At 64.2% G+C, this 67,100-nt stretch overlaps 3 protein-coding genes across 5 annotated transcripts; 2 read left to right on the top strand and 1 right to left on the bottom strand.

Moving 5' to 3' along the window:
* Positions 1 to 1,111: 1,111 nt before the first annotated feature.
* On the top strand, positions 1,112 to 11,119 carry AIRE (autoimmune regulator). Its single transcript, XM_060009741.1, has 14 exons — positions 1,112 to 1,258; positions 1,769 to 1,943; positions 2,301 to 2,456; positions 2,824 to 2,898; positions 3,447 to 3,560; positions 4,363 to 4,508; positions 4,679 to 4,759; positions 5,680 to 5,795; positions 6,809 to 6,908; positions 7,485 to 7,667; positions 8,259 to 8,380; positions 8,518 to 8,614; positions 9,964 to 10,032; positions 11,039 to 11,119. The coding sequence occupies exons 1-14, from the start codon at positions 1,112 to 1,114 to the stop codon at positions 11,117 to 11,119; spliced, it is 1,662 nt and encodes a 553-aa protein (XP_059865724.1).
* Positions 11,120 to 20,422: 9,303 nt separating this feature from the next.
* Positions 20,423 to 46,699, top strand: PFKL (phosphofructokinase, liver type). The gene is made up of 22 exons (XM_060010235.1): positions 20,423 to 20,564; positions 26,282 to 26,355; positions 29,329 to 29,406; positions 31,097 to 31,286; positions 31,939 to 32,104; positions 32,700 to 32,744; positions 33,000 to 33,108; positions 35,058 to 35,153; positions 35,982 to 36,074; positions 37,530 to 37,655; positions 37,871 to 37,935; positions 38,546 to 38,609; positions 40,082 to 40,228; positions 40,600 to 40,670; positions 41,143 to 41,230; positions 41,958 to 42,110; positions 43,616 to 43,780; positions 44,242 to 44,303; positions 44,459 to 44,570; positions 45,200 to 45,299; positions 45,386 to 45,491; positions 46,070 to 46,699. The coding sequence occupies exons 1-22, from the start codon at positions 20,480 to 20,482 to the stop codon at positions 46,215 to 46,217; spliced, it is 2,343 nt and encodes a 780-aa protein (XP_059866218.1). The 5' UTR covers positions 20,423 to 20,479; the 3' UTR covers positions 46,218 to 46,699.
* Positions 46,700 to 52,507: 5,808 nt separating this feature from the next.
* On the bottom strand, positions 52,508 to 63,065 carry CFAP410 (cilia and flagella associated protein 410). 3 transcript variants are annotated; one of them, XM_060010232.1, is made up of 7 exons: positions 62,897 to 63,065; positions 61,432 to 61,450; positions 60,015 to 60,061; positions 57,210 to 57,439; positions 56,072 to 56,429; positions 55,156 to 55,249; positions 52,508 to 52,975 (listed from the first exon to the last, which is right to left on the bottom strand). In XM_060010232.1, the coding sequence occupies exons 1-7, from the start codon at positions 62,971 to 62,973 to the stop codon at positions 52,844 to 52,846; spliced, it is 957 nt and encodes a 318-aa protein (XP_059866215.1). In that variant the 5' UTR covers positions 62,974 to 63,065; the 3' UTR covers positions 52,508 to 52,843. The 3 variants fall into 3 exon arrangements, with proteins under 3 accessions (XP_059866215.1, XP_059866216.1, XP_059866217.1); XM_060010233.1 differs by having other exon boundaries at positions 55,156 to 55,246; XM_060010234.1 differs by having other exon boundaries at positions 56,072 to 56,240.
* Between the last annotated feature and the right edge of the window lie 4,035 nt (positions 63,066 to 67,100).

Genomic DNA, 67,100 nt, shown 5'->3' with positions numbered 1-67,100 from the left:
AAAGAGAAAAACAAATATCGTGTATTAACTCATATATGTGGAAGCTAGAAAAATGGTACAGATGAAACTGTGTTTGCAAAGTGGAAATAGAGACACAGACGTAGAGAATAAATGTATGGGCACCAAGGGGGGAAAGGGAGGGTGGGATGAATTGGGAGATTGGGACTGACATATATATACTACTGTGTATAAAATAGATAACTAATGAGAACCCACTGTATAGCACAGGGAACTCCACTTCGCTGTACAGTAGAAACTGACACGACACTGCAGAACAACTATAGCCCAATAATAACAAACAGACAAAAAAATGAGAGGACTGAAGGTCAAGGAAGGAAAGCAACTTGCCCAGCAACACCAGCCTCCAGGCAATGCCCAGCTCTGAACCCACTGACATGCACTCGTCATACCCCATCAGGTGGGTACCTCCTCCTACAGCCCCAGGCTTGAGACCCTGAGCAGCTGCTGCGACGGTGGCAGCGGTGCCCACTCCCCACCAGGGACTCTGCCCCCGCGCAGCCCCGTGGAGGCTTCCCGTGCTGCCTCTCCCAGCTGCTGGGGCACCTGGATAGCCCCTGCTCGTGTCTGACACTGCGCCCCAGGTGAGGGGAAGACATCTGTCCTGGCTTTTCCCCATTCGAACAGGGCCCTGTGGGATGCTGGCTGCAACCGCATTTTGGGAATTGAGTCCACAGGCTTCTTTAAAAAGGAAAGAAAAGCCAGCAGCCTGCTGGCGGGTGCACAAGGGGGCTGGCAGGTGTATGGGACCATCTAGCACTCGGGTTACAGGGAAGTTTCCGTTCCTGCCCCTGAGGAAGCTCCCTGGGCCCTGATTGGCTCGGGCTGAGCGGCTTCTGCTCTCTCCAAGGAGAGCCCGGTATAATAGAAACCCGGGCCGTGAGCTCAGACCCGCGGAGGCCGGAGGAAGCACCTGGGGCTCCCTCTTCCCGGGCCAGGCGTGCCCACCCAGGTGCCCGGCGGCGCAGGGGGTGCGCCAGGGCCAGGAGGCTGACACGGCCTAGACACCCCACAAGTCCAGCGGCACCCCGAGGCCGCGGGACCCCAGGCGGGGAGAGCGGGACCCCAGTCCCGTGTCCCCGACCCTGCAATGATGGGCGAGGCCCGGGCCGGTGGGGACCCGGCGCTGCGCCGCCTCCTGAGGCTGCACCGCACGGAGATAGCCGTGGCCGTGGACAGCGCCTTCCCGCTGCTGCACGCGCTGGTCGACCACGACGTGGTCCCCGAGGACAAATTCCAGGTGGGCCCCTATCCAGACCAGCGACCCAGCAACACGCCCCAGCCTTCCCCATGCCCGCGCCCAGGAGCGGGCAAGGTCGCGGAAGACCCGTTCCAGAGGGACCCTCCCCAGCCCCGCCCCTCCCCACTCTCCCGCCCCCAAGCCCCAGCGCCAGGGTAAGGTCCCTGCCGCTAACCCGCAGCCTGCCCCACACCCCACCCGCCAGCGGAGCGAACGGTCTCCAAGACAAGTTCCGGTGCCCCCCCAGATCCCCAAAGCCCCCTCCCAGCCCTCCCCAAGCCTCCCTCCAAGTTGAGCCCAGTCTCCTAAGATGAATTCCAGGTGGCCCCCCACCTCACCCCAGCACCCCCCTGCCATCCCCCACCTGCCCCAAGCCAAGGGGATGGACACAGGTGCCCAAGTCTCCAGCGGCCTCCTCGGGGTCAGCATCTGCCCTCTGGTCCCGCAGTGGAGCCGGCAGGAAGGGGGGTACCCGGGAAGGGCGGGGCCCCCATTCCCGCTCTGCTTCAGGAGACGCTGCGTCTGAAGGAGAAGGAGGGCTGCCCACAGGCCTTCCACGCGCTCCTCTCGTGGCTCCTCACCCAGGACGCGGCCGTCATCCTGGACTTCTGGAGGGTCCTCTTCAAGGACTACAACCTGGAGAGATACCCCCGGCTGCAGCCCATCCTAGACGGCTTCCCCAAAGGTGGGGGCCCTGGGGGCTGGGTCCCGGCCGCAGCCCATCCTAGACGGCTTCCCCAAAGGTGGGGGGCGCTGGGGGCTGGGTCCCGGCCGCAGCCCATCCTAGACGGCTTCCCCAAAGGTGGGGGCACTGGGGCTGGGTCCCGGCCGGCTCGGCCTCCCTCCCTGGGGCTGGCAGCAGGAGTCATCCTCTGAGCCCCAGCTGGACTGTGAGAGGGGAGGCGTGGGGCTGTTTAGGGAGCCCCGGACACCACCTAGACCATCTTGGCTTCTAAGAGCAAAGAGCTGAGGCCTCACCTGCCTGAACGGGGCGTCGGTTCTGGGCTTGAAGCTCAGCCTCCGGCCCTGCACACGCCCGCAGATGTGGACCTCAGCCAGCCCCGGAAGGGGAGGAGGCCCCCGGCTGGCCCCAAGGCCACCGTGCTGCTGCCCAGGCCTCCCACCAAGAGGAAGGCCCTGGAGGAACCGAGGGCCACCCCGCCGGCAGCTCTGTCCCCGAGGGGCACCTCCAGCCCAGGTACCCAGCTTGAGGAGCCGGTGGGCTCACAGATCCCCTCACGGAGCCCTACACCCCCTGACCACTCCCCCTCCCTGACCTGGTCCGGGAGCATCTGTCCCTCCTGCTTGGCCCAGAGTCAGCCTGGCAGAGGTCCCTCTGGGGACTTGGACGGACCCCCTGTATGAGCCCCGCAGCCCTTGTTGACCCCCGGGCCCTGTGAGTAGGCAGGTGGGTGTACTTCCTGTCTCCTGATGTGGACACCAGAGCCCGGTAAAGCAAGGGGACACACCAGAGTCCGGGAGACCCCACCTGGCACTCTCCCACCTGCGCCCTGGCGTTGGCCCAGCAGCGGGAGGAGGGCCAGGCTGTCCCTGCTCCCCGACAGGCTCCCACATCAAGGCCAAGCCCTCCAAGAAGTCAGAGAGCAACGCAGAGCCACAGCGCCTCCCGCTGGGCAACGGTGAGCCAGGCCCCAGGTCTGGGGGTCAGGGGTCCGTCTTGGGAGCTGGGACCATGCTGGCCTGGGGTCACCCCACCTATGCCCCTCTGAGTGCCCCATCCTTCAGGGCCAGCTCCGACCCTGCTTCCTCCAGAGAATACCCCCTGTCCCTTGGCCAGATGCAACCTGGGACCTGGAGACCTCCCATGGGCCCCTGGTGCTGGCCTGAGGGCAGGCTCTGGGGACCCTGCCTCCCTCCCAGCCCAGCCCAGGGCCACATCCCAGCGTCTCTGTTCATTCCCGCCAGCTGGGTTCGGACGGCTCGTACACCACACACCAGACCACACCACATACGTGTACACGCACACGCACACGCACTCCATGGCCCGTCTCTGCACTTACGTGTGGGCTGGCTGTCTGTCTGTGGAGGGGCTGGACCCCCTCCCCAGCCTGCCCTGTGTGGAAAGAAGGAAGGATTCTGCTGCCCAGACGCCCCGCACTCCCCACTGCCCGTGCTCAGGAGCCATCGTCCCAACAGGTGACCCCCCGTTTGGTGCTCCTTTCCCCAGGAATTCAGGCCATGTCCGCTTCAGTCCAGAGAGCCATGGCCGTGTCATCTGGGGACGTCCCAGGAGCCCGCGGGGCCGTGGAGGGGATCCTTATCCAGCAGGTGTTTGAGGCAGGTAGACGGCGCTTGGGGAGGGGCTGCCAGGGATCCACGTCCCGCTCAGCTCCCCGGTGGCTCCGGAGCATGGACAAGGCACCCCTACTCCCTGCAGTGGGTCTGCCGTCTCTGGAGCGGATGGTCTGGGCAGGGCTTGGGGAACTCCTGGACTCTAAGCTGGACAACCTGCGGCCCCAGCCCCGCCCGCCCCATCCTTGCAGCTCCTCCTTCCTCCACTCCCTGTGCCGCACACCCTCTGGGGACGCCGAGGACCCTGGGAGCTGGTGCGGGCTCCAGGCTCACCCACAAGGAACGGTCCCAAGTAGTTTCCTAGGGCTGTTATGACGAGTTGCCACAAACGGGGTGGCTTAAAGCAACAGAAACACCAAAATCAAGGTGTGGGCGGGGCCGGGCTTGCTCCCTCCGAGGCTCTAGGGCAGAGGCTTCTCTGCTTCCTCCAGCTCATGGCAACCCCCATGCCCCGGCTTGTGGTCACATCACTCCAGCTCCTCGCCACAGAGGCTCCTCCCTGTGTCTCTCTGCGTCCTCTCGTCTTCTCATAAGGATGCTGTCCTTGGACTTCGGTCCAGTGCAAGTCCATCTTAACATCTACAAAGACCCTACTTGCGAATAAGGCTGCATTCCGAGACTCCGAGTGGATGAGAATTTGGGAGACGTGCTTCCCCCCCAGCAGAGAATCCCTGCTGTGTTCAGGACCCGAGGCCCAGAGCTGACTGGGGTGGGGTTTGTGGGGGGAGGAACAGCCAGCTGTAGAGCCTCCCTGCCAGGCCCCCCCCCCCCCCCGACCCGTCTCCTCCCAGGTGGCTCCAAGAAGTGCATCCAGGTTGGGGGGGAGTTTTACACTCCCAGCAAGTTTGAAGACCCCAGCGGGGCAAAGAACAAGACCCGAAGCGGCAGCAGCCTGAAGACGTTGGTCCGAGCCAAGGGGACCCAGGCTCCTGCCCCTGTGAGCGCTGCTGGGACCGCCCCTGGGGAGGCCTGGCCCTCGGCCCCTCCCCCAGCACCCGGGGCAGCAGCGTCCTGTCACCTCTGGTGGGGAGCTCTGCTGGGGCTGGGGACTGCCCCTCCCGCCCGAATGCCTCCCCTGCTGGTGACCCTCTCTCTTCTCCCTGGCAGGGTGGAGGCGATTCGAGGGCAGGCCAGCGGGACAGGGCCCCGGGACCCCCTGCCCTTCCCAGTGAGCCCCAGCTGCACCAGGTAACGCTCAGAGCGCCCCCAGGATCCTGAGGGCGGGGCCTCCTGCCGATTTGCCGCTTGTCCAGGGCAGTCACTCCAGGGACCGGAGGACAGAGGTCTAAGCTTCTGTTCACAGGGTGGAACACTTTACTTTTAATAGCATTTTTTTCTGATAATACGCAATTGTAAAAATTCACATAAGTTAGAGCACGTGAGTCCTCCCAGGCTCTTAAAAGCACAGCGCTCGGTCCGGCTGCCAGCTGCCCACGCCTCACAGTTGGGCCCTTGGTATGGCTGCGTCCCCTGCTAGGAGCCAGGAACCCAAGCGTCACGTACGCCCTTGGGCTCCCAGCACCATTTCTGCCGGGGATCCCGACACCCCCGCCAGGCGCTGTGCTGGCCCCCGGGGAACGAGGAAATGAGAAGGACTCACGCCTGCCCCCAGGAGCTCCTGGGCTGCTGGGGCCTGGGGGGGGGGGGTTGCTACAATGAGTGCGCTCATCACTGTGAGGGGCTGCCCAGCCCTGTAGTCCCCGGGGGGCTTCTGAAGGAAGTGGCGTCCAGGGGGGCACGGTGGGTGCTATCCAGGCAAGGGCGCAAGCAGGCCTCAGGCGGAGGGGACAGCGGGTGACCAGGGCCAACGGGAACACCGCTGGGCCTGCCCCTCCGCTGCCCCGTGGGTGTGGCCATGTGGTCTTGGGGCCGCCTGGAGCACAGGCACCCGCGAGGAACCAGCCTTCCTTAAGGACCGTTCTTCCCAAGAGGGATGGGCCAGCAGGTGTTCGGGGCTAGAGTCTCAGAGGTGGGGGGGCCTTGGGGAGCCCTGGGGAGCAGGCAGTCAGGGCGGGATTTCAGCAGGGAGCCGGCGAGGGGCGTCTCTCGGGGAGGGCGCTGCCCCATCCCGGGTCTTCCAGACGCCGCGTGTCTCTCACCCGCGCCAGAAGAACGAGGATGAGTGTGCGGCGTGCAGGGACGGCGGGGAGCTCCTCTGCTGCGACGGCTGCCCCCGCGCCTTCCACCTGGCCTGCCTGACACCCCCGCTCCACCAGATCCCCAGGTGGGCCTGGCCCCGCCCAGCCTCCTCACTGGCCCGCCCTGAGTGGGAGGCCGCCAGCAGTGTCTCCACTCCAGGGATGGGCAGTGAGGCCAGCCTGGGAGGGGGCCTTGGCTCAGGTCGCCGGCCGGTGGGGCTGGGGCCCGGGATCCTCCCACCCATGTCCCCGCGTGGCCGCGCTGTCCCCCCCAGCCTGGCCAGCAGGCCGCTGAGGCCCAAGGCAAGGGACGGCCGTCCCGTCCCATCTCGCCCCATCTCCCCCAGCCCAGAGCGCCACAAGCAGCCGACCAGCGGCACTAAGCAGGGTCTGACTCCAAGTCGGGCTGGGGAGCACAGAGGCCGCAGAGCTGCCCCCCAAGGGCCGGTGGGCGCCCAGGCTAGGTCCAGCGCAAGGCCCCCTGCCCCGGCCCTCCGGGACAGCGCTGTCCGCTACCAGCAGCTTCCGCAGGTCAGGGCGGCCTGGGTGCAGGGCGGAGCGCTGGGTGGGCATTCTCGCCCCGACCCTGCCCCGCTCACCGCCCGACCTTGACCAGGTCACATCTCTGGCCGGGTCATCCCTCAGCTCTGCTCAATGCTGCCCGCCTTCCATTCTCTTCCTTCCTGCCCTTGACCGGCCCCTGTTGTACTGGGCACCGTCCCCCCGTGGAATCGAGGGAGGCCAGCCTCGGGAGGCCCGACCTGCAAGGCAGGGCCCGTGAGAGCCAGGCACAAGCCAGGCCGCGGCAGGTTCGCGGGTGTCGGGAATGCTTGGGGCTCATCCGAGAAGCACTCGGGGGACGTGCCAGGCTGGCGAGGGCCGCCCCAGCAGGCTTAGCTACCCCAGCATCCCGGGCTCTCCTGCTCACCGGCCGGGCAGGCCCTTCCCCCGTGGCTCTGCCCGTTCCCTAGTTTTCCCATCGGGGAACGGAAAGGGTGACCTGGAGAAGCCCTCAGGCCTCCCCTGTGTTGCGGGCTTGGGAGTCCACTGTCCCCTCTGCCTCGCCCTGCATGTCTCTGGCCGGTGACAACGCGACCAGTGGGACCTGGAGGTGCTCCAGCTGCCTCCAGGGAAGAGCCCAGCGGGACCTGCCCCGGACTGAGGAGCCCCGGCCCCAGGAGCCGCCTGCAGAGACCCCGGTACACACAGGCCCACTCCCAGGCCCTCTGTCTGCCGGCTGCCTGCCTCCTGGCCGCTCCTGTGGGTCGGGCCTGCCCCAGCCAGAGAGCCACGTGCCCCCCACCCTGGCCTGGCCCCGTCAATTCCGCTTTCTCCTGTGGGACCACGGGGGCGCAGGCCACCGGGAAGCGGCCCTTACAACGGCCCCGCTTCTCAGTCCTCTGCTTCGGGGGCCTTCAGCTCCATCAGCCCAACACAGGGGACGCACTTCGACCACCGATAACATTCTCCGAAAATGTTTTAAGTGTTCTGTTACCGCAAAGTCACAACGGATACGATGCGTGCCCCAGCATATGCCGAGTGTGTACTCCGACAGCCCGTGAGGGCCACGGGGCCCCGCCTTTAGATGGGGAAAGGGTCAGGGAACTTGCTGGGACCACAGAGCCGGGAACGGCACCCGGGCCTTTCCCACCCAATGTGGCGCTCTTCCCCACGACGCCAGCCCCCGGTTCCCAGGGCCCCAGCGGTCACTAACTCCTGGGTGGTGCTGGGCAAGTCCCCTGCAACACCTCTCAGAACCGACCCTCCGGTTCCAGGTCCTCCTGGCACTGAGGTCAGCGGGAGAGGAGGCCAGGGGACCGCCCAGCGAGCGCCCCGCTGGAATGGATGCTGCGGTCACCTACAAGCACCTGCTGGCCTCACCTCCTGCAGCCCCCCCGCTTGTGCTGGACCCCTCGGCCCTGCACCCCCTCTTGTGTGTGGGCCCTGAGGGGCAGCAGGTGAGCGGGGTGATGGGGTCAGGGTGGCTGTCTTCAGGGAGCTCAGGGTCTACAGGGGCAGCCCGGTGAGCCTGAAACAGGACAGTGACAGGCGGGGGTAAGGAGGTAGGATTCAGATGGAGGTTAGGGGTGGGGGCCGCGGGGAGGGCGGGTGGAGGAGGCTGGAGGGAGGCCCAGGGGCTCTTGGGGTTGCTAGATTACCCAGAACGAGGTGCGGGCTCTGCGGGGGAGGGTGAAGGGAAGGGGGCTGCTGGAGGGATTCCAGAGGACGCGACCGTTCTCTCATCACTCTCGAAAGCCCCCTCACAAGGGCAGGACGATAAAGTGGGTAGAGTTCGCAGCCCCAGGTCTCCCAGGCCCTCCTGCCTCCTCTGGAACGGACGCCCTTCTGGGTTCCCTTGACTAGCCCTGAAGGGGGTCCGGGCCCACCAAGGGGGACCAAGACGGGACACCTAGTTTCACCAAGCTGCAGCCCAAAGGTGCTGGGGCGCCCTTGACCTCTCTAGGCCTCGATCCCGAAACCTCGGACTCGCCCCCCACCCCGTGCGCCCCTCCCCGGCCCCCGGTCACCCCGCCGTGGTCCGTCTGCAGGGCCCGGCGCCCGGCGCGAGGTGCGGGGTGTGCGGGGACGGCACGGACGCGCTTCGGTGCTCGCACTGCGCCGCCGCCTTCCACTGGCGCTGCCACTTCCCCGCCGGCGCTGCCCGGCCCGGGTGAGTACGGGGCCGGGACCGGGAGGGGGAGGGGGCGGGCCGGCGACCCCCCAACGGCTTTAAGATTGCGGGGTGCAGAGGGCACTCCCAGCCCTGCCCCAGCCCCGGCAGCCTGCAGCCTCTCCTCCGCTCGCCAGGGCCGCCCCGCGCTGCAAATCCTGCTCCGGAGACCCCGCCCCGGCCCCCGGGGAGGGGCCGCCCGCCGCGACTCCCGCCCTGAGCCCCGCCCGCCCGGCTCCCGGGACCCCCAAGCTCATCGCCAAAGCCGCCGCCGCCGGCCCTGGGGCGCAGGTGAGGGAGGACCCCGCATCTCCAGGGGAGGCCCCGGCCCGGGCGCCAGCTTCGCGGGTGTGCACCAAACCTGACCATGTGTTTATTCTGTACATACGATATATTTGTTTAAATCGACTCCCGTCTGATACCTTAAATCTGCAGAGAAAGGCAACCCTCCCAAGCCACAGCAGCTATGCAGCCGCCGGTTGGGGTTGGTTGCAGGCCCAGAGCTCCGCTAACCCCCCAGCTGCCCTGACCCCTTCCGCACCCCCCGGAGTGCCCTGTGCAGGGAGCGCCATCCTCATCCTCGCGGTGGGGCGGGGCAGGGGAGAGCGGAAGGAGAGACGTGTGACTCCACCCGTGTCATCTCGCCTCCAATCCTCCAGCAGCCTTGGGCCCTGGGACCTTGGGGAGGAGGGACCAGCCTCACTGGACCTTCGCTTCCCAGGGCTCCCTCAGAGCCAGGGAGGCCCGTGTGTCTCCTCCTCAGAGGCCTGCGGAAGGTGGCGCATCTGCCCCGACTGCCCACAGCAGGGGCCTTCCTGACCACATCCCTGCCCCCGAAGAATCCTTGGGGGCCCAGGGTGGTGATGTCCTACCCCCGTCCATGGTCCGTCCTACCTCCCAGTCCCGCCTCGTAATCCCCTGCACGCATGGTGGGTGACAGGGCACCCCAGGCGCCGGGCACAAGAGGGCTCACACCTACTGGCGTTCCGCTCCTTCTGGAAGCCTCTCTCCGGATCCCCAGCCCTCTGCACTGTGTGTGCCAAGCCCTCACCCAGGGCTAGTGGCATCAAGGGCTGGAGAAGGTCCCGAGGTTTGGCTGATCTGAGCTACAGACTGGGCCATTGCATGTGGTTCCACTTAGCATGGCCTCGCTCCGCCTAGCCCGCGAGCCAGGGGGTGTGTGCCACGTCCCCAGCTCTGGCCCTCGCCCCTCAGGGGCACGGTTGGCCCCGCAGGCTTGTTGGGTGGCTGAAGGGTGGCTGTGGGACCAGGCTCTTTCCTGTCTGGGCCTCACGTTTCCCATCGGTGACAGGGTCCCTTCCAGCTGGTCCTTGCCCCAGAGGGGTGGCAGGGACCTGGCCAAGCAGCCTCGAGCTTACCCGCACCCACTCTGCCTCCAGAGCCGGATGTTAGAATTCAGTTCCCGGGGTCCCGCCTGGAGGAGCGCGCAGCACCCCACTGCCCTGGCGCGGACACCGCCTCTAACCGCTGCTGCTGCCTCTGTAGGGAGTCCTGCTGCTGTGGGGATGAGCCCGGCAGGGGTGCGGAAGGTGGCTTGACCTCCTCCCTTTTCTGGGTTCCAGGCGGGGGACGATTCTGCTGTTCACGAGCCAGTTCTGCACAGGGATGACCTGGAGTCCCTCCTGAGTGAGGTAACACGTCACCTGGCTGGGGCCACACCCGCCCCCCTCCGCCTCCGCCTCCGCGGCCCTCTGAAGCAGCCAGCTCTCAGGCCACGGGAGCAGCTGGACGCCACAGGCCCACGTCACCCCAGATGGCGCTGGCCCCTCCGCGCACAAACGAGCCAGAGCGGGCCCCAAGCTGCTCCCCTTTCTAGCTGCCCTGGAGGTCCCGGGGCCTGGACCCTGGAGAGCTGGCGGCTGCAGGAACCTGCGCCAGGGCCACTGAAGCCTGATGTGGAGGCCGTGACTTTCCCTGGGGCTAGGCACTCTGGGACCACGCCCCCTTGCACATCCCTCCCTCCCCCTCCTCAACCCAGGCCCCTCCACCTGACGATGAACAGCTAGAATCACTGGGAAGAAAAGGTGGCTTTTAGAAAAGGTTAAAGTCCTCCAGCCACCCCCAGACCCCAGGTGGCCAGTACGTGTCCTCAGGGGCCTGGCGTGGCACCTTGGGGATCCCAGCTGACCACGGGGGCCCTGCCTTGGGTGCTGGGCCAAGCACGGGCAGTCCCAGACACTGAAGCTGTCTCTAGAGGCCCCAAGAGGGCCAGGGGTGACCCGAGGTGCCAACATAGGTGGGCAGAGTGGGGCAGATTCACCAGCCCCTGTGGAGCAGGTCACCTCCGTTCTGCTGGAACATCAGGCATTCCCACGGCGCCTCCAGTCCCGCTGGAGCATCAGGCCCTGCGCAGAGCTGGGCAGAGTGAGGGAAGGAGCTGGTCCTGCCGAGACATCCGGGAAGAGGCCACCAGCTGACAGAACAGCCGTGGTGGCTGTGCCTGGGCTTACGGGAAGCTCGGAGGAGGCGTGTGGGATGAGGCGTGCCCCCCGTTTCCGCATCTCTGTATAGGAGGGCTGGGCTGGGTAGCACCTTCCCACCACGATGTTTATGACGCAGGTGGCCCTGGAGGCCAGGGCAGGCACGCCTGTGCCCCGAGGTTCTGGCCCAAGCCCCGCTCTCTGCTCTGTCGTGCAGCACTCCTTCGACGGCATCCTGCAGTGGGCCATCCAGAGCATGTCCCGCCCGGTGGCCGAGGCGCCCACCTTCCCCTGCTGATCCAGGACCCCCGCCTTCAGGCAGCGTGGGAGGAGGCGGGCAGCACCTGAGGACGCCGCCAGCGCCAGAGCAGACCTCACACGCACGGCCACCGGCTTGGAAAGGGACCGAGGGGGAGGTTAGGACCAGGCGCTGCGACGTTCCGAGTGCCGTCGACAGCCAGCCTGTCAGCAGCCGTGCCTGTGGCGGCACAAAGCCGTCGTGTGCGCTGAAATTAAAGTCACTTCTGTGGGTTCGACATGCTCTCCAGTGCAGTGTGCTTGTTTCGGGGCGGGGGGGGGGTCTGTTCCCCTGTGTTTCTGGTGCCCGTCGTGTAGGCTGAGCTGGCTGGAACAGGAAGAGAATGCCCGGAGCAGGAGTCCCTCTGCTCCACCCTCTGCTGGAGCCCCCAGGGGCTTGCCCTGCCCCCAGCACAGCCCCTGCCCCACGTGGCCTGGCCCCACCCCCCACACGCTCCTAGCTCCTGTGCTCCTCGAAGGGCCAAGCTCGTCCCCACCCCAGGGCCTTTGCACGGGCTTCTCCCTCTGCTCGGAGCTCCTCTGCCTTGGTGCTCCGCATGTCTGTTTTCTCACCTGTGAGATCTCAGCTCCTCGTTCATTCATTCAGAGTCATTTATTCGGGAAACCTTTGCTGTGGCTCTTCTATATGCTGAGCATTAGGGGTCCTAGAGGGACATGCCGGTGACAGGCTACTCACAAGAGGGGGCGACCTCACACAGAAGCAGGAAAGAGGACGGGGTCGGGGGCTGGAAGCTAGAGTGGTGTGTCCGGGGCAGCCATGAGGTCAGCTGATGGGAGCAGCGTGGCCGCCGTGGACAGCTCTGTGTTTATTTCGCTCGTGGCACCCACCGCTGGGAGACAGCCCGTCAGAATTGAGTCCTTTCCTAGTGGTGTCTGTCTGCCCTTAAAGAGGCCACTGTGGGACCTGGGACCCTGTCTGGCTCTCAGCCATGTCCCCAGGGCCTGGCACAGATGCTGGGGCGGTGTTGCCTGAAGGAGATGTCAGGGCTGTCGCAGCCCCACCTGCAGAGCCCCCCGTGATAGAAGCCCTGATGGGGGTCAGAGCCCTGCGGAGGGAGGGGTGGCTGCAGGCCTCATGGGCGCTGGGGGCAGAGGCGGGACGTGTGCTGATTTGGCACCTGTGGCTTTTGTCCCCACCCCAGGTGGGGGGCCGGCAGGCAGTAGCAGCAGGAATGGGGGTCCCAGCTCAGGACACACAGCCCTTGGACTTCTGGGGCCTCGTGGCTCACTGAGCCCCTCTGGAGCCCCTCTGTGCCGGGCACACATTAGGTGGCCTCTGCGGGGGCGGCACAGGGCGCGTCGGCCCACCCAGGACAGTACTGGGGAGGGGCTGGCCGATGCCCTCCAGCGGAGGGGGTAACTGCCCCAGGCCACAAGGTCGAGCTGTTTATTCAAACAGGGACGCACTGGTGAGGACACTAGCATCATATGAATGAGTAGACAGCTGTTCCAGGCCGGGCCGGGCTAGGTGGGCAGCAGTGGGGCGAGGGAAGTGGGCAGTGACGGCAGGAGGGACACAGCAGCCGTGGCCGCATGTGGAGCGTCCCAGCTTGGAGGCCAGATCACATCTGTGGACAAGGGAAGGGCCAGAGCGGGGAGGAAACCAGAGTTGAGGCTTGGTGGGGGTGGGGGGATGCCCTGGGCAGGGTCCTCCGGGGTTGGGGGGGGAATGCCCCAAGCAGGGTCCTCTGGGCTGGGGGGTGGGGAAATGGAGCGGAGGCCCTTCCCGACGCGGCGGGGGTGGGGGGGCCCTGCTTACCTGAGAGCTGCTCTTCCCCACGGAGCCCAGCTGCTGTCTCTGCCCCCGGCCGCCACCCACCCACAGGACGAAGCAGGGCTGGATGAAGTTTGCAGAGGCCGGTGGGGATGACGTGGTGTGGGTACCATGGCAGTGGTGGAGGAGTATATCGGGGAGCTGACCAGGGTGAACACAGGTGTCACAGACCCCCAGCCCATCGTTGTCACACCCTCCCAGGACCCCCACCGCTGCTGAGCACAGCCGCGGCCGGCCCTCCTCTGAGCCCACTGCAGCCCCGGCACCGCTGGGTCTCACGCCAGGCTCTGGATACCCGGCCTCGTCAGAATCCTTCTGTGGATGGGTCCATGGAGACCCTCCACCGGCGGCTCAGTGCTCCCTTTGGTGGCCTCCACTGCACCCGTGTCACTTTCCACAAGTTCAGGAAATGTCACTTTTGGGAGCTGAGCACGGGGGGCGGGGGGGGGGGGCTCGCGGCAGTCCCGAGTCCCATCTGTCTGTCCGTCTGTGGTGTGCATGGAAGGAAGTGTGGGAAGCAGGAAGCACGCAGGGGCCGTGAGCTGCATCCTTCCCTGCCGTCAGCAGCCTGAGTTTGCTGATGCTGTGTTCGTCCTGCATTTTAAGCAAAGTGGATACAAGGACGAGACAATGACTCCCTGCCCTTTTGCAGCCCCTGCGCTTTGCTTGCTCCTCAGGGGCCGACCGTCCATCCCCTGCTCCTGTCTGTCTGTCTGTCTGTGGGGCCGGAAGCTGGCTTGCACAGCCAGCACCGAACGACTGCCGGCCACGCGACACCCTGAAGCGTGTGTCTGCCCAGTGGGTGAGGGGGCAGCAGCCAGCGGTTTCACGTGTACAGCCCGTCCCCGGGCTCGTTTCTTGGGCTGCTGCGACAAAGTGCCACTGACCGGGGGGCTCAAATGACAGACGTTTATTCTCTCCCAGTCCTGGAGGCTGAATTCCCACATCCGGGTGCGGCAGGGCTGGTCCCTCGCAAAGCCCCCCTCCTGGGCGTGTGGACCACTGTCTCTTCCCTGGGTCCTCACATGGTTGTCCCTCTGTGCAGGTCAGTGTCCTGATCTCCCCTTCTCAGGGGGACACCGGGGCGCATCCTAACAACCCCGTTTACCTTGGCCACCTCCGTGAGATCCTGCTTCCAAGTACGGCCACGTTCTGAGGTGCTGCAGGCTGAGGCTTCAGCGTGTGAGCTGGGTGGGGGCACAGACGCTGCCCTTGACCAGACTCCACCCGGGCTCCTCTGAGCTGGCTCAGACTTGGCCTCTGTCCTTGGTCCTTAGTTTTGGCAAGAGTCTTGCCAAGTCAGTTTCGGGGAGATCCCCATCCTTGGACTCTGATGTCTCTCGATATCTGCTGCATTTCTCATCCCCACCCTCAACAGCTGGTCACCTGGCCCGCCCTCAGGAAGGGCCCCGTCGAGGGGCTTAGCCGTATCCCCTAACCTCAGTGTTTGCTCTTTGTAATTTCCATCCACTGGCCTCACCTTTGCTCCTTGGCCATAAATCCCCACTTTCCACGTTGTATTCAGAGTTGAGCCGGACCTCTCTCCCCTCCTGCAAACCCCAGTGCAGGGGTCCCCCTAGAACAAAGTTCCTTACCACCTTAGCAAGGGTCACGAGTACCTGTTTCTTTAACAGGGACAGGATTTGGCCATGACACCAACGTCGCTCTTTTCATCTGCACGGGGCTGGCAAAGGTCTTATTTTCCCGCACTTGGTTGGAGGCTTAGCTGTCAGTGTTCTGAAGTTGTTAACAATCTGTGAACAAGGGGTGTGAATTTCATACCCTATCGTGCTGGACCCCTGGACGGGGTCGGGGGTCATCACTAACAAGCGGTGAAGAGCCCGGTGCAGGCGGACGTGTCGGGGGCTGGGTGGGCTTGGGAGCAGACAGCGCTCTGGACACGGTCAGAGTCGAGATAACCGAGCGGGGCTGAGCCCTTGGCGGGTGGTCTGAACTGGACTCGCCCTGTCACCCGAGCTCGGGTCATCTGACTGTCAACCTGAAGCTTCCAGGAGGGTTGCCTCACCTCTGTTAATTCTCTCAGGACGTGCAGTCCCTCTGGGAGGTTGGTGGCAGCACCGCAGGCAGGGGTCTCACAGGGGTCCCGGGGACAGGCACTCAGGGGGGACCAGGCCCCCGGGGGGGCTCTGACAGCCGCTCTGCTCCACCTGCGGCTTTTCCTGCAGCCTGGCTCTAAGCTGCCGGGTAACTGATGACCGCAATGGTGAGCTCCATGCAGCCCCGCTGAAGCCCCCCAGCCCTCCGACAGACACCACCCACCAGAGGACGCCCATCCCAAACATAACACACCCCAGTCTCAGGGAAGCCCCTCGTTCTCGCCACGGCCTCCTCTCCATCCCTTCAGGACACAGTCCCCTTTGCCTGGCCACTTGCTCTCTGACCGTCCCCTCCAGACGGTGCGTGCCTGGGGCAGGTTTGCACAGAGCCCAGGCTGGCCAGCGCCGCACAATTAGTGAATCCGACTCTGAAAATGAACTAAACGTTCAGTATCCAAGGAGAAATAATCCCAGAGGTTGGGATGTTATCCAGACAGACAATAAGAATGATAACCAAAGCCCGGTGGGTGAACAAGATACTTATTAAATTATATTTATATGTATGTAAAATCCATGTATACACACAGAGTGCATACGTGTGTACATACACTCTGTCCGTCCATCCCCTTATCTCTTTATATATAGAGCGTGTACGTGTGCACTTAGAAAGTGTCTATCTCTCTTCCTATCTATCTACCTATCTATCTATGACAGAGTATGTACAGTTGACCCTTGAACAACTCAGGAGTGACCCCTGTACAGTTGAAAATCTGAGCATAACTTTTGACTCCCTTGAAACTTAATTACTAATAGTCTACTGTTGATCAGAAGTCTTACCGATAACATAAACAGTTGATTAACGTGTATTTTGTATGTTATATGTATATATATATGTATTTTATGCATTCATGACGTACTTAACTCTTTGGATAATTCTAGGTTATGTGGCTCGTCTGCAAGTTTTTTTTAAATGATCACAGATTTCCAGAAGTTTTTCCAATATATTTATTGAAAACAGTCTGCATATAAATGGACCCACAGTTCAGACCCATGTTTTCAAGGGTCCCCTGTATATTTATATAGAGACAGAATGTATATAAAAAGAGAGCATATGTCCATAGGCGTGTGTATGAATATATGTGTGTACACGCATGTAGACATGCATACGTACATGTGTGTGTATATGCGTGTGTGTGTGTGTATATAGAGGGGAATACTGGAAGAAAACACTGAAAAGATGAGGACAGTTGTGTTGAAACAAGGATGAGAGATGATGTTTCCTTTGTAAACTGTTCTGTCACTCTGGTTGATTTTTAAATAACTTAAAAAGTATGAATTCCAAAAGGCACAGCTGCTTGCCACCGTGTCCCTGCGTCCTGGCTGAGGCGGGCTGGTGCAGCAGGTGGCCAGGCTGTGCTCTCCGTGGCTGGGCAGTCGCCCCCCTTCTGCCCCGAGCCCCGGCTGCCTGGCTTCACGGATCCCTGCACGAGCGGATGTGGGAAAGCCAAGGGCGTCTTCCTCCCGTGTGTTGAAGGGCAGCGTTCCATCCCAAGGAGGCTGAACTCCCGGCACCCTGTTCTCTGTAAATGGCTCCCGTCATTCCAAGGGGGGGTGGACGTTACTTTACGGGGCGATCAGGGGCAGCCCTGGGGATGGGGGTGGGACAGGTGCAGCAGCAGTGCTTCCAGAGCTAAAGGGGCGCCCGGGAGGGCAGGGTGTCAGGGGGAAGAGGATCTCCAGCCCCGACTGCCCCCCCAATCTCCCACGGCATGCAGTAGCCCCCCTCCCTCGTTCCCCACCTGCACGCCCAGACCCTCCTGCTGGGCCTCTTAGACACCTCACAGATCCGTCCCCTCTCCACCATCACCGCCCCAGAACAGCCATCACTGCTCACGGCCCCCAGATGCGCCACCCCTCCCTCCATCCTCCACTCAGAGCCGTCTTCCTGAAATTCCTACCCTGTCCTGAACGGAACATTCGGGGGGCTGGAGAGGGGGGCACGGGGCCATCGTACTGCTCTCTCTGCCTACGTGCACGCTTGAATCCTCCACGGCAAAATGGAAAAGCAAGCCAACAAACCCCAGACCACAGGCCTTCAAGGCTCTCCCGAGTTGCAGGGGGATGATCAAAACCCCTCTTCTGCTTTCAGCCAGGTCTGCCCTGCCTCTCTCCCGGAGGGGCCATCCTGGGCACTCACGCTCCCCCCGTCCCCCACCTCCCTGGGCAGGGTCCCCTCCCCGCGTCTCTGTCCAACTTTGTACCCCATGTGCAGCACCTGTGTCTCCTGGGCTCACAGACTATGAGCCTGGAGCAGGCAGACAAGGCTTGTGGTTGGAGCCCAGGAAAGGGTCGTCCCTGTGGTTGACGGGCTGGGATCTGAAGTGCTTCTGCAGCCGGTGCGAACAACCAGGCTGGGCCAGTACAAGGTCGGGGTCCCCCAGTATGCAAGCCGATCTACCCCTCACAGTCTTCCAGAAGAACGGCGGGCTTAAACACGGCCCCCCCGGCCAAGCGTTGAGTGGTCCTAAGGCTTCTGCCGATGAGCCTGGTGGGAGAGGAGGGGTCAGGCTGGCTGATAAATGGAGCCCCCATCCGTCCCTCTCCCCAGCAGAGGTCAGGAGCTCTACTCTGGAGGTCGGGCAGAGTGTCTGGACCTGGGAATGCCATAAACAACTGAGGCAAGGGGTCCACATGGAAAGTGAGTGGCCAGATCACCAGGCAGAAGGCTGCATGAGGGGCTCCAGCCCCTCTTCCAGCTCCTGACGCGATCTTCCCTCCAGACAAGAGGCTGGAAGATTCTTTTCTTGAATCTGACCAACCTAAAGGGACAACAGTTCTGGGGGTTACCCAAAAAATGGCCCAGAAAGCTCACCCTACAGCAAGACTCAACAACCAAAAGTCACATTCAGAGGTTCTGCCTCTTAATCACAGATAGCCAAGGATTCCCAGACATTGGAGAAGCCCCTAGGATGGCAGAGACCAAGACAAAAGGAAAGAAAGAAAGCAGCACAGATGAAAAGAGAGACTCAGAAGGGAGGAATGAATGTTAAAAAAACCAAATAAAACTGTAAGATTCTTAGAGAGATAGGCCCTGTATTCATGAAACAAGAACAAGACTCTGTTAAAAGGAACAGCTCTTGGAAATCAAAACTGTGACGGCAGACACGGAGAACTTTACACCAGGTTGGCGTGGCAAGCTGAAGAAAGCTCTCTGAACATATAGCAGAATGAGTTATAAAATAGGAAAGTCAAGCTAAGACTTTCTAAAAATGGAAAGTAAAGGATAGGATATCAAAATGTAAATACCAGGAGTTCCAGAAAGAGTAAAGGGAAAACGCAGAGAGGAAAGAGTTGTCGGGGAAATGGTGCAGGAACTTGTCCTGGATAGAACACACGCGCTGCTGCCGTGGAAGGACCGAGAACGTGCCCGGCCCCGCACTGGGAAGCAGACCCACACAAGGCATTTCCTGTGGAATTTCACAGCCCCTGGGAAAGGAAGGTCCTGCACGCTTCTAGGGAGGAAATATTGGGTCCTGTGCACACACAGAGGAGTCAGGCGGCTTTGAGCTCCCAGTTGCAACACTGGAATCAAGGAATGATGGAAGCCACCTTCCAAGTTCTGTAGGACGATGATTTCTCATCCAAGATTCTACACACAGCCAAGTCTTCAATCAAGTAACAGGGTCGAGAAAGGCCAATTTCACACAGGCAGAATCTCAAAACGCCCTGAGCCCTTTCTCAGGAACCTCCTGGAAGATGTGTGCTCTGCCCAAACGAAGGAGGACGATTTGGGAGCTGGTGACCACGAAGTCCACAAGGGAAACTGATGGTGACAGAGACCCCAGGACGACAGCTGTGTGCCCAGTGGTGAGGCCACCATCCACACAAGGGCGGGGGGCCTCGGGGCACAGAGAGTTTGAGGGCTGCCTGTGAGACCCTGCCGTTCTTCCATCTTCTTAACCTGAGGCCAGGAGGTCAGTCAAGTGGCCCAGATTCTTATCCGTGCCTGACTTGGCACAGCTGTGACTAATGAGGTCCCTCTTTCCCCTCTGTGATAATTTAAGAAATATGTGCTGTTACTCGTGATAAGAACACTTAACATACGTGTACCCTCTGAGCCACGTTTTAAGTGTCCACTACAGAATGATTAACTTCCAGCACCAGGCTGGACAGTGAGCTCTGGGACACACTCATCTTGCAGAACTGAAACTCTCTCCCTTTGACTCATACCTCCCCCTGCCCCAACAATGGAATATTTTTACGTAAACTTTGTATTAGAACATAACATATATAAAGAAAAAGGGACAAATCATAGGTGATCAGCTTGTTGAATTTTCATAAAGCAAACACACCTGTGTCACCACTCAGCTCAAGAAACAGAATGCTACCGGGACTGCCCTGGCCGTCCGGCAGTGAGGCCTCCGCACTCCCAAGGCAGCGGGCCTGGGTTCAATCCCTGGTCAGAGAAATAGATCCCGCATGCCGCAACTAAGGGTCCGCATGCCGTTACTAAAAAAAAAAAAGACCCTGCACACCACAGTGAAGATCCCGTGTGCCGCAACTAAGACCCAGCACAGCCAGATAAAAAAATAAATTAATTAATTCAAAGAAAGAAACAGAATGTTACCCACCCCCACCCCCAGCCCCCCACCCCACTGGGTGTCTTGGGCCCTGTCACGATGGATGCCTTTCCTCAAAGCCCCCGATTTGGTTCACGGGGACTCTCCCACCAGCGACCAGTCTTCCTGAGGGCAAGGGTCCAGTCTGTTTGGTGACTGGGCTGGAGTCCCACCTTTCGGGGGACCTGGATCCGGGGAGGGGCTTCATGGCTCCGAGTGACTGACCCACTGACCACCCAAGGTAGAGCCCCCTGTCCTGACCCAGGTGCCCACCCCACACGATGCCTGGTGTGCAGGTTTCCAAGGGTCCAGCAAACATTTACTGAAGTAAGGGATGCATGAATGGATGGATGGATGCTGGCTGGTTTTCCTCTTAACTCTTTTCGCATCTTAATCATGCACCCCTCCGGGTGGGAGGGCCATCACCAGGGGTGCCCCGAGTCGGGGTGGAGCTTCTGTGGCTCCTGCAATGAACGAAGTTGAAACAGACCGGCGCCTGGAATAAGAAATTCCTGCGGGAAGCCGGGCAGGCAGCGATTGGCAATGGGACTCGTCTGGCCTCCCTTGGCTGGCCTTCCCTCAGGTCTGGTCACTGTGCTTGACCAACTTTGCCGCAGGGTGTGACTAACAGACCCAGACGGCGGCGATCCGCCCCCTCAATAAACGCGCCCCTTGTTAGACTGAACAGGTTTAGAAACTTGAACAAAAAGGCCGGCGCTGCCGGGTCGAGCCCCAGTTCCGCCGCCCAGGTGCCGGGTGCACGTCGGCCCCGCCCCGGCGTGGACAGCGGTGACATCACACAGCGCGGGGCGGAGCGCAGGGCGCGGGGCGGGGCCAGCGACAGCGGCGGCGCGCGGCGGGAGAGCGAGTGCGGCCGAGTCGGCGCCACCATGGCCACCGTGGATCTGGAGAAGCTACGGATGTCCGGGGCCGGCAAGGCCATCGGCGTGCTGACCAGCGGCGGCGATGCGCAAGGTGGGCGCGGGCACGCGGGGGCCGGTCGCCGGCGGGCGGGGGTGCTGCTGTCCCCGGGTCCCTGGGGCGCTCCCGCTCCCTCGGCGGCACCTGGGGCACGCGGTCAGCAGGTCCTCCTCCCGGCCTGCGCCTCCCGCCTCCTCCTCCCCCTCCCAGCCCCGGTCCCCTTCCCGGTCCGCGTCCTGGACCCGCCCCCGCGCGCCGGGGGCCCGCGTACGTGCCGCCCACCACGGCCTCTGCGTCCGGCCCGCCGGGGGTGTGTCCGCGCTGCCGGCCGTGGCCGGACAGGGTGCTCTCGCCGGCCGCCGCTCCTGCCGACCCCAGGCCCTCCCCGCACCCCTTCCCGGTGGCGCGTCTCAGAAGCACCATTTCCTGGAGGCCAAGCTGAGCGGAGGCCAGTGAAGGATGGGCAGGTCCCCGCAGGCCCACAGAGCCCCGGCTCTAACCAGGTCGTTATGAAACACGACTCGGGGGCACCGTGCTTCCCCCAAACCACTGCCTCCAGGGCCGCTCTGGGGCATTTTCTTTAGTGCAGAGCTGTTCCCACCCCCCTTGTACAGGGGAGGCCAAAGGTGGTGGCCTTCCTGCTGACCTGCCCAGGGTCCTGCAGCTGGGACCTGGCAGAGCTAGATGAGTGCCCCTCCTGGGGTCTGTCCTGGTGCCCTGGACTTGTCCTGACTGCTGCTCTCCTCAGCACCTCTGGCCTGGGATGGCCAGTGTCACACCTGTCGGGCTTGGCCGTATGGCCACACCACACACCTTGAACCTCAGGAGACACCTTAATTAGCCCAGGAAGCAGGCCTGGAAGGAGCCTAGCCGGCACTCTCAGGCTGCACAGGCGGGCCTGATCTGCCTCCTTCCAGATCAGAAAGTCCAGATGCAGAATTGCTCTCCCTGCCTCAGGCCCCCGACTCCCCGCTCCCCGCTCAGAAGCAGGGAAGAGCTAGAAGGAGCTTTCACAGGAGCAAGCCCAGGAAGGCAGAGACATCAGCCACTGTCTGCGTCCCGGCCTGTGTGGGTTTGGGCTGAGCCCTCCGGACCTGGTCTGGCGGGCGGACAGTGTGCTCCGCTGCACGTCCGCAGCCCCGCGTGGCCAGAGCGCTTGCCTGTTGCTGGGCAGCGGCGGCTCCCTCTTAGGGCACGGCCAGTGGGCCGGGGCCAGGTGGGAGGAGAGTGGTCTTGGGGAAGCATTGCCCTGTGAGATTGGACCACGGGAAGGGCCTGGTATGTGGGGGACAGACACTTCCTGAGAGGCTGGGCCCGCCTCTCCAGAGAGGCCCTTCCTCTGCGAGGCCCCAGCTCCCCGGCTCGAGCAGGCACAGGGGTCTCCACCCAGGCTCCTGTCTGCACCATGGAGACAACAGCACTGGAGGGAGGGCTGGGAAAGATAAATGCACGTTGAGGCAGGGGAGCCGAGCCGGTGGGTGGCACAGACTAAGCAGGACGAGGGATCAGTGGGGGCAGCTGAAGGGCCAGGGAGGAAGAGGCTGCCGGCCTGGGCCGGCGGGCCAGTGGAGGGCAAAGCCTGTATGACCTGTAGGTCTCCCCTTGGCCAGCCCGGCCCTGATGCCCCACATGGAACGAGCAGTGCTTCCTGGACACCCAGGAGTGTGGCCGTCAGCGCACTGCCAGCTGGGCCGGCCACCTCACCTCGCGCTGTGTCCTCGCTTCCCTAGACCCCTGGCTGTAACGTGGTTTTCTGATCGGGGCTGCGAGAGAGGAGGGCTCTGCAAGCTTCCCTAGTTTAGGGCTCGGGCTGATGCCTGGGGGAAGATGCCAGGGCCAGCTGGCTCTCTGGGGGGCAGGGAGCCTTTCTGTATTGTAAGTTCTGAAGGCCAGCCTGTGGGTGTCCGCGCCGGGCCTGCGCCCTCTCGCCGGCACTGCTCCGGGGAGCTGGCTCCAGGCGATGGGTTCTCGGTTTGCCCTCAGGGGCCCCCGGGGCCTTCCAAATAGAGGCCGACCTCTAGGGACCTGATGGTGCCGGGTGGCCCTCCCCGCGGGCCTCCCCGGGTGGGCACGGGGCTGACAGCTGCCGTGGAGAACGGGCACCCACCCCGACCTGCACTTGCCTCCCCGAGGCTCAGGTCTGCATTTGTTGGAGTGAGTGGAAACCAGCCAGCCTCGCGGCAGTGGGCGGCGGGGGAGCGGGCAGACCCTGTCCCAGGGGGGCCGGCCTCCACCAGCTCTCTGACTTGACCCGAGCACATCCCTCGGGCCTCAGTTTCCCCTTCTGTAAACAAGACAAGCCACCTGGCAGGTTCCTTCCAGCCAGCCTGAAAGTCACGTCCTCTGCCCTTCCCGTTGGCAGGGAGTAGGTGTCCGTGCGTTGAGGGAAGGTGGTCGTTACGGATGTTACTTTGTGCAAAAGTGACTAGAAGACTATAACACAGCCCCGCCGCCCACTGGTTCCACGCCTCGGTCTCGCCCCTGGGGCGGACCCCACCCTGTCCCTCAGTAACGCGCAGGACCTGCCTTTTCTGGGTGGATCCGTGTGGACGTGGATGTCCTGTATTTGCGGGTGAGGACCGCCCCCATCTCGTTATGTCCCAGCCTGGCTCCAAGTCTTCACATCGACTGATGCTAAGTGTGAATCTGCGGGGCCCCGTGTCCTGCCAGGATCACCTCTTTCTTGTCCATTTTGTTTTCCCGGAAGCTAACTGTGAAGAGAAGTCACCTTATGAACAAAGGCATCCGCCTTCGGACATCAGTTTGGCGGTGGTGTCGGTTTCCTCCAGCAGGAAGTCATCTGTTGCAGTGTCCCTGGCCCATCGGAGGCTGGAGGGTGGAGTGGAGGGTCCAGGGCTGCTCCTTCAGTGGGAGATGCAGCTGCTCTCCTCCCTGCTCCTCTGGCCCTGTGGGGCTTGTGGCTGCCACCCTGGGTTTATTTTGAGAAAGAAAAGCAGATTAAAGGGCAATAAAAAAGGCCCTTTCAGGAAGGCAGCTTACAGTGAGGTTTACAGGGAAACCCACGCCCTCAGGCCTCCATATCCATGGTAGCTGGCACAATTCCATTCTAAGATTGAAGAGTTTTCCTGTGATATGGTCATTTGTTCTTTTCTACAAGACTGAGCACACTACCCTAAGCCTGGGGCCCTTTGCAGTCCCTGGGTCTCCAGCCACTGCCCCCACCCCTCCCACCGCCCCATCCGGAACTGCTGGCCTCCCTCCAGTTGCCAGGGGGTGGGGCTTGGACTTGAGCCTGCAGTGAGCCCACAGTGGCCTCACCCCGGCGAGGGCAGCCGGGGAGGCAGATACCTGAGGGTGGAAAGCCTGGGCTGCCCAAGGCCCCAGAGGCGGCCGAATGCTTCTGCAGGACCAGGGCCTGCTGGGGGCCGGGGGGGCAGCTTTGCAGCTGTCTCATGTCCCTCCGTGCCCCTGCCCTGCCCCCCGCCAGCGAGGGCAGGCAGGGCAGGGAGCTTGCAGCTCGAGGCCCCTGACCTCAGGCAGCAGGACTGTCAGCCCTTCGGATCCGGTTCCTGGGGCAGCCGGGCTGTCTGGGGGTGGGGGTGGGGTACACTCTCTGGGCTCCTACCCCTAACTGCAGTCACTGAAACCCCACTTCCATTCGTTTGGGGGCCGTGAGACTTTTATGATTTCTTTAGAAATGGGGTTCTTTCGCTAAAGGCAGGTGTGTCAGCTGTGAGTGTGGCCAGCTCAGGGCCCTTCTGGCCTCTGCTCTGCCAGCCGTGACATCTGGGCACCTCGGCCCCGGGAGTCCCTGGCTCTGGACGTCAGAGAGCAGGAGCCTCGGCTGCTGGCTGGGGACAGGGCAGCTTGCCGAGCCCAAGGAGGGTCCAGGGTACATCCTGGCACTGCCCTCACCTGCCGGGGTTCCAGCGGCTCCCCTGCCTTCCCTCTGGGACCTCGGTTTCTCATCTGGAAAATGGGGGCAGTGGCAGTGGGCTGATTTCCTGGGAGCCCGGTGCCGTGAGCCTGCACTGGGGTAGGCTCTGCCCGCTGGGCTCTTCCTGAGGTGCCCATATGCTATATAGCCCTCCACGGTCCTCTGGGAGCTACGGGCTCCCCCTGGGCCCGCCTTCCAGGCTGGAGACGGGGTGAGACTAGTGTAAGTACGGTAAAGGTCGAGAGTCTTTACGTCAGGGTCACCCTGTGGACCACACAAGCTACGAGGGACCCTGGGGGTGACGGCACTCCCGCAGGACACCCAAGCTGATGGGCACTGCCCGTCCACCAGCTCAGAGCGCCCGGGGGTGGGGCAGGGCTCCTGGGGCCTCGGCCACCCTTGGCTGGGGCCCCGCCGCCTCCAGGGAAAGGCTTTCACAGCTTAGGGACAGGACCACCAGGAGGAAGCCGGGGGAGCAGGGGCGGTCCTGGGCCAGACCACGTGCAGGTCATGTCCGCGATCCAGCCTCCAGACCCAGGGTCAGAGGCTGGAGCCCAGGGCAGGTGACTGGCCAACTGTCTTCCTCTCTGAGTACGTGGGGGCCGCCCTGCCTGCCCCTTTGTATCGAACCACTGACATCTTTTGTGACGGGCAAGAAGGTTTGAGGCAAAGTGCCTGCAGCCACTGATTCCAGGCTCCTGCCCCCGCAACCCTTTGCCCCTCGCCCGTCCCTGGGCCCCAGCCAGGTGGCAGTCAGTGTGGAGGCTGGGCCCGCCCCAGGTGCCCGCACAGGGCCCCTGACCTGGCACTGTCCAGGCCTGCAGCAGCTGCAGCCCCGGGTGGGGCCGCGTCCCACCCACAGGCAGGGCCGGGCCACGGCGTGGGCCACTGCTGGTGCTCGAGTCTCTCGTGGAGCTGCCCACGTTGTGCCTTGTGAGCCTGACTGTGTGCGAGACCCCGGGGACGCAGCGGGACGGCCCCCCCGTGGAGGGACACTTTTCCCTTCTCTGGGTCTCAGTCTCAGAACTGACCACGAGGGAAGGGGACTGAGGTTCCTCTGGGCTCTTCTGAGCATTTCCTGCCCCCTCGTCCTGCCCCACGAGTGTCCGTCTTTCCAGGAAGCCTATACTGCACGGTGGCTGCTGTAGACGGGGGCTGGGGGCTGGGGGTCCCAGGGCTGGGGGACAGGGAGGAGAGGTGACCCGCTGAGCCTGGTGGCCCCGGCGTATGTTTGCAGGCTAGGGAGCAGGGGCGCCGGCCCACTCAGCTGCACTGGGGCCGTGCGACCCCCAGGAGCCTGAACTTGGCCCTAGGGGGTGCTGTCCTCCTCTCCTGTCTCGCGGAGCCCACCCTGCAGGCCAAGGGGCAGGGGGCTCACGGCCCCAGGGCCACAGGCACCGACCTCAGGGTGCTCCCCAAGCTGCCCCCCGGGGTGGTGGCCCAAGAGTAGCAGCGGCTGCGGGCGCATTTGGGAGGCGGCTGCCCCCGCGTCCCACCTGCCCCGTTTTGCATCTTGGGGCCATGTGCCCGACCTGCTGCGATTCCCCCAGGGCCCTGGGGGCCGGGGCCGGGGGCTGTGCTGGGCAGCAGAGGCCGCAGGTGAGCGTGGTGGCGGGGATGCGGCCGGAAGCGATGTCGCACGTCTGCAGGTGCCTGTGCTCCGGGCTCAGGAGGAGTCGGGCCCTGGCGGGGACCTTCCCGGTTTAGCTCTGGGGCGGCTTATTTCTGAGTGCGAAGCCGATACAATGTTGGGGGGCTCACCCCGTGCTGGACTCGGAGTCCTGGCTCGGCGCCCCCCGAGATGTGGGAGGGACGGTCCAAGGCGCCCACGCTCCGCGTCTCCACTGACGGCGTCTCCCGGCCCCCTTCGCAGGCATGAATGCTGCCGTCCGAGCCGTGACGCGCATGGGCATTTACGTGGGAGCCAAAGTCTTCCTCATCTACGAGGTAAGGTGCGGGCAGGGCGGTCGTCGCCCCACGCTCTGGCAGGGAGCAGTGCGGGGAGAGGGGTGAGGAAGGCGGATGGGGCAGGGCTGCCAGGCTCTGGGGTGTGGATGGGGAGTCCGCCCTCAGCCTGGGCGCTCACGGGTGGGCGCGTCCCCTGAGAGAGAGGAGGGTGTGAAGCTGCTGTTCTCCTCAGAGGCCGGGACCTCAGCCCCACCCGTCCTCCGACGCCCAGCCCTCCTGTACCCTCATCACCTAACCCGAGCTCGAGCTACCCTCGTGACAGCAGAAAACGGGCTCCTTACGCAAAGCAGCAGAGAATCATGGTGCCACTTCGCTCCGGCTAAAGCTGGTGCACCCTTCGCCTTAGCCCCCGTTCCTGTCCCCCCAGGTCACACGCGCACACACACACACACACACACGCGCACACGCACACACACTCTCTCTCTCACACACACACACACACTCTCTCTCTCTCACACACACGCACACACACTCTCTCTCTCTCTCACACACACACACACACACACACACACACACACACACACGTCCTGGAGTTCTCTCCCACTGCGTTACTTTGTTTTCACTCTTTGCTAAAGTGTAGCGAATCCCAACCTGCTCTGCTCTCCCCAGAGCTTCCCTCCTCCCACCTTGGGTGTGTCCATGTCCCGTCCCTTCACTCTGGTCCAGGTCCGGCCCTTCCTCCCCAGCCTTGTCTGTATGGGGCTGTTGAGTGAACAGATGGGCGGGCAGTTCTGCAGACCCCTCCCTCCTGCAGAGTCCAGACCCTCAGGCCAGGCTGGGACGACCAGGACCCTGCAGAGCCTTAGGTCATGTTTCAGGAGCACATCTCAGAGTCTCAGGACCTGTGGCCTCAGGAGTTGGGGAGGTGGAACCCATGCCCTGATAATGGTCTAGAACCTTCTGAAGGACAGGGTGAGATTCTTCAGGGAGTCGCCTAGTTTTGTGAACAAGTGGTCTCCAATCAGGGCGGGGTGGGTCCAGGGCGCGGCTCCTGGAGGTTGTACACATGTGACAGGGGAATCCCTTCACCTCCCTGACCCTTGGTTTCTTCTATGAAGTGGGGATGTTAGGGCAAAAAGCTAATGCAACACTGAGAGTTAAGGCACTTTTCACGGCCCCTGGCGCCGAGAAGGGGTCAGTGAACGGGGCTACCTTATTCACGTGACAGCCCAAACTGCACCTGCGGGCTCAGAGCTGCCACAAGGATGGCTGCTGGAAGTGCCCTGGGCCTGCGGCCAGTTCTGAGGCTGCCTGGGTGCCCAGCCAGGTGGGAGTGGAGAAGGCAGAGGAGTGGGGAGGGGAGAGGGGAGAGGTGACACAAAGTGGCTGGAGGTGTGCAAAGACATTCCAGAAGGTTCCCAGGCCAGGAAAGGAGGACTGTGTCTGTGAGACTTTGACTCCAGCCGGGAGCACCGTGGGGCTGGGGTCTTGCGGACTCAGGGTGGCCTCTTTTGTCACTTGCTCTGGACAGCGGCTGTGGGTTTTCAGGTTACTTTCCTGCTTCTCTGTGGGGAGGGGGTGGGCGCGGCGGGGGGGAGGGGTGTCCTAGTGGCCAAATTCCTGACCGGACAGAGAGGGGGCGGGGGGGGCCAGGCCTGGCCTGAGCTGGGGAGGGTAGCTTGGCGATCCCTTAGACGGGGGTCTCGTCCTGAGGCCCTTCTCCCAGCTGCTTCCCCCTCTATTCCCAGGGGTGGGAGCATTTGCCCCGCCCGCCCCCAGGCCCCGCTGCCCAGGACCCTGCAGGCCCCGGCTGATCTAATGCCAAGTGTGGGAACGGAGGAGGCGGGTCGCAGAGCCGAACCCAGGCAGGGGCGGTGGCTCGTGCTGCTTCGTTGGAGGTGCTGGGAGGGCTGCACGGAGGAGGTGGCCCCGCTCACTGCAGCTCGGCGGCGCCTCGTCTTCTCACCATTTGTGAAAGCACGTGTCCTCTCTGCAGACTCTATAAAGAGCTCCTGCTAATAAGAAGGGGTTGGCCACACGAGAACAGAAACAGGCAAGACGCTGGAATGGTCGCCCTCGCAGAGGCTGTCCAGGTGGCCTGTGGCTACGTCATACCCGAAACAGCATGTGTCGCCAGGGAAACGCAGGGGAGAAGCCCTGCGGGGACCACATCCAGCCTCCGGGATGGGAGACGCCCTGCAGGGACCACATCCAGCCTCCGGGATGGAGACCAGCAAGGGCCGGCGCGGGGGTGGGGCGCTCTGAGGCCCTGGCCGCGTTGCTGACGGACGGGGTGGCCACAGGCGCCTCTGGGCACTGTGGCAGCGCTGTCGGTGGCCGCTTGCACACCCGGTGACCCAGGAGTCCTTTCCCGGGAGATACGGAGCGTTATTTCCAATAGCCCCAAACCGGATCCCTCCAGAGTCCATCAGCGGTGGACAGGTCACAGACTGTGGGAGTGCGCAGGGGACTGCCGCACGGCAGCGAGCGCAGACACAGTCGCACGTGACCTCGTGGGGCCTCGCAGATGCCCGGCCGCGCGAAGGGGGGACGCAGAGGGGACGCTGTGCTGTCATTTCCGCATCTAATCGGCACCCTTGGGAGGCAGGGCAGCGGGTGTCTCTGGCAGGGAGGGTCCTGGAAGGCAGAGGGGCTGCCGGGCGCTGGGCTGGATCTGGTTCTGACCCGGGCGCGGTGACCCAGCTGCGGCTCGTGGGCATACGTCCAGGGCTGCCTGCGACAGGAGCGCTGCCGGGCAAGTCGTGCTCTGTCTGTAACGCGCCCCCTGCAGGCCCCACAGATCGTGCCTGGGAGGCGTCTGGGCACCCCGGCCTCTCCCCTGACACCCCTGACCCCAGCAGACCCTGGCTTCGTCCCCCAAGGCCCCGGGGGTGGAGGGGCCTCTGTGCTCAGGACCCCTGGGCCCACTTCCTGCCAGATGGGCTTTTGGCCGAGGTTCTACGTGTCCTGCTGCTGTGGGCGCCCGTCTCACGCCTGTCCCCTCACTTTCAGGGCTACGAGGGCCTCGTGGAAGGGGGCGAGAACATCAGGCCAGCCAGCTGGCTCAGCGTCTCCAACGTCATCCAGCTGGTGAGGCCCGCGGCCCTTCCCGCCACGAGCACGCGTGTGCACCGGGGACACGCACACGGGCACACGGAGGGACGCACGGAGGGACGTGCAGGTGCACACACACGCACAGACACACAGGGACACACAGAGACACACACATAGAGACACACAGGCACACAGAGGGACACAGAGGGACACACAGGTGCACACAGAGACGCACACACAGGCACGCAGGCGTGCCCGCCATCCCGCAGGGGCTTGGCTCCCGGCTGACTGTCGTCCGACCGCCTTGGGGACGCAGGAGTGGGAGGTCGTGGGGGTGCGATGGCCCCGGAATGTCTCAGCTTCCAGCTGCGGGCTCTGGGAGGGGAGGACACCCTGGAAGAGGCATGCTTGGCCTCAGCGGCCTCTCTGCGCCTCCCCCGCCTTCCCCTTCGTCATCCTACTTACTGAGGGCGGGGCGCTGAGCGCCTCGCTGGGGCCAGGGGTTCCTGGGAGCGGGGATCTTTGAACCAGGTCTCTGTAGGGAGACCCGAGTCCTCCCACAGAGCAGGGCCCGCTGTGGGGCACCTGTCACCTGTGTATCCTAGACCCCCAGCTGATACCTGCTTATTTAAGAGGCCTGTCGTCGTCACACGCTATGTATGGGTCAGCGGAGCAGTGGGCGGCGGGCCTGGACCCTGGGTCATCCAGGCACAGCCAACCCTGCCATGCCACCCAACCCTCCTGCCTGGGGTGGACGTCCCCAAGGGACTGCGCGCTCCAGGCGCTCGTGGGAGCGGCCCGTTTGCTGAGCCCTCAACGGTCCAGTGGGGCACAGACAACCCTGTTCTTCATCAGAGCCCCCCACCCCGTGTCCTTCTGCTCTGGTGCGGTGCTCCCTGACCCCGTCACGGGTGGGGCTGCAGCCTGGGTGCCTCGTCCTCCACCCCAGGGGTCCAGGGAGGGCGGCCATCACGCCTCAGGCCTGGATCCGGCCGTTGCTCTGCTCTGAGCCTGTGTCTGAGGACGGCTGTGGCCTCTGTCCTGAGAGACCGCCCGGGGAAGGAGCCTTGGGCCAAGTGTTAGCTGGGGTGTGAAGCTGCATGAAAGGTGGGCAGGTGAGGATGCGGGCTGGTGTTGAGACGGGTGGGGAGCGTAGAGCATGGGGGCAGCGGGGAGGGGCGCAGGGGAGGCTGGGCTGGGCCAGGGCCAGCTCTGATGTGCGTTTTCCGTGAAGCCCGGGGCCCAGCCCGGTGCTCTCGGTGGTCTGGGGAGCAGCACATTGTCCCCACCAGCTGGCCGAGTGCAGGGGCCGGCAGTGCTGCCTGTGGGCAGGGCCTGGGGAGCCTGGGCTGAGGCTGAGCTGGTGGCAGGGGAGGGGGGCACGCGGACGACGGCATGAGCTGCCCAGGCACGTCCCTGCGTTGGTGCCCGGCCGTGTGGGCCAGAGTGCGTGCATGCGAGCGTGTGTGCACGCCTTACAGACCTCAGAGCCTGCTCACCCCTTACCTGTCGAGCTCCCCGAGCCCGACGGCGGACAGTCTCCTCCTTGCACACGTGAGGAGAAAGTCCAGGGGGTTGGGGCAGGGGGAGGCGGGCACCTGCCCAGGCTTCCGAGGAGCCCCTGGACTTGGCCCTCCGTTCCTTGGGGTCTCCCAGGCCGCCCCTGCCCAGTACCTGGGTCCCCCTGGCGCGCCCCGTTGGCCCAGGCTGCCCCTCCTCCGTGCAGGGCGGCACCGTCATCGGCAGCGCCCGCTGCAAGGCCTTCACCACGCGGGAGGGGCGCCGGGCGGCCGCCTACAACCTGGTCCAGCGTGGCATCACCAACCTGTGCGTCATCGGTGGGGACGGCAGCCTCACGGGTGCCAACATCTTCCGCAGCGAGTGGGGCAGCCTGCTGGAGGAGCTGGTGAGCGAAGGTGGGTCGGCGGCGGAGCAGCTGGGACCGGGAACAGGCAGGACCAGAGGAAGCGAGCTGCTGCTTGGCTGCTGGCCGGGGTTGGGGGCCTGGCCTGAGACCAGGCGGACCCTCGGTGGCTCCAGGAGCCACGGGCCCGGGTTTGGCCGGTAGTGAGGCCTGTGGGGACCCAACGTCAGGGACCCCCAGGCAGTGCTGTCCTCCTGGTGCTGGATGGCAGTTCCCAGGCTGACTCACCTGCGCTGTGAGTGATTCATTCCCCAACGTGGCTTACGGCCTTGTCACAGGTTGCAGAAGTGTGATAGTTAAAATTTGGTAACGTAAGACACAGAGTCCTGGGGGGTCACCAGTCGGAAAGTGACCTGCTGGAGCTTCGTTGGTTCTGTGCTGCTCGTGGGGGACCTGGAAGTGAGGGGTGCACTCACCAGGGCTCCCCTGGACGTCTCCCAGAGGGTGACAAGTCCGTAATCAGCGGTTCGGCCACGGCCGCCCGGCCCCAGGACCCCTGCTGCGGGCCCTGGGGACCTGACCAGGCCGCACTGCCGGGTGGGCTGGGGGAGGGGGTGGGGATCGGGGTCCGGGCCCCGTGTTGTGGCCAAGGGGGCCGGGTGGGGCTGCTGCGGCTGCAGCTGGGCTGGCCTCCTCCTTCTCAGGCAAGATCTCACAGAGCACGGCTCAGACCTACTCGCACCTGAGCATCGCCGGGCTGGTGGGTTCCATTGACAACGACTTCTGCGGCACCGACATGACCATCGGCACAGACTCGGCCCTGCACCGCATCATGGAGGTCATCGACGCCATCACCACCACCGCCCAGAGGTGAGTGAGGCCTGCGGCCCCCCGCCCAGCCAGGCCACCAGGCAAGAAAGCTTGGGATCCCGTCTCCCGACGAGGGCTGAGGCTGCCCTTCTGCAGGGTCAATGGCTTGTCGGCGTAATTCCACCCCTAGGAGCCTGTACTGGCTGCCCCCAGCCCCCGTGTCGGGGGAGACTTACAGCGGGGTGAGCAGAGGGGCTTGGGGGTCTGGTCCCCACCCTGCCCTAGGTGGGCAGGGGCTCTGACAGGTCTCCGGCCCTGGGGCAATGGTGCACCCCACAGGGGGTCCTCAGGCTGCTGGCTGGTGACGGCCAGGCCCCAGCAGGGTGAATGGCCTTCAGCCTCAGGAGCAAAGATCGGTGAAAACCAGCGTGAAGCTGGCCGTGAGCCCAAGACAGAGGTGGCCCTTTGCCCAGGGCCTTGGCCGCCCTGGGAATGACAAGGGCTGTCTGTTGCTCCCACATCCTCTGTCTCTCCTGGGCACGCCCTTGGCGGAGCTGGGGCCATGGGTGGTGTGGTACGAAAGGCCAGGCTTCGTGGCTCAGCTCCGCTCAGGGGGACTTTGCACTGATGCCATCTGCCCTTTCCACGTCCACAGCCACCAGAGGACCTTCGTGCTGGAGGTGATGGGGCGGCACTGTGGGTAAGAGGGCTGCCCGGGTCAGCCAGGGGGCCCGGGGCTTCGGGGCAGTGGGAGCAGGGTGCAGCGCCTCCAGGGCTCCTGGCACGTGGCAGGTGCTCACTTGACACTGTGGGTGTGAGAGCCGGGGTGTGGGGAGTCCTGACTGTGGGGCTGGGTGCCGCTCAGAGCTGTACCTCCCCTGTGACCCAGGGACCGGGGCCGTGGTGTCGGGTCGGGGCCCACCTACTGCAGCCCCTCCCCCTCCTGCCCCTCCAGATACCTGGCCCTGGTGTCCGCCCTGGCCTCCGGGGCCGACTGGCTGTTCATCCCTGAGGCGCCACCCGAGGACGGCTGGGAGAACTTCATGTGTGAGCGGCTGGGTGAGGTGAGGGCCAGGGGGTCTTCTCCCAGGGTCCCTGCCGTGAGCTGCGTGGCCTGTGTCCCCCACGAGAGTGTCCCTGGGGTCACGTGGCCAGCTTTGGCCGATTCACTTCTCTCTGGTTCAGCAAGCATCTGCACGTATCCCCCCCGGGGGCGCCAACGCCCATGGACACACCCGGGGGCTGCCCCGGAGCGCAGAGGGGCCTGAGGGGCACACTCACCACTGCCCCAGGCTGGGCTCTGCGTGGTCAGTGCTGACATGGGCGAGGGGTGGGAGCAGGGACATGGTCAAGCTGGCTCCCTCGGGCCCCGACCACTGAGCCTGGGCAAGGGGAGGTGGCTTTGTGAAGATGGGTGGACGGGAACCTGGGGCAGTGGCTGCAGCAGAAGAGGCTGTGGAGGCAGGAGCAGATGGGGGTCTGAGGCCTCATCCAGGAGAGATGAGCAGGGGTGCCTGAGACGGGGGGCCTGGAACGCGGCTGTCCAGGCCCTTCAAGGTGGAGCTGGGGGCTCTGGCACAGAACAGGCAGATACTCTGCCCCGGGCATCCCCGAGGCCCCCCAGCTAGGATAGGCTGGCCCCTCGGCTAGGCCAGTGGTGGACTGGAGGGCTGTGACAGGGGGGAGGCGCCTTCAGATCAGGGGTCGGGGGGCACTCGAGGGCTGCAGTCTGGATTCAAGGCAGGGGAGCCCCTGAGACTGTGCACCCCAGTTCGCACTCGGGCCCAGCCTGGGGCCCTAACGGGCGGTGTCTACCCCCCAAAGTCCTCTGCAACCTGGCCCAAGGGCAGGGCGAGTGTGGAGGCTGCCCGGGGCCGGGCCTTTTGTTTGCTCTGTTGTCCTGGGAGGTCAGTGCCAGGCCGTTTCCTGAGGGAGAGGCGGGCGGCTCGGGGCTGGCTCTGGAGCGTCCGTGTCCCCATGTGACCGAGGTGGTGGCATCACTCCCGTCCGCTGCCGGAGGCTGCTCTCCCCACCTCCCACTCACACCCCAGGGTTTTGTACCCCTGCCCAGGGCCGTGGGAGGGGCCGAGGGCCATGACTGGCCTCTGGAACCTTCCCCAGTGAAGACAAGGGTAAGGCCGAGCTGAGCCTGGCAGCGAAGCTGGCCAGAGGTCTCTGTCCTCTCCTTGGGGGAAGTCCTTGCACCCCAGGGTGGCCTTGTGGCCTCGCCTGGGTAGAGGGGGCCTCTGGTGGTGACGGTCTCTGGCTGACCTCGGCCTTGGCCTACTCGCTGAGAACTTGGGGCTGGGTCTTCCTGGAAGTGGCCTGGACTCAGGCCTGGCCTCACATTCTGGTTCTTTGCTGCTGTGTGTAAGGCCCTCGCCCCACCCCGCCCCGGGGTTCCCTGAGCTTCAGTTTCCCCACCTGTTACGTGCAGGTGTCACCCTCTGCCCTGCCCACCTCCTGGGCTGCAGCGAGTGAGGCTGAGGGAGGTGTGGGCTCTTCTGGCTGTCTCCCTTCACTGCACCGGCCCGCCTGCTCCAGGCAGCCCTCTGCTCCTGGCTCCCCCGCCCCTCTGTACCCGGGTTTGCAGGAGCTGCTCTGACCCTATCTTTCTCTCTAAGTCTCTCCGGGTGCTGTGGGGCAAACTTCTGAGGTTGGTGGATCAGAGTGAATCCCACAAACATTTGCTGAGGAAATACATAAACAAAAAGTACTTTCAAATCCCCAAAGAGCTTTGCCTTTGCGACAGTTAAGTGACGCTCATTCGTCCATCACCAGCTGATGGAGGGAATCTTCCCGCAGTCCGGGGAGGGGGAGGGGGAGGAGGAGTCCTCCAGTCGCCCAGTCTCTACCCCCAGGAGGGGCAGCGGGGTCCTGGTTCACCCGCCTCAGCCCACCCATCGCCCACGTGAGCCCCGCGGCGTGGACCCGGGGAGGGCTTGCAGTCGCGACCGTGTCTGGGGCGGGGTCTGCGGGCTGGCGGCTGAGCGCTGCCGCGTCTCTGACCCAGACTCGGAGCCGAGGGTCCCGATTGAACATCATCATCATCGCCGAGGGCGCCATCGACCGCAACGGGAAGCCCATCTCGTCCCGCTACGTGAAGGACGTGAGTGTGGGGGCCCTGGGGAGGGGGCTCCCCTTTATCTCCAGTCCCCGAGTGCTCTTGCTGGGGCCCCACCCCCAGCTCCTGGAGGGAGCTTTCTTGTCCCTAACGATTGCCAGATGTGGGGTGGGTGCAGCCGGGACCCCTGAGAAGCCCCGGCCCCTCTGAAGCTGAGGTGTGGCTCCCGCCTGCTGGGAACCCCCAGCCCTCTGGTTTCCAGTCTTCATTCAGACCATCCCCCATCCTAGGGGCCCTGTCCAGCCCCCCACTGACAGGGGAGCCCACTGCCTATCCAGTGCCAGATTCATAACAGAACAACTTTGGGGGGAATCCTTCGTCCCTGTGAGCGGCACCCACCTGCTGGGTTCTGCCCAGGGCCCTGGGCCCCTGTCCCCCAGTGGGCCACAGCCCCTGGGAGCCTCCACGCTCCTCACTTTGGCCGCCCACCCTGTCCTTGAGTCCCAGCCAGGTGCTGCCAGGAGCTGGCCTCTCCGCCGACCCTGTGCGCTCTGCTTCCTGCCACAGTTCCTGGCAAGGCCTGACCCACAGGGGCTGGAGACCATGATGAGCTCCTGCAGCCGGCACGTGTGGGAGCACATGCCCACACACTCACATGGAAACACACACCCACACACACAGGAGCACACGTGCACACGCTCAGGCTGTAGGCGTGAACCCTGGGCTGGCTCTGTGGGGCCCCTGGGGAGCTGACACCCTGAAATCCCTGAGGCAGGGTTGGAGGGGGAGGGGAGAGGGCTGGGGGCCACAGGGTGGTGGGACAGGGGGGTAGAGTGGCAAACTCAGGAACCCCCTCTCTGTCCCCACGAGCAGCTAGTAGTCCAGAGGCTGGGCTTTGACACACGTGTGACCGTGCTGGGCCACGTGCAAAGGGGAGGGACCCCCTCGGCGTTCGACCGCATCCTGGTAGGTGGGGCGTCCCCCTGGTGCACGGGTGGTGTGGTGGGTGTGCATGCGTGGGTGTGCGTGAGCATTTCTTCACTGCTGCTGGTGCTTGTGGGTGAGACCACGGCCTGGCAGCCTAGGCCACACCCTCCTGGCGACGGCTTTGGCAGGACCTTGGGAAAGGAGGGCCGGGTGAGCGGCAGGTCGACGTCTGGTTGTTCTGAGTCTGGCCCAGGGCCTGGGTGCCCAGCTCCGGGGCCTGGGTGCCGAATCCTGATTACCGCTGGTCCCACCCCATCCTCTGCAGGGTGGGAGTCATGCTGCAGCCCCACAGGGCCAGGGCCCAGGGCCAGGGAGGCCCCGAGGTGGTGAAGCGCCCGCCTGTGAGGCGCTGGTCGCCGGGACTGGGGGCTGGAGACTGCAGGGCTGGCCGGAGCTGTGCCTGGGCCACCGTGCTGGGTGAGGCCGGGTGGCCAGCGTGGGCCTGGGGGAGCTGCTGGACCGAACCTCTCCCAGGAGGCCTCAGTGCGTCCCCATCCCACACAGAGCAGTGGGGACACTGGCCTCAGAGGGGTCTGGCCCCAGGGGTGCACTCGGGACGGAGGGTCAAGCACTGGCCCTCCACCAGGCCTGGCGCACAGAAGGGGCTGTCGAGTGCCAGCATGGGCCCGGGTCTCACCTGGTGGCAGGAGAATGGGCTCACCTGCTGCTTTTGCAGATGGTGGAGACACCGGAGGCCTGGGTCGGCGGCAAAGGGGCTCCAGAGGCACAGCTTACCGCTGGTCCCCGAGCCCAGGCCCTGCAGGGCGACACCTGCCCACAGTGGGTTACAGGAGAGCGGCCGTCACACGGTTCCCGAGGGACACAGGAGCATTCTCCAGGGCTGCTCCCGACACCCACCTGACCAGTGTGGGAGGCCAGGGGCGCGGTCTGGGGGCGCCAGTGTCTCGCCGAGCTGAGCCGCGGGTCTTGGTCTCTGGCGCGCCTGTCTGTTCCCGTTGGCCGTGGCAGGACCCCTGTTTGTGATTTGTCTCCATGGAGGGCGGTCCTTACCTGACCAGTTTTAGCTGGTCCGGCCCGCCAGCCCATGCCCAAGTTTGCACACACACCGGGACAGCTGTGACAAAGGAGCCCCAAGCGAGAAACCTCGTCATAGTGGAGAGAACTCCAGAAACCCCAGTCCAGCCCTGGCCCTGCCACTGCAACCCCGGGGTGCAGGGGCCACGCCCTCCTAGCAGGGCCGGCTGAGACCCGGTGAGATGGTGCCGGGGGGCTGCTGTGAAACGTGGTCATGCTAAGTCACCATTTCTAGAATAAACGGCGTCGCTGACTCCAGAAGCTTCTAGTGTGTGCGTGTGCGTGCGCGTGCGTGTCCGTGTGCGTGTGGCTCTGAGAGCCAAGGGCGTGTGCGTGGCGTGGGGCCGGCTCCGTGCGGCTGCGCCCGCCTGAGCCCCGCCTGCCCTTCTTTCTGCTCAGAGCAGCAAGATGGGCATGGAGGCGGTGATGGCCCTGCTGGAGGCCACGCCCCACACGCCGGCCTGCGTGGTCAGCCTCTCCGGGAACCAGTCCGTGCGGCTGCCCCTCATGGAGTGCGTGCAGATGGTGAGTACCCGCCACCCGGGCGCTGGCGTGGGGGCTTCCCGGGAGGTGCCCCTTCCAGGGAGGGGAGGACCTGGCAGGCCAGGTGGGGTCCCCTTGCCCCTCAGCCCTCTCGATTCCGACAGCTGCCCGGCGGGTCTGGGTCAGGCCCCCCGCGTTGGGCTCAGACGCATGTGCCAGGCCTCCGCCTCCAGCCTGTGCGTCTTGTTTTCTTTAAGACCAAGGAGGTGCAGAAGGCCATGGATGAGAAGAGGTTTGAAGAGGCCATCCAGCTCCGAGGCAGGTGAGGGCCTGGAGGGCCTGGTGTTGGGCAGCTGTCTGCTCAGTGGGGCCACAGCAGACTCCGAGTGGCTCGCACACGGCCACCCCCCGACACGGGGACGTGCCCACTTGCAGAGGTGGCGCTCTGAGACCTTCCTCCTGGGGCGTGCATCGTGTAGGAGGGACAGGGCCCGACAGTGTCGGAGAAGTAGGCAGGCTGTGTGCATGCGCCCCGCGGGGCTGGTGGGGCCTGCAGGGCGCTGGGGGGATGGGGGGGCACAGCACAGGGAGGGTGCCTGGGAAGGGGGAGGGGGAACTACAGAAGACAGCAGCGAGGCAGGCCAGGGGGGGCCAGGTCAACTGGCCCTGCAGGTCTGCTTCCTGTGGTTCCCGTGGCCACGCTTCCTGCCCCACTGCGGAGCCGCCGAGACCACGCAGGCTGAAAGCGGGCGCTCGCTTTGCGGAGGGGGGCGTTGGGATCGCGTGTCCATGGGAGCCTCTGCCGCCCGGCGACGGCGCCCAGCCAGGGTCCGTGGCGACCAGAGTGGGGAGGGGGGCCGCACCCGTGTCCAGTCCTCTGAGGCTGTGCTGCCGGCGCCGTGCTGTGCTGAGCTGTCCCGCTTTCTTTCCAGGAGCTTTGAGAACAACTGGAACATTTACAAGCTGCTTGCGCACCAGAAGATCTCCAAGGAGAAGGTGAGGGGCGAGCCGCAGAGCCCACACCTGGCTGCGCCCTCGGCCTCCTCCCGCCTGCCCTGCCACCCCGCCAGGGAGCGGGGAGCTGGCGCCTCTGAGCCAGGACCCGCCCTCCCGTCTGGGGTCTGAGCTGTGAGCTGAGAGGACCACACCTGGCCTCTGCTTGACCAGCAGGTCCCAGACAGGCCTGGGGATTACGCTGGCCTGTTGCTTATCAAACAGCAGGAGGAATTTAAGTCAGGAGAGGAGGTTTAACTCAGGAGACGCGGGATACAGTGTTATGACACATTCCAAAATAGGTAAAACCCTCAGGAAATGGACTCTCTTCACAATAAAGATGACAGCAGGCTTCGTTTCTGAAACCACAAGGGCAAGGAAAGGGTCCCACCAAGACAGTCTTGGACGGTGGGGTCCTGGCCCCCCATTCATCCCGGGAGCTGGTCAGGGCTGGGCATCGGCTTCTGGCAAGGCAGGGTGGTCCCCATATCCCCTTCCAGAACCGCCTGGGGCATGACCACCTCGGGCACGTCAGGCTGGTATTACCAGGACCCACTAAAGCCAGGCTGCCCAGCAGAGCCGGTGGCCACACATGGCTGCGGAGTGCTGGCAACATGGCTGTCCTAGTGAGGTGTCCCTGCATGCCACGCGGGCGCAGGTTCTGGGCAGCAGCGAGGGAAACGGATGTGGAAGCGCCCGATAGCAAAATGTCTTACACTGATTCCGGGTTGAGGTGATGACGTGTTGGTTCTGTCAGGTTCCAGTAACCCTAGGATTGAAAGAGCATCGCCTGCTTCTTTGCACTTTCTTACCGTGGCTGCGGTGGCCCCCTTCCCTCCACGCACCCGTGTTGCTCGCCAGGGACTTTCTGGGGTGCTGCTGCCCTGAGCCCTGAGCGTGGGGTGGTTGCCCAGGGCCTCCAGGCAGGCGCTGACTCTGGCCTGAGCCACTGCTGCCCCGTGAGCCGCGCTTGGCCGACAGCGGCCCGAGTCCCGCTCCTACCTTTGGCCGAGGACTTTGCGGTAGCGAGCGGGGCCCGCACCGCAGCTCATGTGGTCTCGGGCACAGCCTTGCGGTGTCAGGAGGACAGGCCTTTGTCGTGCCCAGGGGGGAGTCCCATCTCTGGGCTGTGTCCAGGCTGCCACGGGGACTGGGGGGAGGACAGGCCTTTGTTGTGCCCGGGGGAGTCCCATCTCTGGGCCGTGTGCAGGCTGCCACGGGGACTGGGGGGAGGACAGGCCTTTGTCGTGCCCAGGGGGGGTCCCATCTCTGGGCCGTGTCCAGGCTGCCACGGGGACTGGGGGAGGACAGGCCTTTGTCGTGCCCGGGGGAGTCCCATCTCTGGGCCGTGTCCAGGCTGCCACGGGGACTGGGGCCTCTTCTCCGGAAGCGGCTCTCTGCTGACTTCTGTCTGGGTCGGCGGTCCCCCGCCCCGCGCTGGGGCTCATGCTCTTGTCTCCCCACCTTCTCTGAAGACCAGCTTCTCCCTGGCCGTCCTGAACGTGGGGGCCCCAGCAGCTGGCATGAACGCGGCCGTGCGCTCGGCGGTGCGTACCGGCATCTCCCAGGGCCACACGGTGTACGTCGTGCACGACGGCTTTGAAGGCCTGGCCAAGGGGCAGGTAGGTGAGACCGTGCCTGAGGCCGGGCGGGGGGCGGGGCCTGCGGGGGTGGGCCCGTGTGTCTTTGGTCAGTTTAGGACGTGTCCCCGGCTTGCTTACGAGCAAACAAGGACCAAGGGGCTCGCCATGTGGGTATAAGGGCCAGGCCAGGTCCTCTCCTTGGGGTGGAGGGGGAGCACCTGGGTCCACTTTAGCCCGGCCCAGGCCCCGAGACCCCGCTCTGACCTGTGGTAGGACGGTCAGTGCCAGGCACGGCCTCTGTCCCCCCCTCCCCCGAGGACGTGTGCTCCCCGAGGACAGGTCCATCACCTGAGGAGGGGTGGGCCAGCACCCCTGGTCTGCCCCCCCTGAAGCCGCGCCTCGCCCTGCAGGTGCAAGAAGTGGGCTGGCATGACGTGGCTGGCTGGCTGGGGCGCGGTGGCTCCATGCTGGGGACCAAGAGGTGAGCACCTGGCTGCCGAGGGCAGCAGGGGGGTGGGATGCAGGCGAAACCAGCCCCGTGGCCCCGGGCTAGGTCTCCTCTGGCTGGTGGCCTGTCCAGAGCGGAACACAGACCCTCCTGCCTGGGGCTTCCTGGCCAAGAGCTCCCTTGAAGTCACCTGTGTAGAGGAAGGCTGCTCGGGCGGCTCCGCACCTACAGAAGGGACCTCCTCGGGCAGGAAGTGAGGCTCACAGCCAGGCTGTCGGGAGGGCAGTGGCCAGTGCCCAGCAAGGGCGTTGAATAGGCGCCAGGCCGCTGGTGGGCCCTGCCGCCCCCGGGTGCCTCACCTTTGCGTCCACCTCTAATTGGGAATCCCACCGCCACGCCCCAGGCCTGCCTTCTCCCAAGGTCAGGCAAGGTGCAGACGTGGGTCCTTCCAGCCTGGCGTTCTGTACAGATGCAGCACGTCCATCTCATTTATCTCCCACTGCAGGACACTGCCCAAGGGCTACATGGAGAAAATTGTGGAAAACGTCCGCATTCACAACATCCACGCCCTGCTGGTCATCGGGGGCTTCGAGGTGAGGGGGCAGCTGCCGGGGAGCAAGCAGGGGTGGAGGAGGCCCCAGGGTGTGGGCCGCCGAGGTGGCCCTTCCGGAAGCCCCATGTGCAGGAGGTTACCTTGAGCCAGCTGGACTGATGGGGCCACCAGGGTGAGTGTGGCAGGGCTGGTGAGGAGGGGGAGGGGGGCGGGAGGGGGAGGGGGGAGGGGCGGGAGGGGAGGGGGAGGAGAGGGAGGGGGAGGAGAAGGAGGGGGAGGGGGGAGGAGAAGGAAGGGGAGAGGCAGGGGCAGCTCTGACCGCAGGGGAGGGACAGTGGGGGTGAGACGGCCCAGGCAGGAGGGTCGCGTGGCCTCAGCCTCCCGCTGCTGAGGCGGTGGTCCAGAGTGTCTCTCGGCGGAGTTCTGGGTGGTGGGGGGCACGTCGGTGTGATGCTGGGGCTTGGTCAGCCCCCGTAAATGACAGATACCCACTCTTGCCCTTTCCTGAAGGAGCCCAAGCCCCCGCAGACTGCATGGAGTGGGCTGGGGTCAAGGCAGGGTGGGCGGGCCTCCTTCCTGTCCTCCTTGGAGTCCAGTTTCCCCAGTGAAGGCGGCTGCAGAGCTCCAGGATGGGGCCCGCCTGGTCTCGGTCCTGGGTTGTGGCAGGTGGGCCCAGACGCCCATCGCCAGGCACACAGCCGGGAGCAGGACCCAGGGGCCCCTCCTCGTGCCTCGTCCGGCAGCCCGGCCCCCCCCGATTCCTGCAGGCCTACGAGGGGGTGCTGCAGCTGGTGGAGGCCCGCGAGCGCTACGAGGAGCTGTGCATCGTCATGTGTGTCATCCCCGCCACCATCAGCAACAACGTGCCGGGCACCGACTTCAGCCTGGGCTCGGACACCGCCGTCAACGCCGCCATGGAGGTGGGGCGTGGGGCCGCTGCCCCCACTTAGGCCGGCAGTGGGCGGACGGGGCGCCTGGGGGGGAGAGCGCCCAGAGGGTCTGCCGAGGGGTGGGATGGGGTGCGGGGCCCCCACCGAGGCTGGCGGCCTGCATGGGGAGTGGGCAGGACATGGCTGCCCCCGAGGTCTCAAGGATGGCAGAGAGGTTGTGACTCTGGGGTCACCAGGGTGTGATGATGACGGTGGTCAAGGCTGCCACTGACCTAACTGAGCTACTGTACTGGTGTGGACGCCGGGCCACGGTTCTGTCCGGTGAAGCAGCCACACGTGGCTCTAGGGGAAACCCAGGGCTCCGGCTGGGACATGGGAGGGTGGGAGCTGGGAGCCCGGTTCCTGGAGGGGTCCCAGCAGGCTGGCGCCACCAGGGGCTCTCTGGGGGCATCCCCACCGCTGTCCCCACTCTCTAGACCTTTCCCACCTTCGACTCTAACCCCACATGAGCCTAGCTTCCCCAGGGGTTCATTATCTCCGTTTTGGGGGGATCTGAAGCTGGAAGGGGGCGTGTTGCTCAATCAAGTGCTGCGTGTTTTTAGATGGAGGAGAAAATACAAGTGAAACAAGAGGCTAAAGGAGATCCCACCCCACCCCCATCTCCTGACCCAGAGTCCCATGATCCTCAGGGGTTTTCTTTGAATTTACCTCCCATCTGAACTGGCTGTGGGTCGCCCACGGCCCCTCTGAACCTTCTGGTGCCCCTGCCCCTCACCAGATGAGGGAGGACAGGGTTCGGTTTTCATTTGCAGCTCTGATTTCTGGTTGAATATTTTTCTATGTGTTTATTGCCCAATTGTCAGGGGGTTTTTTTGAAATTATCTTTTTCCACCATTTGCCTATTTTTCTCTGGGCACGTTTTCTTTTTTATTTGTAAACGTTGTTTACATATGTAGGCTATAGACCCTTTGCCAAACATTGCAGCCGTTTCCTCCACTTTGCTCTTCATCTGTTATCTGGGGTCTATCCTCATAGTTCAGACACCAGTAACCTACATATCTGTTTTATTTCTTTCCTCAGTTCTTTATTTAATGCTTGAACTTCGTTGAACTGTTCAGTTAGGATTGTCATCACTTGTCGTGTTATCATTAGCGTCTGCAGAGCACTCACTTCACGTCGTCAGGGCCCCTATTTACGAAGACCCTGCCGTGGCAGACTGTCTTCCCCCATTGGCACATGAGCCGATTAAGGCCAGTGTGTCCCTGGTCCAAGGTCAGGGAGAGCCTCCTAGAGTGTCCCTGGCCCCTACCCACTAGATGCTGGTGACGCCCACCTTGTCCTGGGGGCACCAACGCCTGGGCTGAGGACCCAGTTCCATGTGGCCGCGTGGAGGGCGTGTGCTGAGGGCTGCCAGTGCCCTGGGCACATGGGGCAAGGGCTGTCCCAGCCGCATTGGGAGAGAGACCCGGGTCCCCGCAGCGTCGTGGGTCCCCGCGGTCCGAGGGGAGGGCTCTGATCCGCACCCTGGCCCTCAGAGCTGCGACCGCATCAAGCAGTCGGCCTCGGGGACCAAGCGCCGTGTGTTCATCGTGGAGACCATGGGGGGCTACTGTGGCTACCTGGCCACCGTGACCGGCATCGCTGTGGGGGCCGACGCCGCCTACGTCTTCGAGGACCCCTTCAACATCCAGGACTTAAAGGTGAGCCGAGCCCGTACCCTTCTCCCGGCCAGGCTGAAGGGGCCCCTCCCGAGACGCAGTGGGGCAGGCCTGCAGGGGAGACGGGGCCCTGCCAAGCAGCCGCGGCCCGGCAGGCTGGGGCCTCGCTGCCTTCGAGGGGACACAGCCCAGCCCGTGACCCTCTGCACCCCTTCCCCGACCGGGCAGTGCTCCTGCCTCCCTGTGGCCTCCGTGGCTGGCCCCGGCCCTCCCCCCGGGGCTTCACGGTCCAGCCACAGGCCCACACCTGCACCACCCACACAGCCCTCCAGCAACCGCAGCCTGGTCCCCGCCCCCCGCCCCCAGGCTGATCTGGGTCTTCTCAGCCCCACCTGTTGGCTAGTCCGGAATAGGCCCTCCCAGAGAGCCTCAGGCTGCGGGAAGGGGTGTGCAGTGCAGGCTGCTGCCCCCAACTCCGCTCAACCCAGGTCTTCACCCCACAGGCCAACGTGGAGCACATGACCGAGAAGATGAAGACGGACATCCAGAGGGGCCTGGTGCTCCGGTGAGGCTGCCAGCGAGCCTGCAGGGTCCAGCAGGGCGGCAGCTGGGTGGGGCAAGGCTGGGGGGCTTAGGAAGGAGTGGGTGGGGTCGGGCTTTCCTGAGAGCCTGTGGCCGAGCCGGAGGCCTCCCCGGCCGCCCCCACCCCCTTCTTCCCAGAAACGAGAAGTGCCACGAACACTACACCACGGAGTTTCTGTACAACCTGTACTCCTCCGAGGGGAAGGGCATTTTCGACTGCAGGACGAACGTCCTGGGCCACCTGCAGCAGGTACGGGTTCCGTGGAGGGCTGCTCCCTGGCCCCCGGCCCCCAGCTGTGCCCGGGCCGACGGGTCCCAGGAGGCCGTGGCAGGATGAGGACCCCTCTCTGTGCCCCTCCTCATGGGGCACCTGGCTGTAGGTGCCCCTTCGTCCTCACACCCCTGAGCAAGGCTCGCGTCCTGCCCACGCCGCAGCCTGAGGAAGGGGCGGGGCCGGGAGCCACTTCCACCCTGACAAGCTCCTCCCCTTCTGGCCCGCTGGAGGCCCTGCAGGAAGCCCGCGCTGTGGGTTCCAAGCAGACTGAGGGCCGTGTGCACCCCTAGGGCTCCCCTCTCCCGGGGGCCTTTGCTCACTGGTGGTGGGACCTGCCTGCCGGATGCAGGGGCCCACGGAGGCCCCCCAGTCAATGAGTAGGCAGCCCACTGCCCGGCCTCTGGAGGTGGCTTTTAGGGGCTTTTAGAGGTGGGACGGAGAAAGGGGCCGGAGTGCTGCAGGTCGAGGGGACGAGGTGTCAGCCCGGCAGGGCTCACCTGAGGTCACGGCAGGGCCTGGTTGCTGGGCTCGGGCCAGGGCTCGGCTGCCTGAGGCCCAGCTCCTCCCTGAGGGCCAACACCGGGCCTCACCCACTGTGTTTCCAGGGCGGGGCTCCCACCCCCTTCGACCGGAACTACGGCACCAAGCTGGGGGTGAAGGCTATACTCTGGATGTCGGAGAAGCTGCGGGCAGTCTACCGCAAGGGTGCGTGAGGGAGGTGGTGGCTAGCGCGACCTGTCCCCGCCGAGGGCCCTGGGTGTGGGGCTGCCGGCACGTGCCTGTGTCCACAGGGCGGGTCTTCGCCAACGCCCCCGACTCAGCTTGCGTGATCGGCCTGCAGAAGAAGGCGGTGGCCTTCAGCCCCGTCACCGAGCTCAAGAAGGACACCGACTTTGAGTGAGTCCCTCCGAAGAGAGCGGTGGACCGCCGGGCCCAGACCTGCCTGGACCCCTGATACCACAGGGCCGCCCGGTCCCCACGCCCAGGGCTGACCCCGGGTCCCTGTTCCTCCCGACGGGGCAGAGAGTTGAGGGTGGGGTCAGCCACGGTCGGGTCTGCGGGCGCTCGCGGTCTGCCGACCCCTCCTGGGGGCGGGCCCCGGCACCTCTGAAGCGCAGGGGCCGGAGCTAGCCTCCACATGTCCCGGGTTCCGAGGTCCAGGTGTCCCGAGGGGGCGTGCGGGGCCCAGGTTGGGGCGGTGGCCCGGGAGCTGCCCCGCCCCGCCGCAGGCGCCGCAGGCCCCGCCCCCGCCCCTGACCGTGTCCCGGCCCCGCCGCTGGCACCGCCTGCCCCGCCCCCTGGCCCTGACCCCGCCCCGCCGCAGGCGCCGGCACCGCCCCCTGGCCCTGACCCCGCCCCGCCGCAGGCGCCGCCCCCGCCCCTGACCGTGTCCCGGCCCCGCCGCAGGCCCCGCCTGCCCCGCCCCCTGGCCCTGGCCCCGCCCCCGCCCCTGAGCGTGTCCGGCCCCGCCGCAGGCACCGCATGCCCCTGGAGCAGTGGTGGCTGAACCTGCGACTCATGCTGAAGATGCTGGCGCACTACCGCATCAGCATGGCCGACTACGTGTCCGGGGAGCTGGAGCACGTCACCCGCCGCACCCTCAGCATCGAAACAGGCTTCTGAAGCCGCGTCCCTGCCCCGCCCCCGCCTGCGCCCGCCTCCCGCCGCCCCCCCCCCCCCGCCCCCACTTTGGAGCCTGGGCTGCTGCCGCCTGGAGCCTGCGGGCAGGCGGGCGGGGGGTGCACCCTGGCTCCGGGACTCTCACGGCCCCAGTTCCAGCCTGCTGTCCGCTCGGCTCTTCCCCAGGACACAGCACCCTGGGCACCCACTTTCCATCCTAGGGGTATGTGGGGGCGTCCGCGCTTGGACACCGCCGCCCCTCTGCCTCGGTACCCATGTGGCCCGGAGCCTCTGCCCGAGCCGGCCCTGCACCCTCACCAGCTCTGGGGGCGCAGCAGCCTGGGTCTCCGTGCCGGAGGGTGGGGAAGTGCCCCGGCGCGCCTCACTGTGCCCCTCTCCCTGTGTGCACTGGCCGCCGGGGCTGAGTAGCGCTTGTCACCTTTTTTAGAAATAAAATCACCCCGACTGTGGGGTGCTGTCAGTCTCTGGAAAGCAGGGCCTCTGGAACCTTCTAAGGAGGGTGGGCGGGCTGGTGGTTGGTAGCCCCCCACCTGCACACATGGGTCTGGGGGCCTCCTCTGGGCTCTGGGCTGAGCCCGGTCTCAGGGACACGGGCTCTCTGGGGCCGCACCCTCATCCCAGGACCAGCAGCCCCTGTCCATGTGATGAGCTGAGCCCCTCCATCCTGCGGGGTGACCTGGGCCCCCCAACCGTGTCCTGAGGGGTGACAGGCCTGGCTTCCCCCCCCTTCTTGGGAGGACTTCTGAGCCTGGTTCTTGGGCCCCAAGTCTGACCCGGAACGTTCCCCCCGACTCAGCCTCGGGTCTCAGCAGCACAGCCGAGGATCCTGGGGCAGGTGGCTGAGGGCAGGCGGCCCTCGCTCCGCAGTGGCGCCGGCGCCAGGGTCCTCGGGAGCACGAACTGGATGTTGACCTCGTGGTCTGTGCTTTGCAGGTCCCCGTCACCCCTGCACAGGTTGCCCATCCACGTGTGTTCCCACTGCAGTCACCTGGGCCCTTCATCCAGGGCTGCTCTGCCTGCACTCCTGCCCTTGGCACCCTTAGAGGTCAGGACGAGGTTCTGGGACCCAGGAGGTTTTGTGGGGAGGCCCACAGGCCAAGTTGGGGGTCCCCGGGTGGGCGGGGGTCTCCCTGTCGGGCCCAGGCTGGGGCCCAGCGTCTCGGGCTGCCTTCGTGTGCCCACAGACCCCGGCAGGGAGCCTCGGTGACTCCTGGGCACCGCAGGCCTGGCTGGGCTGACCTGTGCTGGGGGCCCACGCCAGCCTCACTGTGTTGCCGAGAGCCTGGGGGCTCCTGGGTGCCCATTTCTGGAGCTGGGGCCCCTCCGGTCTGCTTTGCCAGCCCTGGGGCAGGCCAAGGGGGGACAGTCCCCCAGCGGTCTGAGCCTCTGTCTCAAAAGACCAGGGGCAAGTTTCCAGGGCCCAGAAACCTGAGTGTGCATGTGTGCGTGTGTGCATATGTGAGCGTGCCTGTGTGTGTGTGTGTGTGCGCACACGTGCACACCTATGTGCCTACATGTACGTGTGCACACGCGCCTATACACGAGCAGGAGGCTGGAGCTCAGGGGTGGCGTCTCCCTTGGGGGTGACCCTGGCTGGTGGCAGCCGTGTCCCCTCTGTCCTCACCACACGCCAGCCCCAGCCAGGATGCCACGCTGACCCAGGCACTGCCCAGTGCCAGCCTCGCCCTCGCCTGGCTCCGCTTCAGCCCTGTGGTGCTGGGGCCAGGCCCTCCCAGGGTGCCCAATGCCCAGCCTGGGGAAGGCGGGAGGAGCGCTGGAAGGCTACTTTTCCAGGGTTTCCGGGTTGGTTTGGCTGAAATGTGCATTGTTTGCGGATGCCTCAGCAGCCGTGAAGGACCTGGCCCCGTGCTGGCCTCCGACGCGCCCTCCAGGGCTGCCGCCTGCCTTCCGGACACTCAGCCCTCCCCAGGGCATCCCACGCGGGGCACACAGGAGGCTGCCTGCCAGGCTGGAAGGACGTCTGCGGCGCCACCGGCCGCCTGTCCAGCAGCTGGGAGGCCCAGGCAGAGGCTGCAGCAGCTGCAGAAGGGCCAAGGTGTCCGGGCCCAGTCCCTGCCCTGCTTCCCCCTCCCTGTCGCCCCCCTTCCTCCTCTCAGCCAGCGCCTGGGCTCCCCAAACAAGAGGGGGCTCCCCGTTCGGCCGGGTTTGGTCTCAGCTGGACCTCGGCCCTTCTGAGCTGCCTGTTGGTAGAATCCCAGCGGCAGCAGGAGGGTGTCCGCTGCCCCTAGTCTCTGAGCTCAGGGAGGGAAGGCCCACGGCCTCCTTATCCCTGATCCGGGGATGCCTGGAGCGGGGTGAGGTGGGGCGCCGAGGTCACCGGATTAGGGCAGGCCCACCAGGACACTGCCTTCTGTTAACTCAGAGTCACCTGATTAGGGGCCTTAACTGCAGCTGTGCAGCCCCTTCACCTTGGCCATATACGGCCATATATCCATCACGTTCACGACTGACCCCCCATTTGGGGGTGAGGATCTGGTAGGGTGTACATGCCAGGGGGCTGGGACCTGGGGCCACCTCAGAATCCTGCCTCCCGCCACAGACAACAAGACTGGGCCTCAACTGCAGGAAAGCATGTGTGCAACAGTTTCTCAGAACGGGATGGGGGTGGGGTGTGAGGCCAAGGGCGCGTTTCAGGGGACATGGCTGGGGAAGGAAGGTGCTGCAGGCCCAGGAACGGGGTGAGCCGGGGACCGGGCATCACTCTCGAGCTCCCTGAGACCAGGACAGGGCTCTGGGAGGGGCCGGGTGGGGTCCGCTGCGCACTGGGGTGTGGTCTGGAGAGCAGGGGTGATGACCCCCCTGCCTTGGGAAGCAGCCGGATCCCCACGATTCCTGCAACCCCTCCTCAGCCCCACTGGTCTAGGGCCACCCGACTGAGCAGGCTGGGGAGGGCTTGAACCCTGAGCCCCTCTCAACCCTAGCAGCACCCCCGAGGCCCAGGACGGTCCTGGAGGGCAGCTCCCCCGAGGCCATGGCCCCCTCCCTGAGCCTGGTGCCCACCGGGGAGGATGCCAGGCAGGCTCTGGGACGCAGGTGACCACAAACGCATCGTTTTTCTGTCTCAGCGTTCTTGCATTCTGTCTCGCTAGGCGGAGACTATAATTTTAGGCCCTGGCAAACACTGCAATTCCTGCGAGCTTCCGGGGAACACAGCCCACGAGTCAGCCTTGCGGAGGTGATGGAACTTTGAGAGCGTCCGCCAAAGTAGACGCTTGTGCAGCAGGTTCAGCTAGAGCCCTTCTCCGTAATTCTGCCGGTGGCAGGGCTCGGCAGGTGCTGGGGAGCGTCGAAGGCCACCCCAGAGGCTCCTGCGCAGGTGCACTCACGACAGGACTGTGGGAGGGGCCTCCCCTGAGGGCCTAAATGCAGGGGGGTGGGAGAGGCCCTCGCACACTGTCCCAGACCCTGGACAGTCCGGCCAGGGGACATCAAGGCCACGTGCAGTGTGTTTGTCTCAGTCTGATGGTTGAGTCGGGCCGCTCACCTGTCAGGGCTGCTCACCTGTCAGAGTGCTCACCTGTTGAGGTGCTCACCTGTCAGCAGTCCCGCCCATTGGGCACGTGGGGACGGTACAGTGACACCGTACTGGCTTGCCTACTTGTCGTCATCCTGAGGAAGGGTTTACGCAGGTGCTACACCCCTGGCCTGGCTAAGGTTCATAGGTTTGTCTCTTCCAGCCCTGCCCTGCCCACCAGTCCCTGCAGAGGGGGCAGGGCACGTGTCAGGCCCCTCAGACGAGCTGTGGCCACCCACCTCCCTCATGTGAGGCTGTGACGGGCAGCTGTGCCCTTTACGTAGAAATAGCAAAAAGTGACAGCCCTGCAAGAGGAGAAAGACGCCGACTTCCCAGGGACCAGGCCCCGTGTTGAACAGGGATGAAGACACTCAGGTCGGCGACAGCAGGACACAGACCAAGCTCGGGCTCCCGCGTGCCCACGCCGTCCTGGCTGGCTGAGCGGCCGCAGGAGCGCAGGGCAGGCACAGCTCGTCCTGGCGGCGCTGCTGGCCTCACTCAGCCTGGCCACCGTTCGCATCCACTCCTAGCCGGGCCAGCGCTCTTCCTCGGCCCGAGAAGATCCGATGCTCGCCACGGTGGCATCCCGCTCGGCGTCCCCAGGTGCTTCCACACCCTGGCGGGGCGTCTCAGGACCGCAGGCTCCCCGGGAAGACAACGGAGCCCGTGTCCATTCACAGCGCCCTGGAGAACCACTGTCCTCGGGATGCTGGCAGCCAGGACCCCTTGTTTCTTGTCTAATTTCCCAACTGGTTTGACGGGGGCCCCGTGAGCATCCCAGAGGCCCCACGAACCTTCCCGGAGGATATGACCAACAGAGGGAAGCCCCAGTGTCCTCCTGCAAACAGGGCAGCCCTGGACTCGAGGACAGGGCGGGTAAGTGGCCCCTGCAAGGCTCCTGTCCACTCCCGCTCCTCCTGAAACTTGCCCCCAGTCAGCACGGTCAGAGGGCGCCCCCACTGTGTCCTCCCCAGAACTCAGGGCTCACCTCCTGACCCACTGCGGGGTGGGGGGAGCGGGCTGAGGGTGGAGGGTCTGCAGCTCAGCAAACTGGGGGGCGCTCAGGGTCCCCACCCACCCGGCGGCCGGGAGACGGGGTGTCGCCTCCACGTGGGAGGCTCTGGCTGCGCTGCAGCCTGGCCCAGCGCCCCACGTCAGGTCAGGACCCAGATCTCGGCCTGTCCTGCCACGAGTGTTGGACGCTGCGTGCAGCACAGGGGCTGCTGGCGCAGGCGACCCAGTGGTGGGGTCCGAGATGCAGAGTGACCGCCCTCGTTCCTGGGCAGCAGCTCCGTGGGGAGCACACAGTGCGTCTGGCCCACCTCTGGCTGCACTGACCAGCGTTTCAGACGAGCGATGTGTCCTCTTGGGTCTCAGCCCTTTCCTCCTTAAACGGGGGCCAACAGGACAAACACACAGGCCGTAATGCCAGCACCTGCTTTGCTCCGAAACCCCACCTTCAGGGTTACCTGGGGCGAAGTTCAGAGCTGGGACTATGACGTGCCCATAAAGACGGGCAGCCTGGGATCCAGGCCAGGGGAGGATGCGCTTCGTCCTCGGTCCAGATTGAGGGCTTCGGACGGGCACCGGGGGAGCAGGTGGCCGGGAGTGGGAGCCGGTGAGCTGACAGGAGGCTCTGACTAGGGGGTGGCGAAGGTGGGATGCAGGGGGAGCTGAAGAGTCAAGGGGCTGAGGCGGGCAGCTCACCCCGACCGGGGTCTGAGTCGAGGGTCGCTGACTTAGGCGAACCAGATCGCGGGGCAGGGGAAGTGGCTGTGAGCCGTGCCTCGCGGGTGAGGAGAGGGAGGGTGTTAATGCAACCTAAGCACACACAGCTTGTTCTAACCAGGACGGGGCTTTATCGAAGACATCCAGCGTCCCGTAACACGAGAGAAGGCACATGCGCAGGCCACGGCCACCCGTCCTAGACGGCCCCGCGTGGCGAGTCCTCGCTTCCCGCGGCCAGACCTCACCCCCTGCCCTGAGAAGTACAGGGGGGCCCCAAGGTGAACCACCACCTTCCCCGCGGCCCCCCATGAGGCCAGCGTGAGACGGCTGCACCACGAGTGCGGCTTCACCTTCCCGGAGCCGGTGGTCTTTCGGGCTGGCGTCTTGCACACGCTGTGGTCAGTCCCCCTTGGGTCTGTGCGGCGCTCATGCAACCTGACACACCCTCGGCTCCCACAGGGACATGGACGTCCCTGTCCCAACAGGACGCCAGTCCCTGTCATTTCAAGCCCAGCAAGAAGGCACCTCCCCTAACAGCTCGGAGAGCACCCTCCTCGCCTTGCACTGGGGGCACCAGGAAGGACCCCAGGGCTGCGGAGTCACCGCCCGCATCCTGGTCACCGCAGCAAGGCCTGCAACTCTTCCCAAAGGAAGAGAACATAAGACGCCGTTCCCAGAAGGCTGTCCGTTCCCACGCGGCTGCTTCAGGTCCCCGGACAGAAGCGGCAGGCCTGTCGTCCAGGTCTTCTCACTCGGGCAGCACAGACCCTGTGTGTCGTGAGGGGCTCTCAAGAAGGGACACGGTGCCCTGCAGACAAAACGTCCCTGGAGGCGGCAGGCAGCCCACCCCTAAGGTTGCCACCGTTCTGGAAGTCTTCTGTGGTCAACAGAAATCCATCCCATGACAGCGTCAGACAACTGGCTGAGAAAACATGCGCGAGCGACTGCCCTTACCTTTAACAAGAATGTCAAGGCCGTGCCTGTCACTCAGGACACATCTGCTTCCAGGTCAGACTTTGGAAAAATGTTTATTAGGAAGGACGGCTGCAAAGCCCACCTTCAGGAAGAGGCAAGTCGAGGCGGCCCTGCCATACAGGAGGGCACCTGGCTACGGCCCCTCACAGCAGAGGGCACAGGGGCAGGTCTGCCCAGCCAGCCCCTCCTGCCCTGGGTGGTGCCCATCCACAGCGCAAGCTCGGCTTTCCTGGGTGGGCGAGGCTTCCTAAGGACGCAGCCCTGTGCGCCGAGGCTCAGCCTGGGGTCGAGCAGAGGCCGCAGCTGTGACCCCCACCCTCCCAGGTGTTCGGGAAGACGCCGGACTTCAGCTCGGGGTCCCTGCTGACAGTCACTCCATGGCCTCCTGCAGCTCCTGCTTCTGCAGGGCCTGGAGCCGGCTGACCACGCGCTGGTGGACGGCCTCCAGCCCCTCGCTGTCTAGTTCCCGCAGCAGCAGGAGGACGGCGCTCAGGACGTTGTTCTGGGGGCAGAGAGTCACTGGGTGAGCATCAGGCCTGCGAGGCTGGGCCGCCCACACCGCGACACATGCGCACATCGCGGGAGCATAGCCTGCAGGAGGGCGGCCCTGCAGGCAACAGGTGGAGACTCCGGCAGACGGAAGCCACAGTCGTGGCACGGGTGTGGCACTCACCGCCGGCGGGGACTTCCTACGAACTGACTTACCTCCTGTTCACAGCCCTGAGGCCCAGAGAGGCTGGGCGGCAATGCAGCAGAGGCCTGCCGCAGGCTCTCGGCAACACGCACTCAAACGCACACGTGCTTAGTGTGTGATGCACCCGTGTCCACATGGCTACACCTGGTTTCCATCTGCATTTGAGCAGGGAAACACTGCCATTTCTACTAGGAAAATTCTGCAAGGATTTTGCACAGGTGGCTACTTGAGCCGATCCGTCTTGTGGGATGAGCTGAGGCACAGCCGCACGCCAGAGCGTGTGGCCCATGTGGACCCGTGAGGACGTGGCTCAGGGGCTCACGCCTGGGGTGCCGATCCCTGGCTCTGCAACGCCCCAAGACTCCTGCTGCCCTCAAACCTCACCAGCCCTCCCCCGTGTCCCCAGGTCTTCCTGGCCACCGGCACCTTGCACTCAGAGGCTTGTGGGGGCTTCATGCCCACAGGGACACCCAGAGCCAGGCCCCTTCTGCTCTCTGCTTTCAGAGCAGGTGTCCCGTGTGAGCAGGTTTGATGGTCTTCCGTTTGCACTTATGGCAGGCGCGGAGCTGAACCAGTGTCTTCAATCTCTGGTCCGCTCTGCGCTGCAGAGGCCCTGGGGTGGGAGTGAGGGTGCGGGGAGCTTCAGGCCTTAGCCCACCTGCTGGGCAGACCTGCCACTGGGGACGGTACATGCCTCGGGCTCCTCCCAAAACATGTAGGAAGTGTGTGCAGGGACCCTGAGCTGCCCCACGCGGCCACCTCACTGAGGAGAGTGTTGCCACGAGGGGACAGTGACCTGCCGGGGTGGGGCAGGGCGGGGGCGACTGCTGCCTAGGTCGGCCTTCAGCCTGCGGCCACATCTGTCCACAGCCCTGGGGGCTGGTACTTCCAAGGGCGGGGCCTCAGTCCACCCACTTCTGTACCTCCCGTGAGCTCTGCACGCATTTCAAGTGGCCACCGCATGAATGAGAGAGGCCCAGCCCGTGGCTTCGGGCAGCCCCGCTCGGACTGTGGTGCTCCTCTTCATGATGCCACAGGGAGGTCACAGCGCCTGACAGCTCTGGTCAGGCCGAGCCAGGGGCTGGAGCAGGTGCTGGGGGGTCACGGGCCTCCCCACAGACCCTGGTTCAGACAGCTCCCCTTCCCACGTAAGCCGGTGGCGAGGTCCCCTCTGGGCTGAGCTGACTGGTGACCCATTCCCCTGCCAACGACCGGCTCAGGGAACCGACATCGAGCCTGCTGGGGGGCAGGGGGCACGTGGGGAAGATGTTGCACTGGTAAGAGGACACACGGCAAGAAATGGCCCCACCCTTCAGCCGGCCGCGAGCCTGGAGCAGGGCGTCACTGTGAGCGCGGGACGAGCCCAAGCACAGGCCGGAGTGAACGAGAGAACTTGGAGGGACCCGGGTCCTCGCTGATGTCACTCAGCTGCCTACACGGCCTACTTATCGCTCAGCCAACAAGCTGTTGTCCATCAGGGGTGCCTGTGAGGCCCGCCGCCTGGTCACTGCACTTACAGGGATGCCTGTGGGGCCGTGGGGCTGCCGCCTGGTCACTGCACTTACAGGGGTGCCTGTGGGGCCCACCGCCTGGTCACTGCACTTACAGGGATGCCTGTGGGGCCGGGGGGCTGCCGCCTGGTCACTGCACAGGGACACCACCGCCGCCCTGGCCAGGAGGGGCCCTGCTTCTAACCGCAGGCGCGAGGCCTCTCCCCAGGCAGCAACCTTCCCGCCCCCAGACCACCCTCGGCACAGCCCCAGGTGCGGGGGGCCCCGCTGCGCGCTCAGGCGCCCCTCCCCCGTCTGCCCCGCCCAACCAGCTTAGATGGAGACACAGACACTGGACCCGGATGGTCGGCTTCCCGCCCTCCAGGGCCTGGCTTCGCGCGTCCCTGTGGTGTCTCCAGCCCCCGCCCCCCGCCCCCCAGCCCCCAATCTCCACATTCCGGGGCCTCTTCCGGCCAGAGCAGCCTCCGTCACACTCACCCTGTTCTTGCGACTGCTTGTGGCCGCCCTCTGCGAGAAGGAAGGAAACTGGTCCCGGGAAGGGCGCTTCAGGCCGAGCTGCCCCTGGGTGCTGCTGGCGGGGGCGGGCGGGGGGAGGACAGCAGGGCGTGAGGCCCGAGGGGCGCGGAGCCCCGCCCGCACTGTTCACATAACATCTGTGGGTCCGGCGCCTCGGGGAACAGCGAGGAAGAGGCTCCTAAAAGTGGACCCCACCCCATCCGCAGGGAAAGCCCCACTGCAGGACTCTGCTTCTGGGGGGACAGGAGCAGTGGACGGGGCGGCCGGGGCAGCTCTACTTCTCTGACCCCTGGGGTCACCTCCCTGCTCCTGGCGCTCCCCCCGGAGCCGGGGGTGGGGCACTAGCACAAATGCTGCACGAGCCCCGGCCACGTGCCCTCCCCCTCCCGCCGCGGGACAGCAAGGCGCGTGGGCCGCATCTGTAAGCGGACGTCCGGCCTGGGCCCCGCTGTGAACAGTGGTCTCCACCACGTTCCCCAAGTCCAGTTTCTGCCCGCAAACGTCTGTGACAATCATTCAATTGAGGTGCCCTGGGGGTCAGGGAGGGAGGGCCCTCCCTCAGCCCACACGCCCCGCCGTCCCCGGGGCTCCTGAGGCCACACAGAGGCTCGGCCGGCCACGGCCATGGCCACGAGGCTTCCCTCCTGCCCAGGGGGCCCTGCACGCCCACCAGCCCACCGCCCTGAGTCCACCACTCCCTGCGGAGGGCTGGTCCCACACTCGCACGAGCTCCCTGCCCTGGGCCTTCTCCTGGCCACGTGGCTGACCCCAGGCTGGGGGCCCCTGAGAGCCAGCCCAGAAACAAACACCCGCAACCCCATCCAGCCCCAGAGGCGCAGCCGCGCGCGGGAGGACCGGGCAGGCCCGCGGGCCACACCTGCTCTCCTCGCCGAGGCTCAGCGGGTCCCGTGGCATCTCGGCGGCGGCGTCCTCGGCGCTCAGGGTGTAGGACAGCTCGGGCGGGCCATTCCCTGAGTGCTGTCTGCTGGGGGCCGTGACCTCCTCTCCCTCCACCAGCGCTCGGGACACCTCCTCCTCCGTCACAGCTTGGGAGGGGGAGGGGGCGAAAGCATCAGTGGCCTCACCGCAAGCGAGCCCCGCGAGCCGTGGCCCCGCCGTCCCCTCGGCGCTCAGCACGGTCTGCTTCGGGGATGAGGCGGCTGACTGTCCACCCCGACGGCCAGCACCCGGGAGCAGGGCTGGGCCCCCCACCATTGCATCCCGCCCTGGAGGTGCTGGAGAAACGACAGAAGGCCAATGACTGCTTGTGAATCTGAATTTCAGCATTTGCCAAAAGCAGACAGATACTTATAAAAAACTCTAAACTAAGACAGGTTTTTAAAAGGAATAGACCACACTATATTTCTTCTATTTCACTCACACGTGACAGTTTATCTGAAGCTTATTTATATTAAAGTCATTCACCTAGGAGAAAATAATCGTGCACATAAGGGTCAGGAACCAGCACAGAGAACGCCAGGGGATTCACAGGAAAAAGGCCTGGCCCTGGACACGAGCTGGAACCCCAGAGGCGGGAGCAGGAAAGGCCCACACACGTCGCCTCGTGCGTGATGGAGGAGATGCGGGTTGAAACGGCAGGAAGGCGCCCCCCAAACCCCCACCCCACCCCTCCAACAGCAAGGCAACCCGGGGTGGGAGGGGTCAAGGACCGATGGAGCACCCTCACCTGCTGGCATCACCACCTTGGGACCCTGTCGACCAGCAGTGATGCTGCCCGGCCACCCAGACCGTCACGCGCTCCCGGGGCAGGTGGGTGAGCATTTGGAGCAGAGGGTACTTAGCAGGATAAAAAGGAGAAGCAGCAGCTCAGCGCTTCGACGGCGGGACCGAGAAACAACGGTGCGGGTTCAGCTGAGATCCTGCACTCCGCGAGGGGCCGCACCGGGCGGCAGACGGCACAACCTGGGGCATCCCGAGGAGGCCGGCCTCCCCGGCACCTGCGAGAGGGGAGGGGTGGAGCCTGCCCGCGTGCGACCCGGCCCGCGGGCACCTACCCTGGTTGTCCAGCTTCTGCAGGTGAGGCAGGTTGCGCAGGACGGTCATGCGGTAGAGGTGAGGGCAGGCGCCGCAGCAGGGGTTCTCCGCCAGCCACAGCACGCGCAGGCACGGGAGGCCCTTCAGGTAGAAGAGCTCCGCCAGGCTGGAGATGCAGTTCTTGCGCAGGTAGAGCTCGCTCAGCTGCCGGCAGCGGCTCACGGGCTCCAGGGTGGAGATGCTGTTGACGCTGCAGGGAGATGGCCGTCAGTGCCCGCCGGGGCACCCCCGCCCCACGGAGACGAGAGCACTGCTGGTCCAGTGCCCACCTGCCCTCGCCTTAGAAGTAGGTCAGACCCGGCTGTGGCCAGTCAAGTGCAAGGGAGGGCCCGGGCCCAGGAGAAAGCCCTGGGGGCAGGGGAAGCTCCTCCAGCTGAAGGTGGGAGCGGCAGCCCCGGCTCTGTTGAGGCCGCGAGGAGTCAACCTTGGGGGTAGGAGGTCTCAGCCCCCTTACAGGACAGGAGACTGCGGCCTCCCCGGGACACACCAAGCCCAGAGCTGGCAGTGGCCAGGAAAACCCATGTGACCGAGAACCGAGCACTGAACTTCCAAACCCAGGTTCACCAAAGAAACAGCCACGGGTTTAAATGATGAGTGACCCAGAGACAGGACAGCAGCCAGGCGCCCGGCAGAGACCTACAGGCTTGAGCTGACGGGACGGGATCACCCCCTGCACACCCAGTCGGACCAGCCGGCTGAGCCCGAGGGGGGCAGCCGGCAACCTCACGCCCTGAGCCCCAGGCCGCAGGGGACCCTGCCCGACGTGCCAGACCGGTCTAGACCACCCTGTGCTGGACGCCGCATTTGTGCCGGGCAGGCTGTCCCAACTCCTGCCTTAGGGCCGCTGCTGCCCCACCCGACGCTCACGTGTCAACGTGGTTGCTGGTGTGCTCGGCACCACCTCGCCCGGCAGCCGGGATGAGGCTGACGCCGTCTCACCACGAGCAAACCCAGGCTTTGGAATCCTCACATCAGGGAAGCTGCGCAGGCCACGGGGTGAAGCGAGAACTTCAACCTGCAGCGGCCTGCAGCCCCTCCTTGCCCACCAAGGCTGCTGCTGCTACAGACCGAACGTGTCCCCCAGATTCAGATGCTGGGATCCTGACCCCCAGTGCAGTGGTGTTAGGAGGTGGGGCCCCCGTGAGCGGGGTCAGTGCCCTTATAAAAGGGACCCCACAGAGCTCTCCGCCCTTCTGCCAGGTGTGAGCCAAGAGGCAGCCCCTCACTAAGACCCTGACCTCGGGCTTGTGGCCTCAGAGCTGCGAGGAATCAACGTCTGTAAAATCCCACTAGAGCAGCCAGAATGGACTAAGCCTTCCTGCCCATGGGCACCGAGACCAAAGCCAAACGCACTCATCTCACAGGACGGCCGACCCGCATCCAAGCAGCAGCCCCCACACGGCGGGGGTCCCGCCAGTTCAAGCGGCCAGACAGCCCGGCGACAGCCCTGGGCACTGTCCTCCCCCGGCCGCAGCGGTGAGAACCCCTGCTGCACGACGAGGGAGGCCCGGCAACTTGCCCCAGATTCCTCAGACAGCGCTCGGCAGCGACGAGGTTAAGTCCGCAGCCCGCTGCAAGTTTCCTGCTACTTTTGGGTAATGAAAGTAAACACTTGTTTGTCAGGTAGGGCCTTCTGGGGCATGGGCTCAAATCCCAGCTCCACTGATAATCGTACCAGGTGAGTGACGGTGGACGGCTGGCGCCCCACGTGCCCCACTGCACGTGCTCCTCCTGCCTCCACCCCACCCCACCCCGGGGCCGCTGCTGCCTTCACCCCCGTCCCATGGGCCTTGCAGCCAGGGAAGCCAAGGCACACAGGCCCGAGCTGGGCCCCGGGCGGGAGACCGGTCCTGGGCCCACTCCTTCATTCATTCCTTCGTCCCGCAAGAAGGTGCCGGCCTGAGCCTGTCGGGTCGGGACTGGGGGTGCGTGAGCACAAGGTGGGCGGCACGGCACCCACCAGGTGACCTCGGAAGGCGCAAAGGAGGCCGAGCAGAGGGCTGGGGAGGGCCAAACAGGATGGCCGGCTGTGTGACGAGGAAGGTAAGTGACGGGATCTGCACGGGACCAAGGGCCTACGACCCCACATGCAGGGCGAGTCCTGCGACCTTCTGAGCTGCCAAACAGGGAGTCTGCCTTCCTTACAGGGCTTAAATCTCCCTGAGGTTTTAGGTGTGGGGACCTGCAGAAAGCACCCACCCCGGCATCTGGCAGGGTCAGCTCCCTCCCGGGCCCAGAGCAGACAGGACAGAGCTCAGGGCTGGAGGGCGTTCCTCCCTCCGCCTGACCCTGCAAACTCCCCAGGCGCCTGAAGCCCCAAGGACAGTATTTGGTTCTTTCAAGGTTTCCTTTGTTAAACCGCTAATGATTCTGGAAGAGGTCAACTATTACCAAGGACAGATCGTGTGATGCAGGGAAGCTGGCAGAGCTCCAGGCAGTGAAGGAACCAGGAGGGCAGGAAAGGCTGGCGCACTGGGGCAGACGTTGTCACCCTGGGGCAGCTGCTCACCACTAGGAGGGCGGCACCCACTGACCCCAGGATGGGCAGGGCGAGCTCAGGGGGAGGCCCGGTGCCCTCCAGGAAGGGGGGCGGAGCTGCAGAGCAGCCAGGGCCTCTGCTGCCTGGGCCTGGCCTGCAGCAGCGGCCCTCCCACACCTTGGTTGGGAATTTTCAGGTTATCTAAGGGCCTGCAGGAGGGATCTGAACATTCTCCTCCTCTTCCAGCCCCGGTGACTTAAGAGTGGGGCAGGCCGGCATTTACTACCTGAGGGTGATCACTTCCAGGCTGGGCATTTCCCGGCATATGGAGATCTAGGAAGGAAAAGAATGTGATTTTGCAAAAGTCGCTGCACTGGCCCTGTGGCATCACCCCTCTCCAGCAGCCAAGAGAACCAAGTTGGAGCTGCAGTCCACCCCACGCCAAGGGCCTAAGCAGAGGAGCCTCCCTCGCCCCAGGAGCATGCAGGGCTCTGCATCCCGCTCCCCTCTGCAGCCCAGACGTCCCCTCTACCTGATGGAGAAACGGGCACCCTCTCCACGACTTTAAACAGCATCTTTACTACCAAATGCTGCCAGTCGTCGAGACGGAGCATTCCTGATTTTAGATGCCCTCAAAGGACACCAGTAAGGGGAGCTGAATGGACAGAGGACCTTTCTTCTTGCTGCCCCTGACATCCAGGGAAAGGACAGAAGCCGCTTCTGGCCAACAGAGCTGTGCCAATAGGGAGACAGGCTTGAAACTGGATCTCAGACCATCTTAACACTGAGTGAGTGGAAGAGAGCAGCGGGGCTCAGGATGGACCACGCAGGCTCCCTGACCCGTGAGGCTGATTAACGGTGAAGCTGCAAATATCTGTGTGCCTGCCAGACCCCACGCACGGGCCAGACGGGGTCCCTCCGTCAACAAGCGCACAGTCTGGTCAGAATGCTTCACATCTGCGGTGGGTCTGTTCTCTGTGACAGTGGTGTTTGGCTTCGTTTGTTTTTGCTGCTGAATAGGCAGCACTTCGGCCGCAGAATGAGGCGGAACTGGCTCTTCTGGGCAGCCCTGACAGCATCTCCAACTTTGTTTCTCAGAAAAGGTACAGTTCAAGGTACAAAACGGAAGTCAGTAAGAACCCGCTGACTAGCACCCACACTCTGTGCGAGCTGGAGACATTCATCCCAGAAACGGGCGGGCGGGGGCAGAAATCTATTCATGGACATACAGCTCAGCCCAGCGGCCCAGCTCCGTGCTCTGCCCCCACCCAGGCCCCATCTCTTCCTGCCATGGGAGTCGGGGTGAAGCTGGATCTGACCAAGGGGAGGAGCTGAAGTGAAGGGGCTCCTCGGGGACGTGAAGTCCAGGAACCTATACGAGGAACCTCCGGCTGAGTGCACTGCTCCCTCAAGCCAACCACCCAAGCCCCTGGGGCTCTTCCCCAGGTGGGAGCAGGTCTGTGCCCTGGACCTGCCCGCTCCTCCGTGAGGCCTGCCTTTCACCTGCAGGAGAATGGGTGCAGGAACACCACAGTGCACTTGGGTCCTGTAGAACTTTTTTTTCATGAGTGGTTCTGCCTTACAAGAACTGCTCAAGGAACACAGTACTGGTCGGTCGCCTGGACCAAATGGGAGCCATCTGTCAATTTAACCAGCCTCCTGGGGACCAGGAATTGTCTGGAGACGATCAGCATGATACTTACATCAGTGAGGCGGCTGCCCCTGGGGAGAGAAAAAGACATACGCACCTTTATTTTGTTAAAGTTGAATTTAAAACATTAAAAACGAAAATTAATGACAAACGTCTACAGATTTCAAGAGTCTGTGATTTTAACGATAAAGTAAAAGAAATCTTTCCCAGATAACTGAATAAGGTGCCAAAAATCGTTTCCTGGTTGATTTTGGACAAAACTATTTGATACTGGCAGGCTCCTTCGCAGACTAAGGCACGGCAGAGGTTGCCCCATTTGAAGGACACCAAGAGGTACTCATTCTCAAGGCTGCTGCACTGAGGGGTAATTCCCTCACTAACGTGCATAAACAAGGGAGTCTTTGTAAGGGCCAAGTTCAAAGGCTAAACATGAGACTTATGAAACACACTTCAGAAAGCCTGGAATAGGGCTGTTGTGCCTCCCTGCTTAGGGGAAGAATGACCGCCCCATGCAGAACAAAGGCACGTATTATTGAAAACAATGACAGGGGTGCCGTGGCCAAAATACCAGATGTGCAGCGCAAAGAGAAAGGCTTTAATGAACAGGCAGAGCTCACTGCAGCCAGTCTGCCCGACACCAGTGGGAGGACGCTCTACTTCTGGCTGAGCGCCACCTGAACTGTCCAGTGTACAGGGCGCGTGGAGCCGTGCTCTGAACCCCCTGTGAACGTGTGCGGACCTTTCCGGAGCTTCAGAAGTACTTCTGGTCCTTCCTCGGCTCAGCTAGGCCTGGCCGCCCTGCCTTTGAGCCTGCACCTGTATCTCTTCCTGTCACCTCCCGGACAGTAAGTCCCCTGGGGACAACCCCTCTCCGTACCCCCCCGGAGCTCAATTACAAAAATGTTTACTGAAGCAGCACTTTAGAGTCTCAGTTTCCTTTCGTTCCCCAAGCAAGGGTGTCAATCACCTTGATCTCCCACCTTATCAGCAGGCCTGGCTCCCAGGGACTGCTGGCAATGTCAGAAATGAGACCTGTCCACAGAGGGAAACGTCTGCCCACTAAAACTACCTAGAAGTCCAAGAACAGTCTTCAAGGTAATTCCAACCGTTTCCAGCAAGGAGGGCTGCTTTGGAGCTGTGTGTGAAATACCACTGCTCAGGAGTGAAAATTCTGAAACGACCTTTCCCCAAAGGCCCCCTGAGCTTACGGCATCACCTCCCAGAGGCTGCGAGCCCCTGGGACCGGGCACACCAGCCTGGACAGGGGCCAGGAAGGTGAGGCCAGAGGTGCCCCCCCTCCATCCTGAACCCCTCTGCATCCTCCGCAGGCCCTTCTCGGTCCCGCCCCAGAGCAGAGGGGGCGGGCTGGGGTCCCCGCTCCAGGGCCGAGGTGCTGGGCAGGGGTCTCCATTCCTAGACGGCTCTTCCCAGCCCTGTCCCAGGGAGGGGGTCCCGGGGAGGGGTTGCCGGGCAGCGGGCAGGACACGCGGGGACGGCCCCCGGCCCCTGGGCCTCACCAGCAGTTGAGCTTCCGCACGCTGTGCAGCTCCGAGGCCTTGGCCCGGGACAGGACCATCTTCCGCGTCAGCTTCATGACGGCGGGCAGCCCGAAGGCCTCAACCCGGCCCCGCTCTCAAACCGCCAGCTGCCACTGAGGCCGTCCGCCAGGCCGCGGAGCTTCTCCAAGGGGCGGGGCCCGCGTTGTCAGGGGCGGGTGCTGAGAGCCCATTGGCCGGCAGCGAGGGGGCGGGCCGGCGCGAGCGCAGTGGGGCCGCCAGAGCCTCTGCTCCGCGCATTGGTTCCGCCGCACATTGGCTCCGCCTCGCCGGCTCCGCTCTGTCCCTGGCGCCGCGCGCCCGGTTCTGCGCATGCGCATTGTGGGGGACACCTCTACCGCCCCCCCCCACCCCCGGCTCTGACGCGATTCTGGCGCGACTCTGGCGCGATTCTGAGGCGACAAGGTTGGAGACTGCGGCCAGACGCGGGACGCCGGTCGGGTCCCGAATCCCAACCCCCGGCCCCCAGCCCCCTCCCCGATCCCCGAACCATGGACACCAACCCCGGGCCCCAGTCCCCGCCCCGAGTCCCAAATCCCGAACCCCATCCCCTGGCCACAGCCCCCGCCCCCGCCCCGAACCCCAATCCCGGGCCCCAGTCCCCGCCCCGAGTCCCAAATCCCGAACCCCATCCCCTGGCCACAGCCCCTGGCCATAGCCCCCGCCCAGAACCCCAACCCCGGGCCCCAGTCCCCGCCCCGAGTCCCGTGCATTAGAAGTGATGGTCTCGTAACTGCCCTGAATTAGAAAGATTTGAAGTGTTGAGAGGAGAACTCCAGGACAGTCCCAGGGCTGCGTTGATCCTCTCCCTCTCAGCATTTAAGGAAAGGCGGCAGGTGCCAAAGTTACGGGCCAGCCCTAACAGAGACCTCGCCAGTACTTACACATTTTAGAAATCAAAGGTGACTTGGGCTGCAAAGTACATTAAGACAGGTACCGGGGATCTCAGACCCGTTAGAATCGACAAGACCAAGCTCAGCCTCCTCTGGGACCTCTTTCCCATTAGGCCCTGGTCCAGTCTTTGGCCTGCCCAGCCCAATCTCAGCAAAGATCCTGCTAGGTGACCCCCACCCTTGATCTCTGATCGCCCTCATTATCTGATTAAGCGCCTCATCCCTCCCTCACAAGTGGTAGCTAATCTTCTTGGCCTGTAGTTTGCAAGATCCCCTGCCCTTGAAGTCTCTTAGTAACTTTCCATCCACTGGCCCCTCAGCGCTCCTTGGCTGTAAATCCCCCTTTTCCTTGTTGAACTTGGAGTTGAGCGCAATCTCTCTCCTCTAATTGCAGTATTCTTGAATAAAGTCTTCCTTACTCTTTTAACAAGTGTCAGAATGATTTTTTCTTTCACAGGGGTCAGAGGTTGCTTTCCCAGGGTGTCACAGCCACATCCGAAGCCCAGGGCCCTGGAGAGTGGTGAAGGACCTGCATGTACGAGGGCCCCCTGGCAGGACCAGAGGTTGCAATTCAGTGGGGGGAGTGGAATTTTGCTATAGGATCTCCCATCCCATCCAAGCCCACCATTTTTATTGTAAAGACAATACAGAGAATTCCAAAAACAGAAAAGCATCTCCACAGTAGTTTAACAACTGCTGCGTTTTCTGTATTTCATCCTGTGTGCTGTATTTTGCTGGGACACACCGTGTTGTGAGGGGTCTACCAGTCAGTTCTTGCCCTGAGCCCCCTCATCCATGCCTGGGTCCTACCGTATGGTGGATGGGCCCGGAAACAATCTTGAGTGAGTGGAACCGGGTGCGAGGGGCGTGGGGCCGAGGGCACAGCTAGCTGGAGCACAGGTGGCCCAGACCCCCAGGCCACCTCCACCGTTGTCCCAGTGCCTGTGGCCCCACAGGGGCTCCTCTGATCAGCTGGTGAGGGATGGCCGGCTCAGTGTGGGGCTGGAAACTGCAGGGAGCTGCAGGATGTCACCCTCGGGTGGCCCTGAAAGACTGGTGAAGGCTGATGCCCGCAACAGGCAGAGTTTCGAGCAGGGTGTCAGCCTGGGCTTTGGTTTGATCCCACTTGCAGGCTGGTAAGTCAGCCTGTTACTCCTTCGTGGGTGCCGGCAGGAGACGGCGGCTCCTGAGTCGGAGACAAAGGACGGTTTATTCCTCGTGGCGCTGGCACGTTTGCATCAGCGACCCGACCCGAGCTCCACGGGAGCGACGTGAGGGGCTCAGTGGTTGCTCACTGCCCACGCTGTGGGTCCATGCGGCAGGTGCCAGGAGGGGTCAGGGAGCTCCGGATCCACTGCTTTTCCAGCCACAGTGAGCAAGCCTCATCCTGGTCCAGGGGCAACATCCCTCACGTCTCGCGGTTACCAGCTGTAGGAACAACCCAAGGAACCGGCCGTGCAGCCTTAGCACAGCAGCGAGACCTGTAGGTGAGCACGAGGTCCCGGAGTGCAGGCCCACCACGTGGAGCGCCTGTTCCTCCACTCTGGGGTGGGAAGGGCACTGACTTTGGGTCACGCGTGGACTCACAGGTGGGCAGGAATGGCCTGACCCTCTGGGTGGTGGTGGGACTGAAAGGAGAGAGACGGGAGAATCGGGGACCGGGAGGTCTGGCGGAGACACTGGGGGTGGGCCGCGGTGCAGAGATCCTCATACCCAGCAGTGAGGCCACCGGGCACCGCCCACGGACGAGGCGCTGTACGGCCAGAGAGGGCAATGCCTCGGCCAGATGATGGCCATCAGCCTCTGTCCTCAGCCAGCCCGGTGCTGGCTGGTGAGTCAGACGGGGCAAGGCCATGGTGGCCCAGACGGAGGCCACACACGGTACCATCCCTCGGAGAGACGGGACGGTGACGCACTCGGGCGGGATGGACACGTTCTGGGGCTGGCCTCGGCTTTCCCACCCGCAGGGCCTCAGGCAGAAAGCACCGTGGTCTGAAGGCTCGCTGTGGTTTGATCCACCAGCACGGGGTCCCACAACATCTCGTCAGATCAGGGGACCCGCATCAGGGGCACGAAAACCCTGCGTGATCTGGCGCCTGGCCCCTCCCCTCATCTCGTGCCCCACTCCCCTGGCGCACTCCATGGCCACTATGGCCTTCCTGGTGGTCCTCAAACACACGACTTAAGTTCACCTCGGGGCCTTTGCACCTACTCTTCCCTGGGTCCAAATGGCTTTCATCGGATTGTTCTGGTTCGATCCATCACACTTCCTTAGAAAGTGGATCACTTCCTCAATGCACCCTGCTGAGAAAGGCCGTCCCAGCTTGCCTGACACTGACCCTGTGACCTCCAGCTCCTGCCGCGCTGAACTCTCAATGTTTTCCACGTCCTGGGGTGGTTTATGTCATTCTTCCCCTGGACTGCGGGTCTGGGCTCCTCTTTTCCCCAGAGCCCCAGCCCCTAGACAGCGTCTGCCCACGGTGAGGCTGGCTGACCAACGTGCATGCAGGGTCTGCAGGGGCCTTCGGATGCCAGCTCTGGCAGGTCCCCGAGTCACCGCTCCCTCCCCACCCACTGGGGGTGAGAAGGTTTCCTTCCACACTGGGTTTGAGGACTGCCAACGGACGTGGGAGCTTAGTGTGGCGCTTGGCAAGCGGACGGGAGCTGGGGGGTGGGGGGACCGGCCGAGCGATCAAGCCTCTCTGCCCTCATCCACCGACGGTGATGCCGGCCGCTGCAGAGAGCGGTCCGGACGGACAGACTCGGCTGCAGACCACAGAATGGACTTGTGGAAGAGAAGTGAGGCCTGTGTTTATTCATTTTATTCTGTGTCCTGACCGTCCGGGGCATTTCCGTCTCCGTTCTCATCCTTGTCGCTGCAGAATGAATGGGCCACCTGGTAGAGCTTTCTGGGCGGGCACACAGCCACGAGGGTGTCCACGGTCTCTACCCTCCTGGGCAGCACCACCATGCCCACTTACTTCCATGGGCAGTCCCTTTGGATTAGACGTTTCTGGAATGCAGTTCATCCTTTGACCTCAGAAATGAAGTGATGGAGGATGTCCCCCAGCATGAAGCCCACTCCTCTTGGTCCGCTCTCTAGACGAGGGTCAGCACCCCCAGCCAACAGGCCAGATCCAGCCACTGCCTGTTCTTGTAAATAAAGTTTTATTGGCACACAGCCAGACCCATCCGCTTATGTTTTGCCATCGGCTGCTCTCTCGCTGCGAGGGCAGAGTTGAGTAGTTCCAACCGAGACCATCGCCTGCAAA

Source organism: Delphinus delphis, chromosome 4, assembly GCF_949987515.2.
Source record: "Delphinus delphis chromosome 4, mDelDel1.2, whole genome shotgun sequence".
In the NCBI taxonomy this organism is placed as follows: Eukaryota; Metazoa; Chordata; class Mammalia; order Artiodactyla; family Delphinidae; genus Delphinus; species Delphinus delphis.
This window is presented reverse-complemented; position numbering and strand designations above follow the sequence as displayed.

Coding starts and splice junctions, on each gene's coding strand:
- CFAP410 (XM_060010232.1), bottom strand. CDS start 62,973: ATGAAGCTGACGCGGAAGATGGTCCTGTCCCGGGCCAAGGCCTCGGAG. Junction 55,250..56,071: donor AGCCTCGGCGAGGAGAGCAG/GTGTGGCCCGCG, acceptor CGCCCCCGCCAG/CAGCACCCAGGGGCAGCTCG. Junction 52,976..55,155: donor CAAGCAGTCGCAAGAACAGG/GTGAGTGTGACG, acceptor CTCTGCCCCCAG/AACAACGTCCTGAGCGCCGT.
- AIRE (XM_060009741.1), top strand. CDS start 1,112: ATGGGCGAGGCCCGGGCCGGTGGGGACCCGGCGCTGCGCCGCCTCCTG. Junction 5,796..6,808: donor CCGCTCCACCAGATCCCCAG/GTGGGCCTGGCC, acceptor CAACGCGACCAG/TGGGACCTGGAGGTGCTCCA. Junction 8,381..8,517: donor GCCGGCGCTGCCCGGCCCGG/GTGAGTACGGGG, acceptor TCCGCTCGCCAG/GGCCGCCCCGCGCTGCAAAT.
- PFKL (XM_060010235.1), top strand. CDS start 20,480: ATGGCCACCGTGGATCTGGAGAAGCTACGGATGTCCGGGGCCGGCAAG. Junction 29,407..31,096: donor TCTCCAACGTCATCCAGCTG/GTGAGGCCCGCG, acceptor TCCTCCGTGCAG/GGCGGCACCGTCATCGGCAG. Junction 42,111..43,615: donor CCGTCAACGCCGCCATGGAG/GTGGGGCGTGGG, acceptor CCTGGCCCTCAG/AGCTGCGACCGCATCAAGCA.